Raw genomic sequence first — 72,089 nt, 5'->3', positions numbered from 1 at the left:
CAGTCTGTCAACAATGACCCAAACTGCATCATGACTCTTCTGTGTCCTCGGAAGTCCTATCACAAAATCCATCGTTATTCTCTCCCATTTCCACTCTGGTACTGGTAGTGGATGTAACAACCCAGCGGGTACTTGATGCTCTACCTTTACTTGCTGACAAGTTAGGCATTTGGCTACAAACTCTGCCACATCTCTTTTCATACCCATCCACCAGTAATGCTCCTTTAGCCCCCTATACATTTTTGTACCACCAGGGTGCATAGCAAAAGGAGACTCATGTGCTTCCTTCAAAATGATCTGCCTCAAATCAACATCATTAGGAACACATATTCTGCCCTGGTGTAATAGTAAACCATCATCTCTGATTGAGAATTCTGGTTTCTTGCCCTGTCGGACTTCTTCCATCAACTTCTGATACTTCTTATCATTCTGAGCAGCCATTCTTATCTGATCAATCAACACTGGTTGTACATGCCATGCAACTGTTGTCTGCCCCTCATCATTAATCTCTAAACTGGCATGTAATGATCTCAACTCATGTACCAAAGACAAAGGAGTAACTCGTAGACTTGCCATAGTCTTGCGACTTAAGGCGTCAGCCACAACATTAGCTTTCCCTGGCTGATAGTCTATCAGACAATCATAGTCTTTTATCAACTCTAACCATCTCCTCTGTCTCAAATTCAGCTCTTTTTGGGTGCCCAAATACTTCAAACTCTTATGATCTGTGTAGATGTAACACTTTTCCCCATATAAATAATGTCTCCAGATCTTAAGAGCAAACACAATGGCTGCAAGCTCCAAATCATGTGTTGGATAATTCCTCTCATGCGGTTTCAGCTGGCGTGATGCATAGGCAATGACATTTCGATCTTGCATCAACACACAACCTAACCCGTTGTGAGAAGCATCGCTGTAAACTGTATATTCTTTACCCGGTGTGGGTAAAGTTAGGACTGGAGCTTCAGTCAAACATCTCTTCAATTCATCAAAACTCTGCTGGCATTTATCCGTCCACTGAAATTTTACATCTTTTCTAAGCAGCTTGGTCAATGGAGATGCCAACATGGAGAATCCCTTCACAAATCTACGGTAGTATCCAGCTAAACCCAGAAAACTACGAATTTCTGTGACATTTCTGGGTGGCCTCCAATTAAGGACAGCTTCAATCTTACTTGGATCTACCTTGATGCTCTCTTCTGATACTACATGCCCCAAGAAAGATATTTCTTTCAGCCAAAATTCACACTTCGACAATTTGGCATATAGCTGTTTCTCCCTCAAAGTCTGCAGTACAATCCGCAAATGTCTATCATGCTCTTCTGCATTCCTCGAGTAGACCAATATATCATCAATGAATACCACTACAAATTGGTCGAGGTATGGTCTGAAGATAGTGTTCATCAGATCCATAAAAGCAGCCGGAGCATTAGTTAACCCGAATGGCATGACTAGGAATTCATAATGGCCATAGCGGGTTCTGAAGGCAGTTTTAGAAATACTCTGCTCTTGTACTTTCAGCTGATAATAACCTGATCTCAGGTCAATTTTGGAGAACACAGCTGCACCCCTCAACTGATCAAACAAGTCATCAATACGGGGCAATGGATATCTGTTCTTTATTGTCACCTTATTCAACTGTCGATAATCAATGCATAACCGGAGAGTGCCATCCTTCTTCTTTACAAACAATACCGGCGCTCCCCAAGGTGACACACTAGGGCGGATAAAGCCCTTGTCAAGTAATTCTTGCAACTGCACTTTCAACTCTTTCAATTCTGCAGGTGCCATTCTATATAGCGTTATGGAGAATGGGTCTACACCAGGCATAACATCAATTTCAAACTACACCTCTCTTTCTGGAGGTAATCCTGGCAATTCATCAGGAAACACATCCGGAAAGTCACATACAGTAGGGATGTCCCTTAGTGCTGGACTCCCCACTTGGGTGTCTATCACATGTGCCAAGTATGCTTCACACCCCTTTCTGATCATTCTTCTGGCTAGTGCAGCTGAAATGATGTTTGATGGCAGTAAATGCCTCTCCCCGTATATTACCACATCACCGTACAAAGGGAGACCAAAAGTGACTGTCTTGATCTGATCAATCATGGCGTGATGCCTGGCTAACCAATCCATGCCCAAGATAATATCATACTCTCTGAAGGGCATTTCAATCAAGTCTGACAGGAAAACATGTCCTTGGATCACCAAAGGACAGTCTCTATAAATCATTAACCGGACCTCTTGTCCTAACGGACTAGTTACTAGCACTTTAAAACCCATTTGCACACATGGAACAGCAAGTGAACTGACTATGCTAGCACTAACATATGAATGGGTTGAACCCGGATCAAACAACACAAATACATCTTGATCAGAGATAGAGAATGTACCAGCTACCACATCGAAAGTCTCAGCCTCTTCTCGCTGTCTCATTGTGTAGACTCTGGCTGAAGCACTTCCTTGTGCTGATTGACCAATCGTGCCTCGATCGCTCAAGCGGTGCCTCTACCTCTGCCTCTTCCTCTGCCAAATGACTGTGAACCTCTAGGAGCAGGACTCTGAATAGATCCTTCAGCAGTAGTAGGAGCTGGACCATATCTCGGAGCACTAGTACAGTCTTTAGCTATATGGCCCTTGCCTCCACAGTTAAAATAGGCTCCAGTGGCCCAATAGCATTCCCCCCCATAAATCTTGCCACAAGTCTCACAGGGGCGGGCAGAATGTGAATCCCACGCCGATCACGGCCAGGACCTAGGGTCTCTGTCCAGAGAATCGGCCCCTACCAAATCTTCCACCTCGACCCCTGCTGGGTCCACTAAACTTCTTTTTCTTTCCAGAGGTAGCACCAGAACTCTGTTCAACTAATTTTTCCCCCTTGTCTTTTTCTGATTTCTCGGCTTTTTCCTTCACTGGGGTTGCTTCTGCTTCAACTCTCTCCAGTTCAAGTGCTTGAGACATAAGTTCTGAGAAGTTGCTGTGTCTGAATCCCACAACTTGCATCCTTATGCTGGGCTTCAAACCAGTATCAAATCTCTTGCACCTTGCCTTGCTGGTAGTAAGGAGACTTCCCGCATAGTGACTTAAGCGGGAGAACTCCCTCTCATACTCTGCCACTGTTCTGTTGCCTTGTTTCAAACTCAAAAATTCTTGCAATTTCTGATCAACATATGCATCTGGGATGTATTTCTGTCTAAACTATCTGATGAAGTCATCCCAGGTTAGCACCGGTGGTTCAGCTAAGCTATGGGGGATGGTCTTCCACTAGTCATACGCATCCCCTTACAGTAGCGACACAGAGTATTCAAATTTCAGTTCATCTTGGCAGTGCAGCTTCTTAAATACTCTGTCCATTCTTTCAAGCCATTGCTCTGCCTCCAAAGGGTCCACTGTACCCTTAAATTCTGTAGCCCCATACTTCAGTAATTTATCATCTTTCTGCAGTGGAGCGATGGTTGTGTCCGCAGTGTTTGGGGTGGAGCTTGAGCAGGCATACCCCCAGCCATTTGTTGAAACATCGCAGCCATCTGCTGTGCGAACTGTGCAGGAAACTGCGGCATTTGTGGGGCTGGTGCTGCTGACCCACTAACATTCTGCAAAGCTGGGGCTTCCCCTTGTGCCTCAGCTTCAACAGACTGCTCAACTGAGCGATCCCCTTCTTCCATTTCAGTCTGAAGTTAGGGTATCTCCTGAACAAGTAACACATGGAGATTTCCCTCCGTTAGTTCATATTCATGATGTAATGCACTGTATGTAACAATTATGGACATTGAGCAGTTGTACTTAACAAGGAAATACACAAATTTATATGTTAAAACATACTTCAAAAAATTGCTCTGATACCACTAAAACATGTCACACCTTACCCCTCTGTAAGGCATCACATGATCCCGTAGAATACCTAATGAACTACCGCACTTCACCTACCGATAACTCATTAAGTACCCTACAAGGGATTTTAAAACAATTTTCCTATTTTTGATAAGTGGTGAGCATTTCTAATAAGTGCTTAAAACATTTAGTTGAAATTAAAACTAATTAATATTTTTGGCCATTTTAGTTTTCCGCAAATTTTATAAAAATTTTGACAGAGTTTCCTCTGTATTTTGAGAAAACCGTTCTTCGAATACCTGTAAAAAAACACTTCTAAAAGTTTTTCTCAACCACTACTTCAAATTCATACTCAATCTCAACCAATTCTCAAAATTCACAAGTTCAAAAATTCTCAAAATACTGTCCATCAATATCATTTATTCATATTCCATTCAAGATAAACAATTTATATATTCATCATACTAAAATTTACATTCAAAAAGTCCAAATTAAAATTTATTACAACTTTTATACAAACTTTGTACAAGCTGCTCAAGACCCATGTACATGTCCATACATTTATGTGCAATATATACATCAAAAGAAGTATTTACAGTTAGGGTATAAATTATACCCGAAGGCTTCAAGCTGATGACTTCACACACCTCAGCAGCTCAGTCTGCTGCTCCTCTAGTCTCTGTATCTGCGACAGCAATAAAAGCTATCGCTGAGTACTAGGACTCAGTGGTGCACAATATACTAAAATAATCTTTATGCAAAACTTAAAGCACATTCATTCAAAAATTTGGCTAAACATGAAAATTAAATACAATCATGCATTGTGAGATTTTACATGTAAACCAAGTTTATTTCAAAGTATCAAAACACATTTCATAAAACCCACAGTTAGATCATGCCATTCGAAACAAATGGAATCTCAATAGCCAGAGGCTAAAGAGAAATCACATGAATCTCAATAGCCAGAGGCTAAAGAGAAATCATATCACAGGCTAGCTAGCTCAAATATATGGATATCCATTCACATCCTCTTCTACTGGCACACCTCAACACTTCTCCAGAGAAGGAATCAAAATTGAAACTAATTACCCCACTAGTCGTGCTAGTGAGGTGTTCAAATATATGGTCATGACACGTGGTTTCAAAACTTATCTTAACTATTTTCTAAAATTTGTAATTTCAAATATACACAATAACTTTCACAATTTAAATCAAACATCATAAAATGCTATAATCCAATATTTCACATTATTCAAAACATTATGCAAAAGATGATTATAAAAGTATATGTTGTGCACAAACCTCAAACAGTCGCTTTGTTGGCCTTGACTCGACTCCTCGGGTTCTGTCCCGGTATTCTTTTCCACTGAAACACGAAATTTTCCAATGTTTCAGTACTAAAACTTAAAATAAATCCAAAATAAACTTAACTTCACATTTACCTAGCTCTAACGTGTTAAATTCGATGTTCTCGAAATTTTGTGTTTCGGGTTACTATTCACTGCACTATTCAAGTCAAATTATTGACTTTCTAAGACTTAATAGATATGGGAACTCCAACTTCACCCACATACCACATTTTGGTCACCAAACTTGTTGGTTTTGGTCATTTTTTTCAAAGCTTAAGTCATTTTGGCAAAATTGCCAATTTTCGGTTTTGGTGCTCCGAGTTGCACTGTTCCATTGGTCGATCTACTGTTGGAATTTGACAAAACTTCCTTCATAGAAAATGTTCCTTATCGTCTTAAGTGTATTCTCATTTTTGGATCACCTCAATCGGAGTTTTGTAGCTCATGTTATGGCCAAAATACTATTACTGTTCACGTGCACTGTTCATGCTAAGATTTTGGGTTCTGGCAGATTTTGATCCAAATTTGTTCAGTAATTTGGTCAAGTTAAGTTCATAATTTGGTCTCACTTTCTTCATATGAAATGTTCTACTATGTCTTATGTTTCCATTGGTTCAAGAACCACCTAAATCAGAGTTTCCTAGAGAGAGTTATAGCCCTTCAAACATTACTGCTCAATGGCAATTCTGCAGAATCGCAGGTACAGTAGTTTAACTTTGCTCAATGATTTTGAAAGGGTTAATGGCATAATTTGGGTTTGTGTTCTTCATTAAAGTTTTAGATCTATATCTTATCTAATTACGGTTAAAATTTCAGGTCAATTTCACCTACCTAGCTCGAGTTATGACCAAATGAACAGTTACTGTTCATTTGGTCAGTTTAATGCGATGGCAGCCTGCTATCAACTCACTTTGGTCAATTGTTTCACCAAGTTTTGGTCAGTTTTTGGCTATGGTTCCTTAATGAAAATTGTGCTCTTTTATGTCTATTTTCATCTCCAATTGGTGGCATATCAATTGGACTTGTAAAATTTGAGTTTTGGTCCTTCAAAGTGGGTTTGGTCATGCTGCCAGCAGCATGACCATTAACCTACGAATTTGGTTTAATTTCCTACCATTCCCACACAATCCATTTGATCATAATTGACCATTATTTCACTTCATAATAGGTCAAACATGCCATTTATGCATTTCTCCAAATTTTGGTTCACTAACCCTAGCATTGAAACCCTAATCACACTAAATTGTTTCATTTAATCACATTTAAGCATACCAACATCACATCTACCTTCATATAAGCTTGCCTACACTTATAATCTAATCAAATTCATGCACTTACATATCAAACCCTAGCTGATCAAAATCCAGGTTTAGTCCTCCTACAATTAATTTCATTTTATTTTAAGTTAAGATCTAAGTTACATACAACAAGAACACAAATATTAAACATAATTTTCAATTTTAAATTCACTAACCTTAAACTTTGAATTTCAATCTTCCTCAAATCTTCAAATTCTTTTAATTTCTTGCTCCAAATCTTCTTCTTGAGGGTCAATTTAATGGTTTCTATAATTATTTTCAAGGATTAGGGGGTAAAATCTAAAGTTTAAGAAGCTTAAATCTAAGTTTTAATGGTGAAACAAAATAAAAAGAGAGGGAGAGGAGAGAGCTACAGGAAAGAGAGAAAAAAGAAAGAAGAAGAAGTAAAAAAATTGGCTTTTCAATTTTGTTTTTAGTCTTTAATTTGACTTAGTCAATTAGTTAATTAAATTAAAATTAATTATGAAGTCATAGTTACATCATCATGATGATGTCATCAACTTTTCAACTTTTTCATTTTCTCTTCTTTTTTTTTCTTTATTTTTCTATTAGCTCTTTAATTTAATTGTCGATTCCGAAATTTTCTTTTCTCCTATTTTTATTTGACAGTTAGGTCAGGAGTCAGCTCTCGGGGTCAATTGACCAAATTGCCCCTCGCCGGTTCATCCCGGTTTGCAAATAATCCAATATTTCTTCCGGCTCCCTGACCTAATTATTTGACTGGCTTAACAGTTCTTTTCATGATTTTCTCTTTTCCACTTTGTGTTCATAAGGGTCCTAAGGACCGCGGCGTCACTTTTTACGGTTGAAATTTGAGTTTAAAGCGACTTCATGATCGTTCGAGGAGGTCACTCATCGCTGTGACTCTCGGCTCGTTTAACCTCTTATGTTCTGTTTTTCTTATTTATAGTTAACTAATTAAACATTACTAATTATTTGTGTTTATGGCTTCTCAAATTGTCTTAAGTGTGGCCCTAATCCCATTAATTGTCCGGACCGACACCGGTCACCGGAACAGTGAAATATACCAGGCTATACAACGGGGGTGTTACAAAAGAAATAAGACATAGGGAAGTTTGATCTATTGGGATGTATCGTAGTAACTATGCAATATACTTGATGTTTGTGCTGTAAGATGCAGATTATAGTATTGACTTGAGATTTATTGTGTAGAGCTACGCACTACCCAATAGTACATAAGGATAAGAATAGTTATAAATGATTTTCGCTCTGGTACAAATATACCAGAATAGAGTTTTATTACTAAGACTAAGTTTGAAAATCCTAATTAGGTATTTAAAACTCTACAATTAGAATATTAAAATATCATGGTTGCAAGGCAGTGAGAGTTAAAGACTCCGTTACCCTAGCACGAATTACAGTACATCAAGAATTGTTATGGGACTAGAGATTTTAGCATGGTAAAAATTTAAAAATAACACCTATAGGGCTAAGTCATCCAGTCTCTGATATGGGGTTTATAGTTGTTTTGATATTGCAATGGATCTTTTGTTCAAAGTTTAGTAAGGAACAGTATTCTATTTGTGTAACAGTAAGACACAAAATATAATTTTGTTTCCCTAGAAGAGACAGGATACTATGGATGACAATTATAACTTATAAAACAGTTAAGAAATGATATTCTATTGATAACAGTAATTCGATAGGAACTAGTTGGCCAAGTATTCTTTAGGAAGAGCACAATTTTATTGTGCAGATCATAAGGATTAGATTAGAATTCAAGCGGAACTTTTGAATAGCATGGGAAACAGGAGAGCCCGGTAGACTCCCTTCTTAAGATTAAAGAATTGTCTATGGTTAAAAAAAAAAAGGTAATGATCACAGACCAGCGAAAAATAAGCTATAGAATATTGATAGATAAAAGAGTTGTGGAAGTAAAAATTAGAATAGTTAGTGCGAATATAATAAAGAAACATTATGAATATTAGTTAAAGTGTTGACTAGAATGGTCAGAGGACCAAATCAAGTAATATTGAAGTATAGTGGATTTATTAGGGATGATAAGAGGTTCTAAATTATGACTCGACAGCCAAGTTAAGGAAGAAGATAAGATTGAGGAATAAAATAATTAAAGTTAAGTTGTGGAATGAAAAGAAACAAATAGAACAGTAAGAAATGAGAAAAACACTAGATGAGAATTTACCACCAGGGCAAACAACTTACTTAAGACGCGTAATGATATCCCGAACTATTTTATCAAGAAGGAAATAAGTTAAACAAAAGCAAACAGGATAGTGCAAAATGGCACATAGGCCTTGGTCATAAATGGAGATAGTAAGATAATGGTTATGGACCTATGGCCAAGAAAGAGATAAGCAGTTCATATATAACCAACAAGGTCATTTAAGAAAAAAGACTATAAAGGAAAATAATTGTTAAAACAACAATAAGAAAAGACTAAAATATTCTAAACTAAACTGAAGGTTGCATCAAATGATCAAGAGATTTGCTAAGAAAAGAGTAAAACTAAGTTCTCACCCATAGGATCATACGAGGTCGTAGAAAGAGTGGATCCACTAGCACACAGATTTGCTTACCTCTAAAATTGAAATGAAATTGAATCTAACTTATGATAGAAGCTCATAAGAAACTTGGCACACGAGGTAAGCAATTGATGAGTAAATAGTGTTGGTTAAAGTGCTACGGACCATTGTTCCGATTATGAAGCTACGTAGAAATGTGAGAAAAACATGAGAAAACAATATGTATGACTATTTGAGGACAGATAGTGAACAAAATTTCAAGGACGAAATTATTTTAAGGGGGGAGAATTGTAACACCCCTATTTGTATAGCCTGGTATATTTCACTGTTTCGGTGACCGATGTCGGTCCGGACAATTAAGGGGATTAGAACCATACTTAAGACAACTAGATACGCCATAAACACAAATAATTAGTAATTGCCAATTAGTTAAGTGTAAATAAGAAAAACAGAACATAAGAAGTTAAACCAGCCGAGAGTCACAGCGATGGGTGACCTCCTCGGGAACGACTGCGAAGTCGATTTAAACTCAAATTTCAACCGTAAAATGTGACGGGTCCTTAGGACCCTTATAAACACTGATGGAAAAGAGAAATCATGAAAAGAACTGTTAAGCCAGTCAAATAATTAGGTCAGGGAGCCGGAAGAAATATGAAATTAATTTCAAACCGGGATGAATCGGCAAGGGGCAATTTGGTCAATTGACCCCGAGAGCTGACTCCTGACCTAACTGTCAAATAAAATCGGAGAAAAGAAAATTACGGAATCGAGAATTAGATTGAAGAACTAATAAAAAAAAAAAGAGAAAATGAAAAAGTTGAAAAGGTGATGACATCATCATGATGGTGCAGCTATGACTTCATAATTAATTTTAATTTAATAAACTAATTGACTAAGTCAAATTAAAGAATAAAAACAAAATTAAAAAGCCAAATTTTATCTTCTTCTTCTTCTTCTTTTTTTTTTTTCTTTCCCGTAGCTTCTCATCTCTCTCCCTTTTCTCACTAAATCCTCTATGGCTACTTAATTTCAAGCTTTTAAAGCTTGAATTAACCCCATAAATCCCACAATTTTTCTAAATAAAACTTGTTCTTGGATCTTGGCAAGCCTATTGAGAAAGAAATTTGAAGGAAAATAAAAAGGAAATTGAAGCTTTGGGAAACTTCACAAGAGGTTAGTGATTTAAGATGCAAGATTAGTTTACTTTTTATGTTTTTAGCTTGAATTACTTGTAAATAAACTTAAAATGACATGAAACAAATTGTTGAGGGACTAAACTGAATTTTTGCCAGCCGGTGTATGGGAGTATATTTGTGTGGTTTGATGGAATGAGTTTGTAGACCTCCATTAATTGAATGATTATGGTTAAAGGCATGGAATCAAGTAAATGCATCCATTAGTGTGAATTATGGTTTGGACATTAGGGTTTGGAGACAAAAAATGTGAGAAACTTGTAAATGGTGTCTTTAACCTAATTTGAAGTGAGAAATGGTCATTTGTGACCTAATTAAGTGTGTTGGAAGTGTTGGAATTAAAAGCCAATTCGGATTGGATAAGGTCATGTTGCTGTAGCAAGACCAAATCACCTTTGAGGGACCAAAAATTAAATTTTACAAGTCCAATTGATATGAGACCAATTGGGAATGAAAATAGGCACTAAATAACACAATTTTCATTTAGGAAGCATGCCCAAAAAGTGACTAAAACCTTGTGAACAAATTGACCAAAGTTGAAAAATTGCAGGCTGCCCTGTATAAACTGACCAAATGAACAGTTCATTTAGTCATAACTCGAGCTAGGCAGGTCAAAATGACTTGAAATTTTACCAGTGGTTAGATGAGATATAGATCTAAAACTTTCATGAAGAACACAAATCCAAATTATGCCATTAACCCAATCAAATTACTGAACAAAGTGGAATCACTGAATCTACAGAAATGCAGATTCTCCATATGAACAGTAAAGTTTCAATGGCTATAACTCTCTCTAGAAAACTACGATTTAGGTGATTCTTAAACTGATGGAAACCTAGGATATAGTAGAACATTTCATATGAAGAAAATTAGACCAAATTATGGACTTAACTTGATCAAATTGTTGAACGAAGTTGGATCAAAAATTTGCTAGAACTAAAATCTGTAGCATGAATAGTATGCATGAGCGATGGCGTATTTTGACTATAACTTGAGCTACAAAACTCCAATTGGAGTGATGCAAAAAGGAAAATAAACTTAAGATAATATGAAACATTTTCTGTGAAGAAAGTTTTGCCAAATTCAAACAGTAGAATGACCAATGGAACTGTGTAACCTAAGGCACCAAAACTGAAAATTTGGCAATTTTGCCTAAAAGACCTAAGTTGTGAGAAAATGACTAAAACCAACAAGTTTGGTGACCAAAATGTGGTATGTAGGTGAAGTTGGAATTCCCATACCTATTAAGCCTTAGAAAGTCAACAATTTGACTTGAATAGTGTAATGAATAGTAACCCCGAAACACAAAATTTCAAGAACGTCGAGTTTAGGACGTTAGAGCTAGGTAAAAGTGAAGCTAAATTTATTTTGGATTTATGTTAAGTTCTAGTACTGAAATATTATGAAATTGTGTGTTTCAGTTGAAAAGAATACCGGGAAAGAACCCGAGGAACCGAGTCAAGGCCAAGGGGCAACTCGCTTGAGGTTTGTGCACAATTAACTCTTTTGTTATTTTTCAATTCCAAATTGATTTGAAATAAATTTATTATATGATTTATGATTTTTGTTGTGTTGAGAATTTTAACTTATTGAATGAAATTGTATAATTTGAATATAAATTTTCTTATGCATTTAAGGATTTATTGCATTGTTTTGAGGATTGTAAATTTTAAGTTTGATGTGTTGTCAACCATGAGCATGAATTTATGATTATTAAATATGTTGATGATTTGTAAACACTTTGTAAATAGAAATTGTTTTGAATATGATTTGAAACCACAGTTGACATGACAAAATATGTTGTGAATTCTCATTAGCTTGTCTAGTCAGATAACTCCTCCACTTGATGGGGCAAGTTTCTTCCTCTCTGGCTTGCCAGTTGGGGAATGATGTGAATGAGTACTCATATATACTAGCTAGTCTTTGTTTCTCCCTTTTAGCCTCGGTTATTGGGAGAATGTGAAATGTCGTGGTGTACAACACGGCATCTATGTGAATTTTGGGTCATGGGTTCGACTGTGTGTATTGTTGGCAACGCCCTTTAAACTATGCATGATTTGATAAATTGTGATTAAAATAAATAATTTTTCAGTGATTCAAATTGTTTCGAAATTTAAAAGAAATGTAAATAAATAGTTACTATTTGATCAAAATTTTATTCAAATGAATAATTTGCATGAATGAAAATGTTGATTTCTGAAGGTCATGGATTTTGAAGAATTTAGAAATTTTAAAATTCTATTTGTTATGAATTGTCAAGCATAAATTGTATTAAGTTTTAAATTATTAGTTTGTTCACCACTGAGTTCACCACTCAGCGATAGCTTTGTATGCTGTCGCAGATATAGAGACTAGGGGAGCAGCAGATTGAGCTGCTGAGGACAGGGGAGCTACTTGCTAGAAGTTATCGGGTATAATTTATACCCTGACTGTAAATATTCATTTTGATGTATGTATTGCGTAATTGTATGGCAATGTAAAATCGGTCTTGAGCAGCTTGTACAAAGTTTGTATAAAGTTGTAATAAATTTAGTTTGGATTTTCTTAATGTAAATTTCTAGTATGATGAATATAAATTGTTTTGTCTCTAATGAAATATGAGTGAAACTATTTTATTTATTTTGAATGAAATGAATTGCTAGTATTTTCAGGATTATTGAATTTTGAACTTGAAAAATTGATTGAAATGATTGTGGAGTTATTGAAATGGATTGAGTTTGATTGTGAAATTGAAGTAGTTGTTGAGAAAAATTTTTAGAAGTGCTTTTTACAGGTATTTGAAGAACTGGTTTCTCAAAATCCAGACAGAACTCTGTCAAAATTTTTATAAAATTTGCGAAAAACTAAAATGGACAAAAAATATTAACTAGATTTACTTTTAATCAAATGTTTTAAATACGTATTAGAAAATGCTCACCACTTGTCAAAAGTAAGAAAATTGTTTTGAAATCCCTTGTAAGGTACTTAATGAGTTATCTGTAGGTGAAGTTCAGTAGTTCATTTGGTACTCTCTGAGATCATGTTATGCTTCTGAGAGGGTAAGGTATGACATGGAAACATGATACTTAGGGCTACAACATTGATTTTGACACCTTTGCCAAATTCTAAATGTAAAGACCCTAAAAAGAGGGTCAAACATACTGCCCTGAAGTTGGTTATTGCCCTTATAGGACTAAGAGTCCTAGTTAATACACTGACTATAACTCACTATACCAAGCTTGAAAAATTATGAAATTTGTAACATCCTCCCTGTAGTAACTCTGTGCATTCTCTTTATTCGGTGGTAGTGTCGGTCCTGATAGCTAGAACATCTGGAAGAATATTTAAACTAAAGTGAGAAACCATAATTTACTCCAATATTAAAAAAAAATAGGAAAAATTTTAGAAATAAAATACAACCAAGTTAAATGAGTCGGTACCTTAGCGATGGTAACCTAGTAGGAAGTTGCAGTTCTCGCAACTAGGAGCCCTAGACCAGGGGAAAAATTTATAAAATAATTTTTGAGACTCCAAAGAAGGGTCATTGAGGTTTCTATGGCATTAGAATGCCAAGAAAAGGTTTAGAAAAATTTTGAAATCGGTACAGACAATTTTAGTCTGTTAAGCCAAACGGAGGACATTTTGGTCATTTCGTCTTTAGAGATGATTTTTGGCCGACTTGTCCAGTTTAGTAAATAATTATTATGACATAAAATGTGAATAAATATTACTAAAAATTAAATTGAAATTTAGTAGACAAGAAAAGGAAGGAAAATTAAAGAATTGGAATTATGACATCATTATGATGTCATTAAAAATCCTCCCACCCAATCAAACTTTGACACATGGCATTAACTTATTTAAAATGACTTAATGGGTAGAAAAAAGAAAGAAAAATCAGTTGCTTCTTCAACCTTTGGGGCATCCAAAAACATGGAGAGAGAGAGAGAGAGAGAGGAAGGAAAACTCCATTAAAGCTCACCCAAGCTCCCAACCTCACCAAATCTCACTCTAAAACCCTAGCCTTCTTCACAAAAAAATTAACCTAGCACCTTGAGGAAGCTTTGAGCAGTAAAAAGAAAGAAAAATCAAGAAGTTTTCTAAGCTAGGGAAACTCTCTAACAAAGGTTAGTGTCAATTAATTCTTTAAACTTGTATATGCATCATTAGGAGTATGAATTGATCCATTGATTGTATGTGTTTGAAAAATTGAAATGGTAGAGCTAGGGTTTGGACCCAAAATTGAGATGTTGATCATGTAATGGTGAAAGTAAGTTTTAATGGTCAATTAGTGACCATTTGGTTATGTGTGAATGAGAAATGAAGTGGTTTATGTAGTGGGAAATGAAGTTGGTGTGGCTGCCCTTGGTGACCTGCAGGGCTGGGCATGAGTCCAGCAGGTTTGGGCAGCCATAACTTGAATTGTAGAGGTTCAATTGGTGCAAGGCTAATTGAACATGAAACTAGACACATAATGGCACAACTTTGGTGAAGAAACCATATCCAGAAAACCAAACCAAGTTGACCAAAAGCTTGCCCTAATCCGGGTGACCTGCATTTTGCCTGGGCAAAATGACCAAATGAACAGTATTTGGTCATTTGGCCATAACTCAGTGTAGAAAGGTCCAATTGATAAGAAATTTTACCAGAAACAAGCTGAGATATAGATCTACAACTTTCATGAAGAAACCTAACCCAAATTATGACCAGAACATATTCAAAAAGTGAGTTGCGATCAACTGTTCCAAATCTTGTAGATTTGGTCAGTCCAGAAATTCTGGAAAAATTTCAATCCGGCTAGTTGTGGTTTTTAGGCCATAACTTGAACTACAAAACTCCAAATGGAGTGATTCAAAAAAGGAAATATAACTAGACAAAATAAGGAACAACTTTCATGTTGATCATTTTGCCAAATTTCCACTGCACAAATGACTAATAGAATAGTAAACACAAAGCTTGAAATCTGAAAATTTTGAACAATTAACATTAAGCTTAGAAATGGTATTGGCAACCAATACCAACAATTTGAGAATGCAAAATGTGGTATATTAGGAGTATTAGAACCAATGTACCTATTGTCTATGCAAAAGTCAACATTTTATTTGACTATTAAATGAATAGTAACATCTAAACTTAAATTTAAAGAATTGTAAAGTTTAAAAGTGTAACATGCCTTAGTACACCTAGTAAGATTGGTTTGGATAGGTTGGCATACCAATAGGGTTCAGTTAGCAGTACTGCACATGGAATTATCCCATTCTGTGATTTTATGGCTTTTAGCCATTCTGACATTGTGTTGATATTTGGCCTTGTGCCTAATATTTATTACAGCTCATTAGGCATTACATTTGCCTGCCGGAGATACATATGTGACCGATGGTGTGACAGCCTGAGGTACTTAATACCCAGTGCCAGTTTACCCGTTTATCCAGTCCAGTCATCCAGTATAGTTGGGCAATTAAAAAAATGGAAGTGGATAAATTTAATGAAATTATGAATATAACAAATACAAAATAAATATGATTACCAATAATGATCGAAAAATTGTTTGTATAAGACATCAGAACATGCACTGCATATTTATTTTCTATTTTTTTTTTATTTTATTATTGGTACCACTAAGCATTATTGCTTAGCGCGTTGCTTTTTGTCACGCGTTGGTTCTAGAGAGACCGACCGAGAGCCCAGTAGACCACAGACTGGGTGAGACCATCTGCAGCTCTGCATAGTGTCCGTGTCACCTCACTGTCTTCAATGCATTGGTAGGACACTAGGTTTCATTTTGGTATTATGTAATCAAACTTTTATTTTCTCATGTCTAATAAGACTTATGTAATGTATTTTGATATTAATGTAAATAGTGGAAATTGTGTTTATGAATAGAACATTGAGTATTTATTTATGACTTGTATATGAATATTATGTGAAATGAATGAATGAGAAATGGAAATATTGTTGAAAAATATTGAGACCATGTTGATGGTTATTGGAGTTTGAGAATGATTGGAAATGATTATTGGAAGTGTTTTTCACAGGTTTCGAAAAACTGTTTTCTCTATTTTTAGCCAGCACTCTGCCGAATTTTTTATAAAATTTGCGGAACCTCAAATAAATTATAATTTTAATAAATGACTTAAATGAAATATATTGTACTTCATAACTATGATAAAAATAAATTAAGGAAGAATAAAAAAAATGATTGAGATAAAATAGAGTATTCCGGTACACTGTGTGACATATCTTACTCGACTATACTGTAGACGGGTAAGGGGTGTCAAATTTAGTGGTATCAGAGCACGGTTTAGGCGTTTCTAGGCCTAGATTGAGTCCATACCATGCATTGCATTTGTAAGAGTCGAGGTGATACTAATGCAGATCTGTTTGTCTTTGTTTATTGATTAGGATATGGACCCCACATCTCAGAGGGCAGTTGAGGAGGAAGTGGAGAGTCATGCTCCACCTGCAGCGGTGAGGCGGGGATAGGGGAGAACACGCTCCGCCAGACTCAAGCGAGCCTACTTAGCCTCCACAGGCCATGTTCCGACAAATGGCGAATTCTTGAACAAATGGCTGGGGTAATGCCACCACGACCACCACCTCCACAGAAATTACACCTGGAAAGACTGAGAAAATTTGGAGCAGTGGATTTCTTTGGCAAGAGAGAAGATGATTCTGTTACAGCTGAAAATTGGTTGAACAGAACAGGAAGGGTTTTAAAACAACTCCACTACACTCCAAAGCAAAATCTAGAAGTTATTGTATCTTTGTTGTAAAATGATGCATATGAATGGTGGGATATGGTGTCTAGTGAAGTACAGCCAGAAGTAATAACTTGGGACTTCTTCCTCTCAGAATTCAAGAAAAAATATATGGGTGGTGTATACCTGGAAGAGAGAAGAAGAGAGTTTATTAACTTTGAGGCAGACAGTGTGATGCGAGTATGAAAAGGAATTTGTCAGGCTAAGCCGCTATGGAAGGGAGATAGTCCCTAATGAAGCCGAAAGGTGTAAGAGATTTGAAGAGAGATTAATGACAACATAAAGATCATGATCACTGCCTTGGGAATTATAGACTTCACTAAGTTAGTGGAAGCTGCATTAAAAGTGGAGAAAGTGAGAATAAATGAGCAAATCATAAGAGAGAGACAACAGAAGAGGGGCCCGGGTCAATCTAGCTCATCTCCTGCACCAAGAAAGAAGTTCAAAGGTCCACCTGCACAGAGTTCAGGTCAACCACAAGGTCAGGGTCAGTCCCAGGGACCCAGGCCACAGTTCACCCCTAAGAGAGGTCAGTCCACACCATCAGTGGGCGCTCTCGAGGGCGGGTTGAGGACTAGCCCGGCATCTTCTCGATGTCCACACTGTCTGAAGTGGCACAAAGGGGAGTGTTGGAGAGTGACTGGTGCCTGCTTAAGGTGTGGGTCAACAGAGCATCAGTTGAGGAACTGTCCACGCAGAACTACTATAGCTGCTCCAACACAAGCAGACAGACCTGCTCCTGCACCACAAAGGGGTAGGAAATCTGGCAAATTTGAGGTAGTGGGACCATCACAGAGGCTGCATCGAGCGATGAGAGGCACGAGGCGGACCACGCCGAGCTTATGCTATGAGAGCTCGGGAGGAGCAAGATACCGGGCGTCATCGAGTGCGTTCTCCCTCTACAATACATCATGCATGCATTAGTGGATCCGGATCCACTCATTCATATATCTGCATCAACCTATTTGTAGAAAGGGGATATTAGTAGGGAGAGTGACCAAGACATTCGGTCACTAATCCATTGACCACAGTGTAGTGGTGAACAAAGTATACAAGGGTTGCCGTTAAGGATTGGGGTATGAATTCTTGGCGGACTGATTGAGTTGCCTTTCCATGAGTTTGACGTGATTTTGGGAATGGGTGGTTGTCACGTCATCGAGCAATGGTTGATTGTAAATCGAAGAGGATTTCTTTGAAAACTCAGGGTAATGAGATCACAGTTGTGGGGGAAAGGATAGATTCCTTGTCCAATGTCATCTCAGCCACAGTTACAAGAAAACTGATGAGAAAAGGCTGTGAAGCCTACCTAGCACATGTGGTGGATACTAGGCAGGCTAAGCCAGATCTGTGTGAGATACCCACAGTAAAAGACTTCCCAAATATGTTCCCTGAAGAATTGCCTGATTTGCCACCAAAAAGAGAAGTTGAATTTGCTATTGAGATACTGCTGGGTACAACACCAATCTCTATTGCTCCTTATAGGATGGCGCCCACATAATTGAAGGAACTGAAAATCCAGTTATAGGAGTTACTGGATAAGGGGTTTATACGCCCCAGGATGTCACCATGGGGAGCTCCAGTGCTGTTTGTGAAGAAGAAGGATGGGACTTTGAGGTTATGCATTGATTACCGGCAGTTGAATAAAGTGACAGTGAAGAATAAGTATCCATTGCCTAGAATTGATAATCTATTTGATCAGTTGAAGGGAGCAGGAATATTTTCCAAAATTGATCTCGGATTAGGATATCATCAGTTGAGGGTGAAGGATGCAGATGTGCCAAAGACTGCATTCAAGACCAGGTATAGGCATTATGAGTTCCTAGTGATGCCTTTTGGCCTAACAAATGCACCAGCAGTATTCATGGACCTTATGAACCGTATCTTTCATCTATACCTAGATCAGTTCGTAGTGGTCTTTATTGATGATATTTTGGTGCATTCCAAGACCAGGGAAGAACATGATGAGCATTTGAGGATTGTTCTACAAACCCTGAGAGAAAAGAAGCTGTATGCTAAGTTGTCCAAGTGTGACTTCTGGTTAAATGAGATTGCATTCTTTGGATGCATAGTGTCAGCTGATGGGATTAGGTTGGATCCCAAGAAAATACAATTAGTAATGTAATGTAAGCCTCCCAGAAATACAACTGAGGTCAGAAGTTTCTTGGGGCTAGTGGGTATTCTGAAGATTTGTGAAGGATTTTCTTTAATAAATTGCTCCAATGACCAAGTTGTTACACAAGAATGTTAGATTTGTTGGAATGATAAGTGTCGGACCAGTTTGAGAAGTTGAAGGCTATGTTGGTGAGGCACCAGTGTTAACACACCGATGTCGAGAAAAGACTTTGTGGTCTCTGGTGATGCCTCACATAATGGGCTAGGGTGTGTATTGATGCAAGAGGAGAAAGTGGTCGCCTATGCTTCCAGGCAGTTAAGGCCACATGAACAGAACTACCCTACTCATGACCTAGAGTTAGCAGCAATTATCTTTGCACTGAAGATATGGAGGCATTATTTATATGGCGAAAAATGTTACATCTATACAAACCACAAGAGTCTAAGATATTTCCCAACCCAGAAGGAGCTCAATCTTAGACAGAGGCAATGGATTGAGTTCCTAAAGGACTATGATTGTGTGATAGATTATCATCCTGGGAAGGCAAATGTAGTTGCTGACGCTTTAAGCAGGAAGTCCATCACAGCTTTAAGATCACTAAATGCACATCCTTAGCTCAAGATGGAGCTATTTTGGTTGAGTTGCAAGTAAGGCCAAACTCACTGTGAGATACAAGATGGGCAGAAGGTAGATGAGAAATTAATGACTACTGTGAGTAAAATCTCAGAGGGAAAAGCAACTGACTATGAGGTGAAAGCAGATGGGTGTTTGTACTACAAAGGAAGAGTATGTGTACCAGATGATGGGGAATTGAAAGCCAGTATTCTGAAAGAGGCACACACTAGTGTTTATGCTATGCACCCAGGAAGTACACAAATGTATCATGATCTGAAACTTCAGTATTGGTGGCCTGGTATGAAGAAGGACATAGTTGACTATGTGACTAAATGCTTGACATGTCAGTAAGTCAAGGCAGAACATCAAGTTCCATCGGGTTTGCTACAGCCTATACGCATACCTGAATGGAAATGGGATTAGGTCACCATGGATTTTGTAAGTGGTCTACCTCTCACCCAGAAGAAGCATGACTCAGTGTGGGTGATAGTAGATAGATTGACGAAGTCAGCACACATTCTGCGATGGGGTGACTACTCATTGGAGAAGTTAGCAGAATTGTATATCAGTGAGATAGTTAGACTGCATGGAATTCCACTTTCCATCATATCTGATCGAGACCCAAGGTTTACATCGAGATTTTGGAAGAAGTTGCATGAGTCCTTGGGTACATAACTCCACTTCAGCACAGTTTTCCATCCTCAAACGGATGGGCAATCAGAAAGAGTAATCCAGGTCCTTGAGGATATACTGAGGAGTTGTGTCATTGAGTTTGAGGGAAGTTGGGATAGATACCTTCCAGCGCGAAATTTGCATACAACAATAGCTACCAAGCTAGCATCCAAATGGCCCCGTATGAAGCACTGTATGGGAGGAAATGTAGAACTCCAGTGTGCTGGACTAAATTTGGTGAAGATAAACTGGTAGGGCTAGACCTGGTGAAACAGACTTTGGAGAAAGTAAAACTAATCAAAGCCAATCTGAAGGTTGCCTTAGACAGACAGAAATCTTATGCCGACTTAAAGAGGAAAGAAATAAAATATGCGGTTGGCGACAAAGTGTTCCTCAAGGTGTCACCATGGAAGAAGGTACTAAGGTTTGGAAGAAAAGGTAAGTTAAGCCCTAGGTTCATTGGCCCATATGAAGTCATTGAACGTGTGGGTCCAGTGGCCTATAGGCTAGCTTTACCACCAGAGCTGGACAAGATCCACAATGTGTTCCACCTATCTATGTTAAGAAGATACCGCTCAGATCCTTCACATGTCATCTCCATGGAAGAAATCGAAGTACAACCGGATTTGACATATGAAGAAGAACCCATACGGTCCTGGCTCAGGAAGTGAAAGAGCTGAGAAATAAGCAGATTCCATTGGTGAAAGTGCTTTGGAGGCACCACAACACCGAGGAGGCAACTTGGGAAAGTGAAGAGACGATGAGGCAGCAGTTCCCTCAACTGTTTGCATCAGGTAAATTTCGAGGACGAAATTTAAATTAGAGGGGAAGAGTTGTAACACCCTCCTTATAGTAACTCTATGCATTCCACTATTCCGGTGACTGGTGTCGGTCCGGACAGCTAGAACATCTGAAAGAATATTTAAACTAAAGTGAGGAACCATAATTAACTCAAATATTAAAAAAAAATTTGAAAAAATTTTAGAAATAAAATACTACCAAGTTAAATGAGCCGATGCCCTAGCGATGGTAACTTAGTAGGAAGTTGCGGTTCTCGCAACTAGGAGCCCTAGCCCCAAGGGAAAATTCATAAAATAATTTTTAAGACTCCAGAGAAGGGTCATTGAGATTTCTATGGCATTAGAATTCCAAGAAAAGGTTTAGAAAATTTTTTAAATCAGTACAGACAATTTTAGTCTGTTAAGCCAAACGGAGGGCATTTTGGTCATTTCGTCTTTAGAGATGATTTTTGGCCGACTTGTTTAGTTAAGTAAATAATTATGACATAAAATGTGAATAAATATTGCTAAAAATTAAATTGAAATTTAGTAGACAAGAAAAGGAAGGAAAATTAAAGAATTGGAATTATGACATCATTATGATGTCATTAAAAATCCTCCCACCCAATCAAACTTTGACACATGGCATTAACTTATTTAAAATGACTTAATGGGCAGAAAAAAAGAAAGAAAAATCAGTTGCTTCTTCAACCTTTGGGGCAGCCAAAAACGTGGAGAGAGAGAGAGAGAGGAAGGAAAACTCCATTAAAGCTCACCCAAGCTCCCAACCTCACTAAATCTCACTCCAAAACCCTAGAATTCTTCACAAAAAAAATTAACCTAGCATCTTGAGGAAGCTTTAGGCAGTAAAAAGAAAGAAAAATCAAGAAGTTTTCTAAGCTAGGGAAACTCTCCAACAAAGGTTAGTGTCAATTAATTCTTTAAACTTGTATATGCATCATTAGGAGTATGAATTGATCCATTGATTGTATGTGTTTGAAAAATTGAAATGGTAAAGCTAGGGTTTGAATCCAAAATTGAGATGTTGATTATGTAATGGTGAAAGTAAGTTTTAATGGTCAATTAGTGACCGTTTGGTTATGTGTGAATGAGAAATGAAGTGGTTTATGTAGTGGGAAATGAAGTTGGTGTGGCTGCCCTTGGTGACCTGCGGGGCTGGGCATGAGTCCAGCAGGTTTGGGCAGCCATAACTTGAATTGTAGAGGTTTAATTGGTGCAAGGTCAATTGGACATGAAACTAGACACATAATGGCACAACTTTGGTGAAGAAACCATGTCCAGAAAATCAAACCAAGTTGACTAAAAGCTTGCCCTAATCCGGGTGACCTGCATTCTGCCTGGGCAAAATGACTAAATGAACAGTGTTTGGTCATTTGGCCATAACTTAGTGTAGAAAGGTCCAATTGACCTAAAATTTTACCAACAACAAGCTGAGATATAGATCTACAACTTTCATGAGGAAACCTAACCCAAATTATGACAAGAACATATTCAAAAAGTGAGTTGCGATCCAACTGTTCCAATCTTGTAGATTTGGTCGATCCGAAATTCTGGAAAAATTTCAATCTGGCCAGTTGTGGTTTTTAGGCCATAACTTGAGATACAAAACTCCAAATGGAGTGATTCAAAAAATGAAATATAACTAGACAAAATAAGGAACAACTTTTATGTTGATCATTTTGCCAAATTTCCACTGCAAAAATGACTAATAGAACAGTAAACACAAAGCTTAAAATCTGAAAATTTTGAACAATTAACATTAAGCTTAGAAATGGTATTGGAAACCAATACCAACAATTTTAGAATGCAAAATGTGGTATGTTGGGAGTATTAGAACCAATGTACCTATTGTCTATGTAAAAGTCAACATTTTAGTTGACTAATGAAATGAATAGTAACATTTAAACTTAAATTTCAAGAATTGTAAAGTTTAAAAGTGTAACATGCCTTAGTACACCTAGCAAGATTGGTTTGGATAGGTTGGCATGCCAATAGGGTTCAGTTAGCAGTACTGCACATGGCATTATGTCATTCTATGATTTTATGGCTTTTAGCCATTCTGACATTGTGTTGATACTTGGCCTTGTGCCTAATATTTATTACAGCTCATTAGCTATTTTGTTGCACACCGGGAGATACATATGCGACCGATGGTGTAACGGCCCAAGGTACTTGATACCTAGTGCCAGTTTACCTGTTTATCCAGTCCAGTCATCCAGTATAGGTTACTTGGGCAATTAAAAAAATGGAAGTGGATAAATTTAATGAAATTATGAATATAACAAATACAAAATAAATAAGATTACCAATAATGATCGAAAAATTGTTTGTATAAGACATCAGAACATGCACTGCATATTTATTTTCTATTTTTTTTTATTTTATTATTGGTACCACTAAGCATTATTGCTTAGCGCGTTGCTTTTTGCCACGTGTAGGTTCTGGAGAGACCGACCGAGAGCCCAGTAGACCAAAGACTGAGTGAGACCATCTGCAGCTCTGCATAGTGTCCGTGTCACCTCACCGTCTTTAGTCCATTGGTAGGACACTAGGTTTCATTTTGGTATTATGTAATCAAACTTTTATTTTCTCATGTATAATAAGACTTATGTAACGTATTTTGATATTAATGTAAATAGTAGAAATTGTGTTTATGAATGGAACATTGAGTATTTATTTATGACTTGTATATGAATATTATGTAAAATGAATGAATGAGAAATGGAAATATTGTTGAAAAATATTGAGACCATGTTGATGGTTATTGGAGTTTGAGAATGATTGGAAATGATTATTGGAAGTGTTTTTCATAGGTTCCGAAGAACTGTTTTCTCCATTTTTAGCCGGCACTTTGCCGAATTTTTTATAAAATTTGCGGAACCTCAAATAAATTATAATTTCAATAAATGACTTAAATGAAATATATTGTACTTCATAACTATGATAAAAATAAATTAAGGAAGAATAAAAAAAATGATTGAGATAAAATAAAGTATTCCGGTACACTGTGTGACATATCTTACTCGGCTATACTGTAGACAGGTAAGGGGTGTCACAAAATTGTACCTGGGAGTCCCTAAGACATAGAGAAACATATCTTGTGAAGGAACCTAAGTCTAAAAATGACCATAAAATGATCAAATGACAGGTCAAATTTTATTGACCAGAAATTGTAAATTCTGGACAGCTTAGAGGCAAAGGGACCAGTTATAGTATTTTGACCATAACTTGAGCTCTATAACCCCAAATTCAGTGATTCAAAAACTGAAATTCAAGTTTAAACATAGAGGAGCATTTATTATGAAGGAAGTGTGACCAAATAGACATCTTAACCTAGTCAAATTCCTAGATAAAAGTAACACATCAAAATGAACCTAAAAGAAGATTCATGGGAAAAATGCTATATATGATAATTAAAATACTCATAAGGATAATTAAATATTAAAAATGATATGAATATGTAAATTGGGACTAATGTCCTATTAATATGAAATTAATGGTACCAATAAACGATGCAGAAAATAATGTGATGAATAGTGCTAAAATAATTAAAAATGTTTAATTGCCCATAGTATACCTAGACTTATTTATTTTGTTTGGATAAATTGGTATACTAATTAGGGACTATAGATAGCAGTACTGCCTACCAAGAAAATCATGAACTGATAATATATGTCTAGTATGATTGTTCTACAAGTTATATGCCTTCTTACTAGCCATTATGCCTACTTTATTTCTGGCTTTATAAGCCTGACAGCGGGTCTCGTGCCCGACAGCTAGCCTTGTGCCTAATAGACGTATACTGGATAGACATACGGCTGTCTAATCAGTATACACCCGTGCATCCAGCTTTTATAATTTGTTATAGGTTTCTTGGACACTGATAAAAATTAATTAAGACTTAAAATACAATAAGTAATCATAAAAGATCCCGATAATGTTAATTACTTCCAAAGAGTAATAAAAAAAGTAAAAGACCTAGAAATTATGATTTGCAGATATTATTTCAATTGTCAAAGTATTGTTCTTATAATTATGCACCACTAAGCGTTATGCTTAGCGCGTTGGCTTTCCATCGCGTGAGTCTTGGAGATCAGTTCAGTGCAGCAGAAGTAGTAGTAGTGCTCACACAGAGACTGATTAGATCTACCGGTGTTTACTAGTCACCTCTGCAGTTGTATTTTGGTAGGGCCATGTATAGACTATTATTTTGATTCATTATGTTTAGTCATGATGTAATTACTAGTTTATGATGTATTTCATTTTGGACTTGAAATTAAATTGAGATTGAAATGAAAACTTGTAATTTATTATCTATGAATTTCCATATGAATACAATAGATGATACTTCATTTTGAGATCTCATAAATAGTTGTGAATGATATGATAAAAGAGAATATGATATAGAAATATGTGAGATGATTATGAATATGTTAACAGGTTATAGTGGAACCGGCCAGATGCTAATAAAACAGGGCAGGCTCTGTCCGGGTCTCCACATAAATAAGTCATAAAAAAAAAAATTCTACACATAGAATACATATTTTAAATGACATCAAAAGTTTACAATAGATATGATAAAACAAGATAGGGTTCTCCGGCACCGAATGTGGCACTTCTTGCTCGGCTATATAGTAGACGGGTAAGGGGCGTCACATTTAGTGGTATCAGAGCCAGGTTTAGGTGGTCCTAGACCTAGATAGATAGAAAGAAATAGTTGCATCACATGCATGGGCCTTTAGATAGAGTCGAGGTGACACTAATGCAGATCTGTTCTTTGTTTGTTTTATAAGATCAATTACATCTGATCCTTTAGAGCACGGACCTCGGGGCCGATAGAGGAGGAAGTAGACGATTCACCTTTGCTCCTAGTTGGGGAGAAGTGGTAGTAGAGCAGAGTCATCTCGAGGTACTGTGAGTAGGGCACAGCAGGCCTTCTATGAATAGATGACACAGCTGTTCCGTCAGGTCGCCGGAGCCATTCCTCAGCCACATCCACCTCCACCTCCATAGCCACATCCACCTCCACCTCCACAGCCACAGCCACCACCACCACCACCACCACCACCACCTGTGCAGCCACCTCCACCCCACGATCCACGGCTGTACAGATCTCTACTCGAGAGGCGTGGAAGTATGAGCGATTGACTTCAATACGAGGATGATGATCCAGCCACAGAGTATTGGCTAGAGAGGGCGAGAGGGTATTGCGGCGATTGCGGTGCACCCCAGTAGCGATTGCGGTGTGCTCTGTCACACTGCTCTGAGGAGGATGCATATAGATGGTGGGTAATAGTATCTAGAGTAGTACAGCTGCAGATCACTTGGGACTTCTTTACGGCTGAATTGAGAAAGAAATACATCGATCATGTATACTTGGAGGCTAGAAGGAGAGAATTCACGGCAATGAGACAGAGGCGGTGTGATCTCGAATATGAGCGAGAATTTATGAGACTTAGTGGATATGCATTAGAGCTAATGCCTACAGAGGTTGATAAGTGCAGAAGGTTTGAGGATGGACTGAATGACAACATCCGACTGATAGTTACATCCCACCACTTCATAGATTTCTCCCTATTAGTAGCGTCAGCTCTGGATGTGGAGAGAGTCAGAAATGAGGAGCAGTCTAGGAGGGACAGACAGCGTAAGAGAGGTCCTGGACAGTGCCAATTTAGTGCACCAGCTACTAGTAGTAAGAAGCATAAGGGTTCACAGAGTCAGACACAAGGCCAGAGGGGCTAGTATGGAGTATCTATAGCTAGTTCCCTGGGTACAGTAACAAGAGAATCAATTTCAGTGCCAGAATGTACCCACTGTGGCAGGATACACAGAGGGGAGTGTCGACTGTTGACTGGTGGATGTTTCAGATGTGGGTCTACGGATCATGTCATACGAAGTTGTTCACAGGGGAGTGCTCCCACTTCACTACCACAGATAGAGAGGACTACCCTGGCAGCACAAAGGGCTAGAAGATCTGTGAGGCCTGAGACAGCTGGTACATCACAGAGGGCTTTTAAGACTACAGAATGGCTCGAGGTTGGAGTATCACCCCATGAGTACGTTATGGCTGGAGAGGAGCCAAATCCGGTAGACGTTATCCTAATTATAATACCTTTAAGTATGTATTGATAGACCTTAATTATATTCACCCCTATATATACATTGTACCTCCTATTAAAAGAGGATACCGAGAGATGGGTTAGAAGATGACATGCTTGTCACAAACCCTTTGAACCATAAGGTTATGGTAGATTATCAACCGAAAAGGATCGTATCAAAGATAATAGATGGAAATGAGAAGGAGGCTGTATATGAGATGAAAGAAGATGAGTATAGAACTGGTTGAGGAAAAAAAAAATAGTCTATTGGGATTATACTGTAGTGACTATGCAATGCTCTTGATGTTTGTCTTTGTAAGCTCTGATTCTGATCGACTTGGGACTATTGTGTAGAGCTACGTATTTCCAATAGTAAATCGAGATAAGGATAATGTTGTAGAACTAGGATTAATAAGACAGACTAAAGAAAAAGTAAAGCATTGTAACACAAAAAGGCGAAAAGACAAGGAGATAGTGGTCCCTCGATTATTTACAATGTGTAAATTTCGAGGATGAAATTTTATTTAGAGGGGAAGAATTGTAACGCCCTCACCAAAGGTAGTCCGTACATTTTACTATTCTGACGACTAATGTCTGTTCGGACAATCAGGGTGTCTGGAACTACACTTAAACTACTGAAAGAGGCATAAATTAATGAAATAAATATTAAAAAATGTAGGAAAAATTTTGAGAAAATAAAATAAAATTTAGAGAATTTATTAATTGGTATAAAATAATAAACATAACCCGATGAGCACCATGAAGGGCATTTTAGTCATTTCATCCTTAGAGGTGAATTTTGACCTAAATGTCAAATTAAAATTAGGAAATAAAATAATTAACATAAATTAAATTTATGAATTTGAATTTGGAAAAGAAAAGAAAAGAAAGGAAAAGAAAAGAAAAAAAAATCTTATGGAAATTTTAAAATTTAAAGTACACAATAGAATATATATATATACCCATTAGAAGACAAAAGCCACCAACTCCATCTTCTTCTCCACTCTTTCTCTCTCTCTTCCTCTAGCACCCTTGTCCCCCATTTCCTCCATTGATATTCAAGCTTTCAAGCTTGATTTCCCAAGCTTCTACCCATCAAAACCTTTAACACCCTTCACAAAAATACTCCCACTCCATAAGAAAGCTATAGACACCCATTGGAAGCAAGAAATTTGAAGTTAGGGAAGCTCAAGTAAGGTTAGTGCACTAATCCCTCTTCTTCTCATTATTAAACATGAAAAGCATGTTTAGCCAAGCATAAATATCATTAAAACAAAAAGAAAATCTAGAGGAAAGAACCCTTGAATTTTTGGCAGCCATGGAACTTGAAGTTTATTGCTTTTAAGTGATGAAAAATGGTTCCATGAGAATGTGTGATGAGTTGAAATGTTTGAGTGTTTGATTGTGTAGTGTTTGTAAAAATTTAAAACCTTGAAAACTAGGGTTTGTGTAAATGCTTGAGGACTTGGTGTAAATGTTGAAATTGACCTATTAAGTTGAAATTGTTACTTATAGAAGTGTATTGCATGCAAATTGAAGTTAGGAAGTTGAAGGAATTGAGATATTGGGAGGGTTTAATATTCTGCAGGTTTGGACTCAATGAGTCTAGTGGGTTTATTGACCCATAATTGAAAATGTGTGACTCCAATTGGTATGAGGCCAATTGGAGGTGAAAATAGACTCAAAATAGCCCATTTTTCATGCTGACACCATGCTTAAATTTTGCCAAAATCATGACCAAATCTCTGCCCAAAGCTAGATGACCAAATATTGAAACCCAAAAAATGACCAAATGAACAGTACATGTTCATTTGGTCATAACTCTCTCTATACTGGTCCAAATGACCTAAAATTACATCAATGGAAAGCTTAGACATAGGGCTACACTTTTCATGAAGACCACTTGACCCAGTTTTGCTTTTAACCAAATCAAATTGTTAGCACAAGTTGAGTCACTAAAACTGCCAACCCAGAAAATGACCAAATGAACAGTATGTGTTCATTTGGTCATAACTCTCTCTATACTGGTCCAAATGACCTAAAATTATATCAATGGAAAGCTTAGACATAGGGATACACTTTTCATGAGGACCACTTGACCTAGTTTTGCTTTTAACCAAATCAAATTGTTAGCACAAGTTGAGTCACTAAAACTGCCAACCCAGAAAATGATCAAATGAATAGTACATGTTCATTTGGTCATAACTCTCTCTATACTGGTCCAAATGACCTAAAATTTACATCAATGGAAAGCTTAGACATAGGGCTGCACTTTTCATGAAGACCACTGACCCAGTTTTGCTTTTAACCAAATTAAATTGTTAGCACAAGTTGAGTCACTAAAACTGCCAAACCAGAAATTGTCCAAAATATTGTTCCTTTGGTATGCTTGACTAGTTTTGGCAAAAATGCCATAACTTGGTCTCCAAAGCTGCAAATTGAGTGAAACTAGTGCCAAACGTTTTATAAGACATAGCACAACAATTTTTATGTTTTGACCATGCTCTAGAAACCATTGCATCCTAGGAAAAATATTAGCCAAAGTTAGGAATTGAAATCTGGAAAATGTTAAGTTGAACCCAGAATGCCATTTGATACCCGTGTGTTCATTTGGCCATAACTCCCACTAGGAAATTCCATTTGAGATGTGCCGATATGATCTGGAAACATGATACTTAGGGCTACAACATTGATTTAGATACCTTTGCCAAATTCTAAGTGTAAAGACCCTAAAAAGAGGGTCAAACATACTGCCCTGAAGTTGGTTATTGCCCTTATAGGACTGAGAGTCCAGGTTAATACACTGACTATAACTCACTATACCAAGCTTGAAAAATTATGAAATTGTACCTGGGAGTCCCTAAGACATAGAGAAACATATCTTGTGAAGGAACCTAAGTCTAAAAATGACCATAAAATGATCAAATGACAGGTCAAATTTTATTGACCAGAAATTGTAAATTCTGGACAGCTTAAAGGCAAAGGGACCAGTTATAGTATTTTGACCATAACTTGAGTTCTATAACCCCAAATTCAGTGATTCAAAAACTGAAATTCAAGTTTAAACATGGAGGAGCATTTATTATGAAGGAAGTGTGACCAAATAGACATCCTAACCTAATCAAATTCCTAGATAAATATAACACATCAAAATGAACCTAAAAGAAGGTTCATGGGAAAAATGCTATATATGATAATTAAAATACTCATAAGGATAATTAAATATTAAAAATGATATGAATATGTAAATTGGGACTAATGTCCTATTAATATGAAATTAATGGTACCAATGAACAGTACCATAAAATAGTAACAGTAAATAGTGCTAAAATAATTAAAAATGTTTAATTGCCCATAGTATACCTAGACTTATTTATTTAGTTTGGTTAAATTGGTATACCAATTAGGGGCTATAGATAGCAGTATTGCCTACCAAGAAAATCATGAACTGACAATATATGTCCAGTATGATTGTTCTACAAGCTATATGCCTACTTACTAGCCATTGTGCCTACTTTATTTTTGGCTTTACAAGCCTGACAGTGGGTCTCATGCCCGACAGCTAGCCTCGTGCCTGACAGACGTATACTGGATAGACATACGGCTGTCTAATCAGTATATAATCATAAAAGATTCCGATAATATTAATTGCTTCCAAAGAGTAATAAAAAAAGTAAAAGACCTAGAAATTATGATTTGCAAATATTATTTCAATTGTTAAATTATTATTATTATAAATTATGCACCACTAAGCATTATGCTTAGCGCGTTGGCTTTCCATCGCGTAGGTACTGGAGATCAGTTCCAGCAGCCACAGCAGAAGTAGTAGTAGTGCTCACAAAGAGACCGATTAGATCTGCCGGTGTTTACTAGTCACCTCTACAGTTGTATTTTGGTAGGGCCATGTATAGACTAGTATTTTGGTTCATTATGTTTAGTCATGATGTAATTACTAGTTTATGATGTATTTCATGTTGGACTTGAAATTAAATTGAGATTGAAATGAAAACTTGTAATTTATTATCTATGAATTTCCATATGAATGCAATAGATGATACTTTATTTTGAGATCTCATAAATAGTTATGAATGATATGATAAAAGAGAATATGATATGGAAATATGTGAGATGATTATGAATATGTTAACAGGTGATAGTGGAACCCGCCAGATGCTAATAAAACAGGGGAGGCTCTGTCCGGGTCTCCACAGGAATAAGTCATAAAAAAAAAATTCTACACATAGAATACATGTTTTAAATGACATCAAAAGTTTACAATAGATATGATAAAACAAGATAGGGTTCTCTGGCACCGAATGTGGCACTTTTTGCTCGGCTATATAGTAGACGAGTAAGGGGCATCACATTTAGGTCCCTTAGGCAAATCCCACATCAGCAAAGCACGGAGATGGTCTTGGGCTCAAAAAGTAATGATATATAAAATGGGAGAACTAATCATTAGGGGCGCCTTTTGGTGGAATGGCCTGGAGAGTTGGAAGAACTCCAGTGTTAAGCGTGCTCGCTTGAGAGAAATCCTAGGATGGGTGACCTCCTGGGAAGTTCTCCATTCCACCTATGGGACAAAACCGTGAGGCTTATGGCCAAAGCGGACAATTCCTCTAGTGGTTGGAGCCCGATCGTTACAATTGGTATCAAAGCCGCTCGCGTGTCCTCTTGGGCGATGGTGGGGCAAACCTCAGTGAGGATGTTGAGTCCCAAAAAGGGGGGAGAAAGGTCCCTTAGGCAAATCCCACATCAGCAAAGCACGGAGATAGTCTTGGGCTCAAAAAGTAATGATATATAAAATGGGGGAACTAATTACTAGAGGCACCTTTTGGTGGAATGGCTTGGAGAGTTGGAAGAATTCCAGAGTTAAGCGTGCTCGCTTGAGAGAAATCATAGGATGGGTGACCTCCTGGGAAGTTCTCCATTCCACCTATGGGACAAAACCGTGAGGCTTATGGCCAAAGCGAACAATTCCTCTAGTGGTTGGAGCCCGATCGTTACAGAGTCTCTTAAACAAAGAGAGCAATTCAACACAATAGATGCAAGAGTTGGGAAGATTTTAATATTTTATCTTCCATTACCTTATTTTAATTGATGCGGTTCATGAAAATTCTTTATAGGTATGAACATGTAAAATAAAGAATAAATAGGTCAGAAATCAATCAGATGTTCCCAATGAGGACCGTTGGATGCTCAAGTTAAAGCTAATATTAGAGAATGGTGTTTAACATCGATTAGGAAAAAAAAGAACTACCTTTATAGATGATTTGAACCCTTGATAAGGTATTTAGAGAACAAGGATTGAACAAGGAACAAATGGATTTGCATTAAGAATTAGAGAGAAATTACAGAATGAATCTTTACACAGCTCATATGACCTATATATCTGGTAGATGACTGATCTATGTGTACAATTATCTAACAAACTCAACTAACAAACTCATAGCAGCTATACAAAATTCTCATTGGCGTTATAATTGTTCCAACATATAGAATCTTCACAACTGTTACTTGCTAACCTAGCTTCTCATTCTCTCAATGCTGTGTTTCATTTCTTCACATTATATAATCTCTTTAATAAGATAGATAATGTTTAGTTATAGTCAGTTAACTATATAATTATGTGAATATTTTTAATTGGCATAATCATAAGACTATATTTTTATTTATAGTGCATAATTATAGGTATTATTGTTTTTGACAATCCCACCAATATGGAAATTGTTATTTTTGATTGAAATTCATTCTTTTGTTGGATGAGTCTTACATTGGTTAAATCAACCGAAAGAATCTCGTGGCCAACCAAACAAAACTTGTGACCCAGCCATAATATGTTTAGGCCAATGAACTATCCAAAAATTCAAGTTTTATATATATATATATATATATATATATATATATATAACTTACTCTAAAAATCTCAATATGCTCCATCCAAACAATCTATAAGGGGGTGAACCGGTTTGAAATCCATTTCATTGGCAGACTTAGACAATAAGACTTTGGCATTGAGTGATTGGGTTTACCCTTGACTATGCAAGGGAATAAATTTGTGTAATGTTTTCACTTATTTTATGATAAGAATTCCCTCATAAATTTTAATATATTTTAAAAAATAAATAATAATTTATCCAAAATAAAATCATACCATAGCTTTCTCACCTACATATCCAAGCATTTTCGTAAGAGGGTGACCCAATTAATTAGTGTTGAAATTATTGGCCGACTTAGACATCAACGCTTTGGCATTGAGTGATTGGGTTTTTCATCGAGTACGTGGGACAGCAAATTTTCGTAATATTCTGGCTTATTTTAATATATTTTAGAAAATAAATAATAATTTATCTAAAAGTAAAATAATATTACAGCTTTCTCACTTACATATGTCAAGCATTTTCTTAAGAGTGTGACCCAATTAATTAGGGTCTGAAATTCGTCCATTGGCGGACTTACACATCAAGCCTTTGGCATTGATTAATAGGGTTTTTCCTCGTAGTATCATTTTATTATAGAAGATATGAGATGATAACATAATTATTCACTTATAAAATTTAAGAGTCCATTATTTTAATAAAATTTTAACTATTTATTTTAAATTAAATAATTAAAATTAGTACAAAACAAGAATGTAGCTATCTCAAAACAAGAATGTTTATAAGCATTGCTAATACTGAGTGGGTATGGGTTGAGGAAGTTCCTTATCCTGTTTTATATTTTGTTCTTCATGACGTCCTTCATGCTTTTAATGAATAGAAATAGAATCCTCATTTCACTAAATAATAATAATAATAATAATAATAATAATAATAATAATAATAATAATAATAATAATAATAATAATAATAAAATCATCTTTAACTTATAGAAATATTTTAAAAATTAAGATTAAAATTTTTAAAAATTTCAAAAATTGGGACTAATAAATTTAAATCTCTAATTTTTTTTTAATATTAAAGCTAAACTGTAAATAACATTATTTTGTAATCTCAATTTCATAGTCTTAGTTTATATATATATATATATATATATATATATATATATATATATATATATATATATATATACACACACATAAATGACTATTAATTATTTCCCTCTAAATATTTTTATAAGAATATAATAATATAATATCTCATATTTTTAATAGCCACTTTCATAATTGTATATTTGATAAATGATAAAAAATACATTTTATTTAATTTTAAATTTTATAATAAATTAATTAATAAATTATTTTTATTATTTTTTATGTTATATTAATTTAATTTTTTAAATATGACATACGATAATTTTTATAAAAGTCAAGTGACTTAATTTTATAATTCATTAATTCTTTCAAATCAAGTGCAAAATGGCTTATTTTGTAAAACATTTTTTAAAGTTTATATTTGGCATTGTTATTTGTATTATTAAAATAAAATATTATTTTAAAATTATTAATCAAATACTTTAAATTTTTTTACTTTAATTTAAATTTAACATATTTTAACCTAAAAAAAGCAATTATTTCAAAATTTCTTTCAACAATATTTAAATGCATACTCTTATTCTTTGGATCCCAGCATTCAGAATGTGTATAAGAGCAACCAATTTTCCCCCGTTTCCTGCGTCTACTCTCCTAAGTACAACTAAACTCCGATATCGTTTCTCATAAATTTTATACATTTCAGCTGCTCTTCTGTGTGTTAGATTATCCTAAGCATGGACCAGAGATTGAAGGATGCAGCTCAAGCAGGAGATATTCATGGCTTGTATCGTCTAATCCAGGAAGATGCAATTGTTTTTGAGGCGGTCCAACAAGTAGGAGATATTCGTCAGAGGTTGAGGGAGGCCGCTCAAGCAGGAGATACTGACGGCTTTTATCATCTAATCCGAGAAAATGCGAAAGTTATGGAGGCGACTCCAGTACGAGATATTGGTCAGAGGTTGAAGCAGGCCGCTCAAGCTGGGGATATTGATGCCTTGTATGCTCTAATCCGTGAAGATGCTCGTGTTTTGGAACGTATCGATGAGATGCCTCTTGTCGACACTCCATTACACGTAGCTGCATCTGCAGGGCATATTGATTTTGCTATGGAGATAGTGAACTTGAAGGCATCGTTTGTCAGGAAGCTAAACCCAGACGGGTTTAGCCCCATGCACCTTGCTTTGCAAAATGACCACATGCTAATGGTGACGTGGCTCATAGATGTTGATGGAAACCTAGTCCGTGTCAAAGGAAAAGGCGGTTTCACTCCTTTGCATTATGCAGCTGAACAAGGAAAATTGTCGATTTTGTTAGAATGCTTTTACGGTTGCCCCGAATCTATCAAAGATGTTACCTTTCAAGGCGATACTGCTCTACACATTGCAGTAAAGAACCATCAAAAGGAAGCTTTTGAATTGTTGATGGAATGGCTTAGGTGGTCTTCATTCGAAGATGCTGGTTTTTGGGAAATGGAGCTCATCAACTGGAAAAACAAGGAAGGTAAAACGGTGCTGCATGTTGCTGCTTCAGAGACTGGATGGAATGATCAATACCAGGTGTGCCTTCACTACTCATACGGTCCCATGTTTGTGTATTGGTCCATAGTGTGTGTGTCTATATATATATATATATATATATATATAAAATCTGTTTCGTATATATATATATTTTTTTTTTCTTTTTTTTACATTGGAAGATGAATATGTTGTCCAGATCTAAACTTTTGACTTCGTTCATTATACATTAGGCAAATATTTCCCCACATTAAGCTATTAGCCCGATGACTTGGAGTGCGAATAGCATTACATAGAGTGCAAATATCCAACCCATTAATTGATGATGTTATTGCATATCTTTGACCAATTATAGCAATGTCTATGTAGGTGCTAAAATTGTTGCTGCGATGTCATGCTAAAACTGGTGTAAAAGATCTTGCTGGTTTGACGGCTATGGAAATCCTGAGAGACCAAGTTCGATTAACGGAAAGACAAATTTGGAATATGCAAGCAGCCGGCGCAGGATTTTCGTTTCCATTAAGATTATTGTATAAAAGAGTGATATCGCCATTAATATTATTATATAAAAGTGTGATATCTCCTAGGCATTCAGTTCGTCAGGAAGCTCAGACATGGAAATCGAAGTCAAGGCCTTTGCTGCTAAAATTATGGCAAAGGAGGAATTGGAAATCGAGTGAGAAGCGCAATACAGAGCTGGTAGTTGATACACTGATTGTAACAGCCATCTTTCAGACATCAATGAGTCCACCTGGTGGTCTTTGGCAAGGTACTGCTACTGCTGATATTAATGCGCCTATTCGCATCAGTAACTCTACCACTACTTCTGGAGCAACTTATCCACACTTCACGGGTACATCAGTGATGTCTCCGACCGACTTTCTTATATTCTTCTATGGAAACATGGGCTTGTTTCTCCTAACAGCTTTGCGAATGACCGTACATCTTTTCCATGACATCAGTGGACCATCATTTTGTTTTTTATCTATTAATTGGTTGATTTTTTCTTACATTTTTTCATTGACAGTCATAATACCGAATAAGGAAATTGTGAGCTATAGAATCGCAAGGATTGTTTTTTATTGCACTGCTGTATTTATGCTTGCATTATTGGCAAAATCTTTTGTTAAGTACATATCATCAGTACCTAGAGAGCCTAGAGTAAAATTAAGAAGACGTCGCGTGACAATTCGTGACAGGAAAGAATGGTGGTAATAGATATATAGAGGTGATTGATGTTCTTCTTTCAATGGTAACAGCTTTGCATGTGAATGTGGGCATGGAGAAATTATTTCACGCAATTGTTACTCTTATGTATGTATTGCCACTTATATTGGAGAATTATATTTTGAATACCAGTTATTTATGTAAACAGGGCAGATCTATTATTTCATTTTTAGTTTATGTATTCTTTTTTTTTTTTAATTTAAGTGGCTTTCTCTTTTAGTTTTACTACTCTTTTGAAACAAGTGTATTGAATGACTCGTGATTCATAATTTAATTAAAATAAAAATTAAATATCTCTTTTCATCCATATCAAACCTTCCACAGTCACGAAATTTTCTCTCTTCATTTTCATATGTTGTTGCAGTTATAATGGGTGAAATCACCTTGCAATGACATAGTTGAACCGGAGCTTGAAAGTTCTCCTCAATTTTGCTTAGATTATGAGTGCGAATTCATCTCTTCTTCCACTATATTCGCCAAGTTTTCGACTTGAATTAAGTATCCAAAGGGATAAAAGCAAAATGTGTTAAGAGCCAAACGAAAAAGAAGTCAATTTTTTTGGTATTTTTTTTTTTTACCAACATTTATTTATTTTTATTCTAAATTTATTTTAATTAATGTAATTATATTTAAATTTAAAATTAACTTAGTTTTGATTGGTTGTATGTAGTTTAGTAGGGTTTATTAAAGCTACGTCGGCACTAATTTAACAGGCATTGACATTTTGGACCATTAGTGCTAATGGAAGATACCACATGATACCAATTTGACAAAAATGAAACTATGATCTTTTGTGTGTCAAGGTGTGAAATCACAAATACCTTTTTTTTACTTTTCAAAAAAGAAAAAAACCAATAGTGTAGAGATGAATTGTAATTTAAGAAATATAATTGTCATTAAGCCATTAAAAGAATTAATTTTCTATCATTATTTTATATAAATAAATTCTAGATAAAAAGTGATATAATTTTATTAACATTTATTTTATGCAAATAATTATAAGGATAGAGATGAAGTTCTATTATTTGTAAAAACAAATGTTCTATTAGGATTCATTTAAAAAAAATTAAATTGAAATACATAAATTTATAATTAAAAAATATAGGTCTTAATTACATATATATGTGTATTTTAAAATTTACTATAATTCTAAATTAAAAAAAAATGTCAAGAAAGTAAAACAAAAAAATTGACAAAATATGAGCCCTTTTAGGAATAAAAAATTTATAAAATTATATATTTGAAAAAAGTACGTATAAAAATATAATTTTATAACAATTTAAAGTAAATTTATTACCACTTAATATATCTTCAACATTAATGTCAAAGATTAAGAAATGATTAACACTCGAGTGAGTTTTAATGTTGAAATCCTACTTAGGTGTAATAAAATCATTTTAATTTATATATATAATCACAAAAATAATTAATTATACAAGCATAAAATGTAAAATAAATAATTTCAAATATTAAAAATAATTGTAAATAATTAAAAGATAAATTAAAATAATATTTTACGTAACATATTACTTATAAATTTCTCAATTTTTATGATATAGTGTGAAGCCCCTTACCCATCTACTGTATAGCTGAGTAAGAAGTGCCACATTCGGTGCCGGAGCACCCTATCTTGTTTTATCATATCTATTGTAAATTTTTGATGTCATTTAAAACATGTATTCAATGTGTAGAATTTTTTTTTTTGTCTTATTTCTGTAGAGACCCGGACAGAGCCTCCCCTGTTTTATTAACATCTGTCAGGTTCCACTATCACTTGTTAACATATTCATAGTCATCTCACATATTTTCATATCATATTCTCTTTTATCATATCATTCACAACTATTTATGAGATCTCAAAATGAAGTGTCATCTATTGCATTTATATAGAAATTCATAGATAATAAATTATAAGTTTTCATTTCAAGTCCAAAATGAAATACATCATAAACTAGTAATTACATCGTGACTAAACATAATGAACCAAAATACTAGTCTATACATGGGCCCTACCAAAATACAAAAGACCGGTGAGGTAACGCTGGACAATGGCAGATCTGATCAGAATTCTATCAGTTCACTACTGATGCTGCTGCTGCGTCTGATCTCCAATACCTACGCGATGGAAAACCAACGCGCTAAACATAACGCTTAGTGGTGCATAATTTATAATAACAATAATTTAACAACTGAAATAATAATTGCAATTCGTAATTTCTGGGTCTTTTATATATATATATATATATATTTTTATTACACTTTGGAAACAATTAACATTATCGGGATCTTTTATGATTACTTATTGTAGTTTAAGTCTTAATTAATTTTTATCAGTGCCCAAGAAACCTATAACAAATTATAAAAGCTGGATGCACGGGTGTATACTGGTTAAACAGCTATATGTCTATCCAGTATACGTCTGTCAGGCACGAGGCCAGTTGTCGGGCACGAGACCCACTGTCAGGCTTGTAAAGCCAGAAATAAAGTAGGCACAATAGCCAGTAAGTAGGCATATAGCCTGTAGAACAATCATACCAGACATATATTGTCAATTCATAATTTTCTTGGTAGGCAGTACTGCTATCTGTAGTCCCTAATTGGTATACCAATTTATCCAAACTAAATAAATAAGTCTATGTATACTATGGACAATTAAACATTTTTAATTAATTTAGCACTATTCACTATTACTATTTTCTAGTACTATTCATTGGTACCATTAATTTCATATTAATAGGACATTAGTCCCAATTTACATATTCATATCATTTTTAATATTTAATTCTCCTTATGAATATTTTAATTATCATATATAGCATTTTTTCCATGAACCTTTCTTTAGGTTCATGTTGATGTGTTATATTTATCTAGGAATTTGACTAGCTTGGGATGTCTATTTAGTCACAATTCCTTCATAACAATTGCTCCTCTATGTTTAAACTTGAATTTTAGTTTTTGAATCATTGAATTTGGGGTTATAGAACTCAAGTTATGGTCAAAATACCAAAGGAATAGTATTTTGGGATAATTTCTGGGTTGGCAATTTTAGTGACTAAATTTGTGCTAACAATTTGATTTGGTTAAAGGCAAAACTGGGTTATGTGGTCTTCATGAAAAGTGTAGCCCTATGTCTAAACTTTCCATTGGTGAAATTTTAGGTCATTTGGACCAGTATAGAGAGAGTTATGACCAAATGAACATGTACTATTCATTTGGTCATTTTTTGGGTTGGGTGCAGGGTAAATCCGGATTTAGGCTGTATTTAGGTCAAGTTTTGGATAGAATTTGGGCATGGTTTCTTCATAGAATATGGGTTGTTTTGGGTCTAGTTTCACCTCCAATTGGCCTCATACCAATTGGGGTCACACAATTTCATTTGTGGCCTAAAATGTATACTACCCTCAACAAACACAAACTGCAGAAAATAGCACTTCTAATAATTCATTTCTCCTCCAACTTCCTTGCTTCAATTTGACATTCAAGGCACTTCTAAATATCATCAACATATCTCAACAATCCCAATTGCATGGTATAATATAAAAATACCAAAGTTAGGCCAAACCCTAACTCACAATTTCAACCTCATAAAATCTCAATGTAAATAAACTTCTAATACTTATAAATGCATCAACCAACATCATTAAATCACTTTATATATATCATAGTCATCAAAAACTATAACTCACCATGGGTACCAAAAATTCACTCCCCTCATAACTCACCTATTTCTTTTAATTTCTTACAAATTTCACTTCATTTTAACCTTAACTCAAGGATTAATAAAGGAAGAAAGGAAGATTAGGCACTAACCTCTTGGGTAACTTGTTAAACTTCAACTTTTCTCCTTCTTTTCACTATCAATGACTTCCTTATGGAGTGGGCTAACTTTTTAATGAAGGGGTCTATGGGTTTTGGTGAGGAGAAAGCTTGGAAAATCAAGCTTTAGGGAAAACAAAAATGGAGGGAGAGAGCTCCCATGGTGGACGGCTCAAAGAGAGGGAGAGAGAGAAGAAAGATGGAGGCTTGGGGTTGGTGGGATTTTGTCTCTTATCTCATATATATATATATATATATATATATATATATATATATATATATATATATATATATATATATATATATATATATATATTTGTACTTTAAATTTTAAATTGTCATAAGCTCCTTATTTTCTTTTCTTTCCCTTTTCTTTTCTCTTCTTCTTTATCCTAATTCAAATTCATAAACTTGTAATTTTAATTTATGTTAATTATTCCATTCTCTAAATTTTAAATTTGACATTTAGGTCAAAATTCACCTTTGGGGGGGGGTGAAATGACTAAAATGCCCTTCATGGTGCATATCGGGTTATTTTTATTATTTTTGTACCAAATAAATAAATTCTCTAAATTTTTCTTTATTTCCCCTAAATTTTTTCCAATATTTTCTTAACATTTATTCCTTCAATTTATGCCTCCTTATTATAGTTTAAGTGTAGTTCCAGACATTCTGACTGTTCGAACAGACATTAGTCGTTGGAACAGTAAAATATACGGACTACCTACGGTGAGGGCGTTACATATAGTTCTTAAAAAAAAACATTGGTAAAGAAAATGAAAAAAAAATTACACAAATGTGCTTTCTATAGTATATTTATAGTGCATTAGTTCCATTTTTCTATGTCGGAATATCTGTCATTGACGGAATATTCTGGTGAAAAGTAAAACTTCTCTAATAAAGGAGTAATAGTAAGATATGAGAATATGTTCATATATGTGGGTTTGAGATGTTCAAAATATCTTTAAAAATAAAAAATATTTTAAAGGTTTTATTTTCTAAAAATTTTTAAGTAAGTGTTTCTGGCAAAAGGAATTTCGGCAGCCGAAGTATGATCTTTTCATAACTAAAGCCCTTTTTCTGCTCAACAGCTCTTTTGGACAAAATAGACTTCGACAATCAAAAGCTAGACTTTCGACAACCGAAAAGTCCCTCGACAGATAGGGCATAAAAAGGGTTCCAAAGCTTACTTTGCTACCAAAAATACTTAGAGTTTTCTTCTCTCTCTCTCTCTCTCTCTCTCTCTCTCTCTCTCTCTCTCTCTCAACTTTGGGCATACAAGGAGCTCTTGGAAGAGATTTCCTTGAGTTAGAGGAGATTCAAGCTTTGAAATTTTGGTTCTCTCACCTCCAAGCTCCAAGAAAAGAGATAACTTTTTTTCCTTCTTAATCTAATGGGTAGATTTAAAAAAGTTGATGAGGGATGAGGTTTCTATAACTTCAATTTCATGAAAAGTTATTTTAAGTTTAGTTTTAGGGGAAATTTATGTATGTTAGGGTTAGAGTTTTCTGATTTATGTGGAAATTTCATGTTTTGTTGTTAGAATAGTCATATTTAAGTGTTATGGGCCTTCAATGGCTATTTTCCCATGGTGAATTTGAAGAAATCAATGTATATGCTATGTTGGGTTTGGGTAAAACCTAAGATTTGAGTTTTAATTAATGTTATGTAGGCTTTAAGCATGATTCCAAGTTGTTTTAGCGCCAAAAAATGTGTATATGTGATGAGATTGTGTTTTAGAAATTTTAAATGAGTTTTGAGGCTATTGGGAGAAAGAATTTGCATGTTTTGAAATTGGGAATTTTAAAAATTCCCAGGTTCAGCTATCAAAAGCCAAAGGTTTGGAAGCTAAAGCATGCAATTTCTCAAAAAATCTAGAAAATTTTTAAGTTTGGCAGCCAAAGTCCAAGACTTCGATAGTCGAAGTCAGCACTGGACAAAAGTGTTGTCTAAAGCCTAAGACTTCGGTGGCCAAAGTTCAAGACTTCAGCAATCAAAGTGTGTTCTTCTAACTTTTTCTCTCTTATTTTCTAAGGTTTTAAAACACGGTTTCATGGTTGCTAATAGAGTTTTAGAACAATGTATAACACTCTAGTATCTAATTTTATAGGATCAGACTTAAGAAACTTAGAAGGTTAAGGATTCAAGGATAGTTTTCATTTGAGTAAGGTGATTGATAGGCTTCAAGAGGTGAGAAACTCTAACATTAATAAAATGAAAACTATTTACATGTAATTAATGATCATCCTCATGCATCATGTCATATTTATTTAAGATGTGTGCATATAATTGCATAATTTGCTATTAGCACATTGATGGATATTGGATGACCCGTTGACTCCCTCCATGTTTATAATGATGTAATATTACACATGCTATGGATCTATAAGTAAATCCTATGAGGAGATCTTTAAGTTGCCCCATTAGGGGAGATCTGCAAATTGCCTTAAGGTGCATGATATAGGTCATGTTTTAAAGGAAAGTTTAGGGAGTTACTAGCGTCAAGTCTATCCTACATAAAATGTTTGTGCTGTGAAAACCCATATGAATGATGTAATGCATGTGTATCAATTAAATGATATAATTTAATGATGGTTAGTTTACTCACTGAGCTTGTGTAAGCTTACCCCCTTCCCCTAACTCTCAGATACAGGGTTGCAAGGCTAGAAGAGTTCCTTAAAAAGAGAGCTTCAGTAGTAGCTTTAGCCTTTTCCTCATGTATGATGTATGAATAGGTGGATATGTAAATTATGAAGGGATAGCACTATGCTGGTGATTAAAGAAAATTGTAGTTCTATAATAATTTTAAGCATAATGATGATTATGTCTATATTATGTTAACCCTCTATGGGAGTATGCATGTCAAACCATTATGCTTTAGAGCTATGTATGTTAAGGTTCAAATTCTAAACAAAATTTATGTTATGAATGTCTAAGTATGTATGAAAAGACTAAAGTGTAATAGTTTGGAGTATGCTTAAATGTTGAGGTATCGGTATATATGTATGATTTGTATGCTTAAGCTGACGCGATCCCTAGCACTGGTACTAGCCCTGGGTTTGGAATGAACAAAGTTAGTATCAAAGCTCTAGGTTAGATGAGTGGACCTAGATGCTAGTAAAAGTATAGAAGAAAGGTGAAAGGAAGTATGTTGACCAACACAGTTAGGGAAATACATGTCCAGTAGGGTGGAGTCCCTGCATGTTATGTGATGGATGTTTTGTGCATGTTAGGTTTCATGTTATGCCTAATTATATGTTATGTGGTTATATGAATGCACATGAACTTTTTATGTGCTCAATACTCCTTATTTGCTTTCAGAAATACGAGTTTCAAGATGGTCTGCTAGGTTAATTGGCGCTCCACCTGAGAATGAGATTATTGGAGCACTATCCACTAACCCTATTGTCAGGGAGAGAGTAGGTAGAGGTGGAAGGGGAAAATCTTCAAGAGGTCCTAGAAGGTCCTTTGAAGTCAGCAGGAAGACTGCATAGGCACCCAAAATGTTTGTAGATGTAGGAAGTAGGGCTGAGCAGATTTCGGTTCAAATTGAAAAATCGAACCAAACCTAGTCAATTCGGTTTAATCAATTCGGTTTTAAAATTCAATAGGTTTGGTTTAGTTTTACAGTATAAAAATTTTAGTTATTTCGGTTTGGTTCGATTTTGAAGAGAAAAAAATCGGTTGAAGCGAACCGAACTGAATAGTAATTTATATGTTCAAATCGAATCAAATCGAACCGAATCGATTTTTGAATTGATTTATTTTTATGGGAAATTTATGAATTATATTTAATTATATATATATATATATATATATACATATATTAATTGTTTAATTTCATTGATTAATGGTTATTAGGTTCAAATCAAAGTCAAAATTAGACCAAATAACTTGAAAATTAAGTCTAAATTAAAAAATCAATCAAAAATCAAAACAGATCGGTTTAAACCGAACTGAACTGAAATAGAGAGGTTCTGTTCGATTTTTCACCCATTTCAATTCGGTTCGATTTCTAAAATATATAATTCGATTCAGTTCGGTTCGGTTTGAACCGAATGCTCACCCCTAGTAGGAAAGAGTTCTTATGGCTTCTCCCAATAACATGAGAATCCTGAGCCTTCTGGTATAGGAAGGATGGGAGAAGATAGTTTTGAGGAAGGAGGAGATGAGCTATAGTTTACATCCCCTCCACAGCGGGGACCAGAGCATGGGTTTGGGTATCAATATGTCATGACCCGATCCCACGGGCCGGACTGACACTAAGTATTGGGTTGGCATAAAGCCCCTGAGGCCCTTAATAAGCCTCACTATTCTGCAAGCCATAACTAGGATCAAAATCAAGGCCCAACATGCAAACAAAAATAAAACACAACCCTATTTCTATCAAGAAACCAAAACTAGGGGAGCTCAGCTCAATCCTGATACCCATCATGTACAAACTATTTAATATCATAAATTTTTCACTAATTAATACAATATATACATAAACTAATGTCACAGTAAAGCTCTAGTTATTAAACAAACAAATAAATAAATAAACACAATAAACTATTAAACTAAGAAGCACAACCTGCGGAGAAAAATGTAGATTAGACTAAAAGAAATAAACTCACTCCTCCTGCAACCTGGGAAAAATATTTGAATAGGAATGAGCATTTGACTTAGAGAATTTAGATATTTATTATAAGTGCAATTTCTATAACTATCTAAGACTATTGCAATCCTACCATGAAATGCACATCTAATACACAAAACAAATAATTCACCCAATATTCACATGAGAAGTTAATTTGGAGCTACTCATACAATTAGTGTATCACATTAATATATATATATATATATATATGAGAGCTAATCCCTTATACAACTCTCTTAATCCAATACCTGCTAATAAGCTCAACTTAAGCTAAGCTTTCATTTAATAATCCAAGTGCGGGGGTCGGTAAGATCAACTCAAAGCCGTACTCACCCCGACTTATCCATATATAAGGATTGGATCCTAGCGAGTCAAGCTTCAGCTATGACTACCCATCCTACCCATATCATATCTGTACCATACTCATGCCAACACACACACAGAGCTCCAAATTATCCTTAGGGCGGCAATCATAAATAAATAACAATAATTAAATATACAGTAACCAAAATGCCCCTAATATATTAACTATTTATGTGCATAATTAATTATTTATAGAATACATGAGCATGCCAGATATATAATTAATATTGAAATTACAAAAATAATTAATATCCAACTCATATATTGGTCGACCCGATTATAGATGGTCCGACTAGAGAGAAGAATGGTTAACCGGTACTGATCACCTATATAGACACAATGACCTCTATCAATTTATTGACGGAATTAATCAATTAATTTAATTAAAGAAGCACGAATAATTCCTAAGGTCTTACCAAAATTTCAGCAGAGTCTCCCCTATAACTGGACTTAACCCTCTGTTTGCTGGTTTTATAACCCCGCAAGTGCACGGATCGCTAACAAGTAATAAGGTTGTGAGTAGAGTATCGTCCCATGAGGAATTTAATTAGCAAGTACCAAACTATACAGTAATTTTGACTATCTAGGCTACTGAATAAAATGCGGGAGTAAATCTGATCTATTTTGAATGCTAAAGACTAGAAGGATAATCAATTTAAAATGAAACAATCTATTTAAAATAATTCCAGAATTAAGATTTCACACTTTAACCTTATTATGGATTCAATTTTGTCTATTCATTGGATTGAGGATCGTTGCTTTGATGAAAATTAATCCTAAGATATCCTAGGTCCTTTCTCAAGGCACCTAAGGTGTGTTTCAATTAGAGCTAAACCCTACTTTCATTAGTGATTAGTCTTAATAAAAATTCTTTAAGATATATGATTAATTATGGAACTCCACAAATGTCATCAGCCTATCTCTAGGTCAGATTTTCTAGGTTCAAAATCCTGAATTTCTAATACTAATCTTCACCTTTCAGTTCTTCAATTAGTATCTTAGATCATGGCTAGGTGGGTACCAACACATAGCATGTATTAGAACACAAGAAATTGAATCAAAGAACAAAACTCAAATCCAATAAATAAAACTCAATATTTGTCCATAATAATGATTACAAGAGTTACTCTCCTAATTCCAGAATAAAGAAACTACTCACTCATGGTGAGTTTAACAGACATCATAAAAGTGAAATAAAAGAACATAAAAGTAACCTAAAGAAATAGAACAAAAGAACCGAAGAGAATATGTAGCTTTGAATTTATGGAACTTTAGCTGAGGACTCCTCCTTGATGCTGATGAACTATTCTTCAAGACGGCTTGGAGAAATGATGTGTATGTCGAGATCGAGATCGAGAGATAGCTCTTTTCTCTGTTTTCTGCTGCTTCTATTTATATTCTATGTCTAGGGTTAGATTTTTAGAATCCCCAAGGCTTTATAAGTCTCTTCTCTCTATAAAAATTGGATTCCACAATTTCTAGCATTGTTATTCTAACTTTTCCTAACAATTTTTGCAAGTTGCCCTAAGATTTGGGTTCTGGTCAAAAGAGAAAAGTTCTAGTTCTATGTCTTATGAAAATTTTGACTTTGAAATTACTAAATTTGGAGTTTTGTAGCTTGAGTTATGTCATTTTTATTAAAACTGGTCAGATATCCAAAATTCAGGATTTCCAGGTTTGGTTTTAGCATAGGGTAGATTTGCTGATCTAATTTTGTCTAGCAATTTGGTTGAGTTAAGTTCATAATTTTGCCTTATGTTCTTCATATGAAATGTTCTCCTATGTCTCAGGTTTCCATAGGTTTAAGAATCCGGTCAATTGGAGTTTCCTAGAGTGAGTTATGACAATTTAAAGATGACTGTTCACGTGATCATTCTGCTTCTGTCAAGAATTGTCATTTCTGATTCAGGGTTGAATTAAGATAACCTATGGTCATTTTCTAGGCAGGCTTCCTCCATGAAAATTGTGGCATTATGTCTTAGGCTTCATCTCCAATTGGTCTCACACCAATTAGAGCTATGTAACTCTGCTTATGCTCATCCAAAACTGCTGGACTCAGGGGTCTAGAATTTAACATATTGACCATCTTCTAATTCATTAATTCAACTCAACAACCAACTTCATTTCATGCTCAATACACATAATTTGGTTAATATTTGGCCTCAAAAATATTAATTTCATGCCATAGCACAAAATCCCAAATTTTCTAAAACCCTAGTTCCTACATACTCCAAATTTCATGCAATTACTTACAATTCAACGTACCAATCATGTATAACACTTTGCCCAAGCTAGAATTCAAGTTTAATTTCAATTAAAAATATCAAACCCTCCATCCAAAAGCTGGCCAAAAATCACTCCCCTCATACATGCATCATTCCCTTCAATTCTTATGAAATCTTCCCATATTCCAACTTAAATTCAAGCAAATTACAAGAATTTAAGATAAAAGTGTGCATACCTCCCTTGAGAGAAATTTTCCACCCCCAAAACTTCAATTTCTCTTCTTCTTTTTGCTACCAATTACTCTAGCAAGATCAAGTGGCAAGTTTTATTGAAGGTGGCTATGGGAAATACGGAGGGGAAGTCAAGAGATTGAAGCTTTGGAAGAGAAATAATGGTGGAAGGGAGATGGGGCAAGGGTGTCGGCCAAGGGAAAGTAAAAAGAAGAAGATGGCTTTTCATTTAAGGGTTTTTGTCTCTTACTTATATGCTCATCCTCTTTTTAAATTTTATTTTTAATTTGGTCATGCTTATGTCATAATTTTAATTAAGTTTTCATTTCCTTTCTTTTCTTCATTTAATTACATATTTCTAGTTAAATTTTCATAAAAATTTTCTTCATATTTTATTACTTTAATTTTACTTAATTTAATTGACATTTTGGTCATAAATCAACTCTGAAAGTGAATTGACCAAAATACCCTTTATCGGGTTATAGTCCATCTTTTTCATTAATACCGATATTTTCCATAACCCAATGGTTATTTTGATTTTTATTCTACTTATTTCAAATTATTTTTATCTTATTTTTAGTCCTCAATCTGGCTTTGAATAGTACTATTCACTGATTGGACATGGTACTATTTATAGCTCGAAAAAATTCAGGTGTTACAAGTAGTACTTAAGCCAAAGGTAAAGGTGGGTTAGCTTCCAAAGATTGTGCATAGGCTACAATTTCTTTATTTTCATCCTCTACTCTGTGGATGTGCACTATGAAAGCTTCAAGAGGGTCCTCGGGATATCTCTTTTAAAATTTCTCCTCTATAAGCTTGTCTGTGATATCAACCTTTAAACATTCATTAGATTTAGATTTATGCTTCATTGCTCTGAACAGGTTAAATTTCACTTTTTTATCTCCCAATTTGAGAGTTAACCGCCTATTTTTGACATCTATAATAGCTTCGACGATTTCTAAGAATGGCTTTCCCAATATTATGAAAATTTGAACATCTTCTTCTATCTCCAGGACTACAAAATCTATAGGAATAAAAAATTTTCCTACCTTGATAGGGATGTTCTCCAAGATACCAACTAGATATTTAATAGATCTATCTGCTAATTGTAATGAGATAGTGGTTGGTCTAAGTTCTCCAACATTCAGCTTTTGGCATATGGACAGGGACATTAGGCTCACACTAACACCAAGATCACAGAGGGCCTTGTCTATGTTCATATTATCAATGAGGCAAGGTATGGAGAAGCTTGCAGGATCTTTTAGCTTTGGAGGTATCTTGTTTTGTAGGATGGCGCTACATTCCTCTATCAAAGCAATAGTCTCATAATCCTCCAGTCTTCTCTTCTTAGAGAGAATTTCCTTTAAAAATTTTGCATATAATGATATTTGAGATAGTGCATGGATCACCAACAAATAATAAAATAACAAGTAGAGTATTATTCCCATGAGAAATTTATAGGTATAAGTACTAAGCTAGACAACAATTTTGACTATTTAAACTATTGAAGCTTATGAAGGAATTGTATCTAAACTACTACTATTGGGAATATTTGAAAGTAAGAGAAAATAAAGCCTAGAATTTAAAGAATTCTATGAAGTAAATAATTTCGAAATTAAGATTTCACACTTTAACCCTGTTATGGTTTTAACCTTATTCATTCAATAGATTGAGTGTTGTCACTTTGATGGAAATTAACCCTAAAGTATCCTATATCCTCTCTCAAGGCATCTAAGGTGTGTTTTACTTAATCTGAACCCTACTTTCATGGTAATCAATCTTAATTAAAACCCTTTAAGATCTTTGATTAATTATGGAATTCCACAAAGATTATCAGCCTATCTTTAGGTTAGATTTCTTAGGTTTAAGATCCTAATTTTCTAATACTAATCTTCACCTTTTAGTTCTTCAATTAGTATCTTAGATCATAGCTAAGTGGATACCAAGACATAGCATGCATTAAGAATACAGAATATTGAATCAAAGCACAAAACTCAATTCCATTAAATAAAACTTAGTGTATATCCATAACAGAAATTAAGAGTGCTACTCTCCTAATTCAAGAATTAAGGGAACTACTCACTAATGGTGAGTTTAACAAACATAATTTAATTAAAGTAAAAGAACATAAAACCAATCTGAGGAATTAAAACAAAAGAACCCAGGGAAAGATTCAATAACTTTGGACTTGTGGAACTTTGACTAAGAGATCTCCTCCTTAGTGCTAATGCAATTCTCCTTTAGACGGCTTGGAAACTAATGTTGCTAAGCTAAATTGAAAGTCTTTTTTCAAAGCCCTCCCTCTTGCTTTTTGTCTACTAGTATTTATATTGGGTGCCCTAGGGTTATGTTTTAGAGTCCCAAGGGTAGTAGAAGTCAACTTGGCATGCGAAAATTAGAGCTGTAATTGAATTAAGAAACTGGTTGTTGCATAGTACACGACCAGTGTATCACTACACGGCCTAGGGCGTGTAAGTCTTTGGAGTTTATTTGGCTTCTTTTCAGATGGGCAGTAGAAGGTTACATGGGATATAAAAGTTTACATAGGTCTAGGTACACGGCCCGTGTACTATTTTCTTTCCTTTAATTTTTTAGGCTTTGATGACTAGAAGTTTACACGGGTCCTTGGATGGTACACGGGATAATTTACACAGCCTGTGTACTGAGGCTTTCTCATGACTTATTTAATTTTCCCCAGGTAAAAGGTTACATGGGTCATGGCTGTGTTTACACAACCCATGTACTTTAGTGCAGCAACTTGCCCTGCTTCTCCTTCTTTCTAAACTTGTCTAATTTGCTCTTATGCCTTCGATTTTCTTTAGAACACCTGAAAAAATACAGAAAACATAAAATTAAGTGGAGATCAACTACTTTAACAAAAAATAATGAAATTAACAAAAATGCATGTGATTAACTACCTATATGCTATGAAATGCAATACAATTATGCCTAAAAATATCTATATGATACAGGTGTATCAGTTAGACACCAAATGTCCTAACACTATCCTTTCTAGACCATGAAATGACATTTTTCCTAGTTCAAAACCAAGTTAGTGTCTACACAATGCTGCAAAACTTTAGAAAGATTAACCAAACAAATGTCAAATAAAGATCCATAAACAGAAAAGTCATCAATGAAAACTTCTATTATATCTTTAATAAGATCTGAGAAGATTGCCATCATACACTCTTGAAGAGTGGCTAGTGCATTATATAAGCCAAATGGCATTCTCCTATAGGCAAACATTCCATATGGACAAGTAAAAATGGTTTTCTCTTGATCATTTGGACGGATAGGAATTTGAAAAAATCCTGAATATCTGTCCGAATAGCAAAAATGTGAATGCTTGGCAAGTCTTTCTAACATTTGATCAATGAAAGGAAGTAGAAAGTGATCTTTTCTAGTGGCATTATTCAATTTATTGTAATCTATGAACATTCACTAACTAAACACTATTCTGGTAGGAATTAATTCTTTATTTTTATTTTTTTACCACTGTTATTCTACTTTTTTTTTTTGACTACATGCACTGGACTAACTCATGCACTGTCTGAGATAGAATATATTATACTTGTATCAAGCAACTTTAAAATCTCCTTTTTAACCACTTCTTTCATATTTGGGTTCAACCTCTTCTGATATTCAATAGAAGGTTTGCAATTTTCCTGTAAGATAATTCTATGCATGCAAAAGTTAGGGCTTATTCCCTTAATGTCATTTATTGTGTATCCTAAAAACCTTCCTATATTGCCTCAAAATTCTTAACAACTTATCAACCTTTAAAGTACTCAAATTTGCATTAACAATCACTGGATAAGTTTCATTGGGGCTAAGAAATGTATACCTTAGCTTAAAAGGAAGTTGTTTAAGTTCTACCTTAGGTGCATCTTCTTCCTTCAATGATGGTTGCTTACTTTCATTTCTTTCCACTTGTGTGAGTTGAAAAACTGATGCTGAGATACATGGCAGACTACTCTCCAAGTGTTGAGCAAATGCGACCACATGAGGATTGTCATTGTCTATGTTTTCTCCAGGGACTAAGCAATTTTCAAAGGGATCTTCAGGATATCTTTTCCTAAAATGCTCCTATACAAGCTCATCAATTATATCAATTCTCAAGTAAAAATCAGCTTCATAATGATGTTTCTTCATGGCATTGTCAATGTTGAAAACCAACTGATGTTCCCCACCTCTAGGAGTCAGCTTTTCACCTTTGACATTAATTAATGCTCTTACTGTAGCTAGAAAAGGCCTCCCTAAAATAATTAGAATGTTAGAATCCTCCTCTATGTTTAAAATGATAACATTAACTGGTATGTAGAATTTTCCAACCTTCAAAGGTACATTCTCTAAAATCTCTTTTAGATATTTAATTGATCTATCTGCTAGCTGAAAAGAAATATGGGTTAGCTTAAGATCTCCCATGTTGAGCTTTTCATATATGGAAAGGGGCATAAGGGTTACACTAACCCTTAAGTTACACAAAGCTTTTATAGAATATGATTCTCTAATATGGCATGGAATTGAAAAACTTCCCGGATCCTTAAGCTTAGGAGGAAGCTTCTTTTGAAGTATGGCACTACACTTTTTTGTCAAAGGTATAGTCTCATTATCTTCAAATTTTCTCTTATTTGAGAGTATTTCTTTCAAGAATTTTGCATAAAAGGGCATTTGGGACAATGCATCAATGAAAGGCACATTGATGTGAAGCTTTTCAAAGCCTCCAAGAACTTTCCAAATTGCTTATCAAGTCTGGCTTTTTGGAATCTTTGTGGAAAGAGAAGCTATGGCTTGTAAGGTTATAGAGGTATATACTTCTCTTCTTTCTCTTCAATTTCCTCTTTACTTTTACTTGAACCCTCTTCTTTTTCACCCTTTTGTTTTTCATCTCCCACAACATTTTTCTCATTTTCTCTCTTTTCACTTTTTCCACTCTTTTCATTGTTTATTATCTTCCCACTCCTTAATGTGATAGCTTAACAATGTTCCCTTAGGTTTTTCGATTGACTTGGAAGCTTTCCCATAGACTTTGTACCTAAAGAGCTCAATTGATATGCAATATGTTTTTCTAGCATTCTATTATGAGTTTGCACTTGCTCTAGCCTTGCTTTCATCTCTCTCATTTCTTCGTCATGCTTAGTTTGATTAGCAAGAATTTGCTGTAGCAAAGCTTCAGCTGTAGAACCTTATTCTTGTTATCTAAGTGAAGGAGCATGATTTGTATTCCTTTGCTAAAAATTTGGCAATGGTTGCCTATTCTGTTGATAAGGATGTCTTGGTTTTTGTGGTTGGAAATTCTGAATTGGAACTGAATTTTGCTAATTTTCCTATGAAAAATTGGGATGATTCTTCCAAGCTGGGTTATATGTTTAAGAGTAAGGATTTTCCATCTGCTTGTTTCCATAATTTCCAACATAAGCAGCTTGTTCACCATAATCTGCTCCATAGCTGGTAGTTCCTTTCGCATAAGCAATTTGTTGAGAATTTCGAGAGGATGATGAAGCGACTAGGATACTTAAATCCTTTATCTTCTTTGCTAATATATTTGTAAGTGCATCAAATTTGGCATTGATCATATTAAATGGATCAAGATCATATATTCTGGCAGCTTGTTTCTTTTGAGTTAGAGTTGGCCCTCTTGGACTACTCAAAAGATGAGTGTTCTTTGCAATTTTCTCTAACAACTCATAAGCTTCATCCTCATTTTTAATGATAAATCCACTCCCAGTTTGAGCATCAATAATTCCTCTAATAGCTAGGGTGACATTTGTGTAGAAATTCTTATTTATCATCCATTTTGGAATGGCATGATGTGGACATTGCCTCTCCAACTCCTTCTATCTCATCCATGACTCATAGAGGGTCTCATCTTCTCTTGGTCTCAAAGCTATCATTTGATTTCTCAATTCCTGAGTTTTTCCAGGTGGAAAATATTAGGCAAGAAGTTTGCATCAATTCTTAGTCTTGCTATGCTCTCCCTCAAATCATCAAAATGAGGGAATGCATTATCCATCATACTTTCCCTAGGCATATTAGTATTGACTGTTAGTAGTATGCCCTAGAGCATATCATTTAGTATGTATCTTGTACATATTTTATTAATAAAAGGCAATTTCACTTTTCCGTTTACATAATGTATTTATGTGTAATAGAAAAGGTCCATTGATATTTTGTTAGAAATTTTATTCTTAAGTTGTTAAGAATATGAGTGACAGTATTTCTAGCACAAAGTAGCATAAATTGGTTCATAATCGAGGATACTTCACAATAAGGACATGACTTATCTAGAAAGATTGTAATCATGTTTGTTCCCAAAGTATTTATATGAGATATAAATAAGATAGAATGGTGAGTCTCATGCTATATAACAAACATGATAGGCCCTTATACATGATAAGTGGGCCGAACCAGTGACACTTATGACAATCACGTGGAAGTTTACTCTTGTCAATGCATTGTCATAAATCATATCAGTGCATATAATCTTTAGACCTGAGATAGCATAGTTATCTTTTATATAGATGGTTTGAGTTTGATACTGCTTTCATATTTGTACAGTGTATGGGTATATGGGCATGTGTTGGCTCCTACTAGTTATATAGGGAGGTAGGTGTTGATCAAGATGGAATCTGTTACCCTAAGTAAATAGGGATAAAGTTCTATGTTCATTTAATTATTCTTGATGTTTCAAGTTCCTGGCCAGGACAGACAGATTTAATCAGAAAAGAGTTTCTGATGAGAAAATCTTTTTAATCAAGAATTGGAATTAAAAGAGAACATAATATTCATAGTAAATGGGGTTTGATATAAACTATGACTCTAGCTCAAATTGAAATTTTGTAATAGAGAGATTCTAGTGCATGGTAACATATGATTATAAGTTCATTTAAGGTATTCCTTATTACTAATTGGGTGGCCATGGCATGCTATGTTAGGTGTTAACCATGGTCTATGAGGTGCCTAAAATGATTTAGAGAAATTATTTATGGTAAGAAAGAGTTCTGATGATATTAAGAGTTAATATCATATCTCATTGCCAATTAGTGATGAGCCTAGTGAGTCACACACATACACAAGTAATCACCAAGTTAAATGTGATTTAATTGATGAATTAAAGAGTTTAATTGATTAATTAAAGAGGTTTGGTGTTCAATAAGATTGTAAAGTCCCTAGCATGGCTTAAAACCAAATCTAGGTTATTGGATGTATAATATAAGTTAAATTTATATTTAAAGTGTTTAAATATGAATTTAATTGTGAGAAATTAATTAATGAAGATTAATTAATTAATTTATATTTGATATAAATTGATTAGAAGAAGAGAAATAATTATTTTAGGTTGAGAACTCAAAGTTACAACACAAGGGTAATTTGGTCATTTCACAGGGTGACATGTGGCACCATGAGATGATGACACATGGCATTATGGTTTGTCATTTGTCTTCCTATCCTGCAAGATGATCAAAGTCAAGATTAAGTCTAGCTTTGACACTTGGCTTAATGTGATTAGGTCAATTAAAATTAAGATGCAATCAAGTGATGACATGTGGCAAGGGTTTTAAGTGATAACCTAATTATATAATGTGATATTATAAAAGAATAAAACACATTCTGATTTTTTATCTCATAAGTGCTGCCACCTCTATGCCTTCTTGGTATCTTCTTCTTCTTCTCTCATTAATTCAAAGTGAATTGCCCATATTCTCTTGAATTAAAATTGCTAGAAATTGTTTCTAGTGTCCTATATACATCTATAACCTCTCTAAAGGCAAATCTCTAATTTCTAATTGGTTGGCAAGGCTTGAGAAGCTATTCAAGGGGCTGCCATTGGTGATCTTGGTGTGGACAAACTAGAGGGACAATATTTGGGGTCCTAGGTGCTTCACAAAGGTATCAATCACATCTACAGTGCATCAAAAGGTTAGTGCACATATTCTTGTATCAATCTAGGGTTCTAGTGAATTAATTTTTAATTCTAAAATCTTAAATGGTAAATGTAGATCCTAATACATATTAAAAGGGTTTTAATATGTAATTGAACATTGAAATCAATTAGGTATATAATGAATCTTGCATAATGCATGAGACCTTAGAAGAAAATTTTTGAATTCAATGTTCTAATCTAATAATTTTCATGCTTTCGATCCTTCAATTGGTATCAGGGCCACTATATTTGCTATTTAGATTGTTTAATATATAATTTAATTGTGTGATTTGATCATAAGATGATTGATTCATTGCTAGTTGCAAATAAAAGTGTGGCGGCATCATGGTTTGATGAATCATGGTGCGCATAGTTTGGGCTTTGAATGTGCAATTGTTGTATGATCTAAGGCCCATCCCATGACTAATTAAAATATTTAATTAGGAGTTTTAATCACACAATTAAATTTTGATTCAAATCTGGATTTTTAAATTTATTTAAATGTGATTCAAATATGAATTTTTAAATTTGTTTGAATGTGATTCAAATATGAATTTTTTAAATTTGTTTGAATGTGATTCAAATCTGAATTTTTAAATTTATTTGAATGAGATTCAAATATGGATTTTTTAGTTGAATATGAGATATTCAATTTAATTTTAGTATGCATGTTTTATTTAATTGTTAAATGGTAATATGCATAACGGATGATCATGGACAATAAAAGACCAATGTGATTGGATTTATTTCTTTTATTTTTCTTTGGATTGTAAATTAATTAATTTATTTTGGTGGCATGTATTATAAAGGTTGTAATATTTTTGGGTTATAATTTCATTTATTTGAGGATTTTAAAGTCCATGTTCTTGTAAATTCGCCTTTGTATGCGAAGGATTACAATGTAATGGATTACAAGAAGATCAAGGAGATCAAGAGCATTGGTGGGACCAGTGGGAGGAATTCAAGATCAAGTGTTGATTATGTACTCCTTCAGCAACTCTTGTAAAATGAATGAATGAAATGCACTTAGGAATGCCCTGATTCAATTCTTGGTGGCTCAGAATTGAATCCCTTAGAAAGTCCATGATCATACCATATTTATTATTTATCCATGTATGCATGAGATGTATGGGAATGTATGCAAGTATATGATATATGCATGCTAATTGGATAATGTGCAAAGTGAGACCATAATAGTAATTAAGCCGACCACAAAATCTTCCAAACAAATAATTAAGTTAGAAATGGTATAATTAAAGTAATTATATCATGGACCCTCTATTGAGGCAATTATTTTAAGAAATTTTAAATACTTGCATATGATGCAATTAATTTAAGAGATTTTCTTAAGAATAATTGTTAAACATGAGATGTTGTAAATATGTAAATGGTTTTGTGGCCAATAATGGATGTGCCTGAGGACATTAAAATTATTTGCATATTTACTGGCTCAATGGGATCAACTTAACTAATGCAAGATAAGTCAATAATGGATATGCCTGAGATTTTGAGCATTAGGGGCTAGGTAAAAGGATTGAACCTCACATGAGATGTGATGGGCAAGGAATTGCTCACTTACAGTTTATTGTAATTCCAATAATGGATGTGCCTGAGGATGATCAATAAGACTATAAGAATTCAATCACCCACTAGAAATCCATCCAACTAGGATTTCCGTTTCCTACTTTGGAAGTGTAGGATTCGCTAAGTTAGTGGGAGGACCAATTTGATTAAAAGACCATAATCATTTTGGTTAATTACATAATACATTTACTAATTAATCTGGTTATTTTCTGCATTTAATCTTCTGATAATAATGAGAACACAACAACCACTACCATCCAATATCCTTGCGAGCATACTTGATCACAATAGGTTGACAGGATCTAATCTTTCTAATTGGCTAAGAAATTTGAAACTTTTCCTGAACCTTAAACATATAGGATATGTTCTAGACTCAAAGGTTCCTGGTCCCTTACCTCTAGAGGCCACTCAAGAGGAACATGATACTTTGGACAAATGGAAGGAGCATGATATGAGAGTTAAGTGTTGCATGCTTGTTTCTATGAGTAATGAGTTACAGAAGCAACATGAAAATATGCAATATGCAAGTGAGATCCTCCTTCACCTGCAAGAGTTGTATGGTGAGTACAGCAGGAATGCTAGGTATGAGATATCTAGACAGCTATTCCACATGAGGATGTATGAGGGACAAAATGTTGGGGATCATGTCCACAAGATGATTCGGCTTATTGAGCAGCTGGAACATCTTGACTTTAACATGGATTTCCAATTGCAGACGGATTTGATCGTTCAGTCCCTACCTGAGTCATTTGGGAATCTTGTGCTAAATTTTCATATGACTAAGCAAGAATACACCTTGGCTGGTTTACTTAATATGCTAGTTATTGCCCAAAAGAATATGCTAGGCAATAAAGGAAAAGAGGTAGCTTTGATTGCATCTTCTTCTGCTAGAAAGTCCAACAAGAAGAAGGGCAATAAGAAAAAGAAACCTCAAATTCCTGGTCCTTCTAAGAAGATAGCCAAACAGAAAGGGAAGACCAAAGCTGATGGAGGCAAAGGAAAGTGTTTCCATTGCCAGAAGGATGGGCATAGGAAAAGGAATTGCCCAGAGTATAGCAAGTAGTAGCAGCTTGCAGTAACGAGATATTACACCCGGATTGGTAATGGCTCAACTGTTGAAACCTTAGCCATAGGATCTAAATTTTTATACATGTGTGGACATGTTTTGTATTTAAATAAGGGTTTTGCATGTACCTAATGCTTTTAAGAATATCATTTCTATATCTAGTTTGACTAGAGATGGTTATGAATTTCAGTTCATAAATGATGTTTGCAATATATATTTTAGAAATAAATATGTTGGTTCGGGTTATATGCATGATGGACTTTATTATTTAAATAATAATGTTAAATACAAATCTAATGCAAACAATCTAAAAGAATGCAATGCCATGGTGAAAATCAACTCAAGTTCAAAATATATATATATTTTAGGAAGATAGATCATGCCCCCCTGTATCTAGTAAATACTGCTATGGTGTGGTGGAGGAGGAGACAAGCAGATAGAGAGAAGGGCTTGTGTACCATCAACACATGGGAGACTTAAAAAAGGAGCTAAAATGGCAATTCTACCCCGAGAATATTGCTAAAGAGTCTCAAGCCAGACTTAGGCGCTTGTCTCAGAAGGGGAGCATACGGGACTATGTCAAAGAATTTTTAGAGACGCTCCTGGAGATTCCAGACTATCCAGACCAGGAAGCCTTCTATGCTTTCCTTGATGGCTTGCAACACTAGGCCAAGATGGAAGTGGAGAGGCGAGGAGCTGACAACCTTGCTTTAGCCATTGCAATAGCTGAGTCTTTGGTGGAGTACAAGAAGAGTGACAAGGACAAAGAGAAGGACAAAGGCAAGAACAAGCCATACAAGGGAAAGAGTGGGGGAGACTTTTCACACAACTCATGCCCCACACACACCAAGGAAGCAGGGTCCAAGAAGTTCAAAGAATTCAAGCAGCAGGAGGGACCTTCTAAAGGCCAACACTTCAAGAAGAATGGAGACAGGCCGCCACTCAAATGCTTCCTATGTGACAGACCACATCGGGCGTGGGACTACCCAAAGAAGGCTGGTCTTTCTGCACTAGTGGAGCAAGTAAATGCCAGTCCTCAACCAAAGGAAGGTGTCAGCATGGGATCTCTACAGCTTGCAGTTGTTCAAGCAAAGCCGAAGGAGGCTATAAAGGAGAAGATGGGACGCCTCTTTGTGCAAGCATCTCTTGGAGGAAAAGAGGTAAGAGCTCTAGTCGATATTGGTGCTTCTGATAATTTTCTTAAACTTGAGGAAATGCAGCGCTTGGGGATCCGATTCACACCAGAGAGGGGTTGGCTTAAAGCTATCAACTCTAACCCAAGTCCAATCCATGGAGTAGCTCATGATGTGCCGATTAAACTAGGTGAGTGGCACGACAACTTGGACTTTTCCATTGTCTCTATGGATGATTATGCTTGTGTTCTTGGTGTGGATTTCATGGATAAGGTTAAGGCTATCCCCACCCCCTTTGTAAATAGTATGTGTATCTTAAATGAGGGAGGCTCATGTACTGTCCCCCTATCAAGGGGAAAAGTGGGGAATGCCACCCTTTTGGCTATGCAAATTGCTAAAGGGATTAGGCGTGATGAGCCTACTTATTTGGTGGCATTAAGGCATGATGAGGAGCCACCAAAGCCTATCTTGCCGAGGGAAATTGAAGTTGTTTTGGATGAATTCCATGATGTTATGCCACAAGAGCTGCTAAAAACACTTCCTCCAAAAAGGGAAGTTGATCATCGTATCAAACCTTATCATTATAAAGAGCTTTCCTTACTAGTATAACCTTGAGCAGTGTAATGTATCACACCCTCACAAATAAGCTCTCGAAAGTCCTTTTTTTTTCCTCTAGGTTACCTGTAGAGTGAGGTTCAACGGGTGTAATTCATTGTGGGGGCAAGAGGGAGGTACGTGTTGATGGCAGGCAACATGGGCAAAAATGAAATTTTTAGCCAAATAGGCCTACCGGGCGAGCTAGAGAGCAATCGGGCTGCTGATGGAGCAAATGAGGTTAAGTCTGCGAGCCAAGCCCCAAAATGAGGTTCACTGCAGGCATTGGGCATGCTGGACTGAGGAGCGCCCCAAAACGAGGTTCAGGAAGGCCTAACGCAAGCCCGAAGGCCAATCGGGTGCATGGGAGCAATAGGCAGGAGAACTAGGCCCAAACGAGGTTCACTAGCGCTGGCAGCCCGCCAAAACGAGGTTCACCACCAGTTTTTTGCTAGCCTGCCCATTTTCAAATTTTGGCTGCCAAAGGGAGTTCCAACTCGGCCAAAGCACTATAAATAGGGGTCTTGGAGCTCATTTTCATGCATAAAGTGATTCACAAACCTCCTTTTACACTTAGGCAATTTTCTAGCTCTCTTGTGAAGCTTTAGGCTTGTAAAGCTATTTTCTTGAGTTATAAAATTACTTCCCTTTTGCCTATTTCTCTCAAGTGTGTTTTTCACTTTATTCTCATACTCTCACCATCTTTCACCTTTATCACCCATTTTAGTCTATTTCATATATACTACTTGAGTTAAGAGGCTGACTTAGTCTTGCCAATTGACTAAGTGCCGCACGGTTTAAGCCTAGTTTGAGGTGAGCAAACACTTACTCCCTGACAAATGGCATTGAGCTATGAGCCCAACCCTTCTGAATGTCTGTCCTTAGACCAAATCCCTTACCATATGCAAAATTATCTTATTGAATGTGGAATGCACAATGTCAATGCTATTGCCCTTCTCCAAAAATATCCATTTTACCCCTCCTCTTTCATTTTGGAACATTAATTGTTGTACATGACCTCTAAGAAACCACTCACTCCTCCCAAGTTCAACCTAAAAATAAAGAAGAAGAGGGTTCAAACAAAAGAAAAGAGCACATGAAGGGCTTTAATACTTCTTCCTAATCTCTGTTAAAAGAAAATGGGGCCTTGGGTGTTGATAAGTTAGGCCCATTTTCGAACCCAGCAACTAAATAAGCTACCACACAAGATATATGTCGAACAAACACTCAATTATCTATTTGGGCTAGTAGGAAACTAGAAGCTGACCCACCAAATGATGTTTGCATTTCACAGCCTGATATCCCATTCGAGACTTGTCTCCCTTTGGACACAATGGTCCATCTTGCAATTGATCTCTTTAAGCCCCCAACTGAAGTCAATTCCAGAAGAAGAAACACCATCAGGAAATGTAGAACCTTCATTCCTAGACCAACATATTCAATCAAACAACAAGGTGCAAGAGAAGCAGAAATGGAAGAGACTTGCTAGGACAAAGCATTCGATAGTGGAACTTGTGGAAATCCAATCATCTATTGAGATTGATACGGTAAAGACTGTGCAGGGAAATAGTTTAATGAATGAGAAAAGAAATAAGCAGGAGGAGGAACCTGTGGGGGAACTGAAGAAGTAATGTGTGAATGATCTAACCACTGACGAGGTAAAGGGAGCCAGCCTAAAATGGCCCAAATAGATTAATAAGAATGCTGAGTTGGAATTATTAGGGTTTGGGGAAACCCCTGACAATCCACACACTTAAAGGAATCTACAAATTCCATTCTCTTAACTTATTCTTCTTAATTGAGACAAATAATAAAGAACCTTTTATCAAGAAGGAAACGTGGAAATGCAATCTTCACAACCTATTTATAGTAGAACCTCATAGGTTAGCTGGTGGACTTTGTTTGGCATGGAATGATGATTCTGATGTGGAAGTTATTTTCTTTGATAATTTCTTCATCCATGTAAAAGCCAAATTGGCTAATGTCTCATTCAATTGGGACCTTTTTTTTTGTATATCAGTTGCGAAAAGGAAATTATGAAGGATCAATTTGCTTATCTCCTGGATTATAGTTCTTCCTTGCATGATGCTATTCTTTTAATTGGTGATTTTAATGTTATTTTATCATTAAATGAGAAAAGAGTTGAGGATAGTGGTGCACGCACAAAGATTGATACTTTCCAAAACTTTGTGACTAGTATGGAAAAATTGGATTTAAGTTTCACTGGTCCAGCTATGACTTCGAATAATAGAAGGAGTGGTCATACCAATGTGAAAGAAAGAATTGATAGAGCTCTTGCTACACCCTCTTAGATTCAATTCTTTTCTAGCTTAATAATTTCTCACTTGGAGGATAGAGATTCAGACCATTGGCCTATTCTTCTCCAATTGTACTAGCCTTCTCCTAAGCCAAAGAGAAATTTCTATTATGATGCTTGGTGGTGTCATTATCTCAAGAAGCTTCAGATTTGGTTTCTTCTGTATGGATGGGTAATAATTTTGGCAGGAATCTATCTCGGGTGCATGCATAACTAGAGACTTGTAAAAAAGCTCTCTGAATTAACATAGATGAAACAATCAGAATTCAAACTCCCTTATCCAAGCCTTGCAAGCTCAGCCAGATGAAGTAAAGCAAAATATGGTATCTTGGGATGGGGACCCGGTGCGGCAGTTAGAGAAGGACTGAATTAAAAAAGGAAGAATTATTTTAGGCTCAAAAAGCCAAGCAAGATTAGCTTGTGCAGGGAATAAGAACACTGCTTTCTTTCACTTAAAAGTGATCCAAAGGTAAAGGAGGAGCTCCATCACTGTTTTGCAAGATAATTTCAGTATATGGGGGTATTCATTTGATGAAATCAAATCTATTGCTGTTGATTATTTTCAGGGCATCTATACATCCTACAAAATGAGCAATTTCTTTCAAGTTACTAATGGGATCACCCCGCACATCACGTTGGAGATGAATGACCAGCTGATAAAACATTTTCTCGAGAGGAAACCAAAAGGGCAGTATCTTCCATTCATCCTTCTAAAGCTCTAAGAAGTGATGACATCACTGGCCTCTTCTTCCATAAGTACTGGAGCACAACTGAGGATGAAATTTGCACTTCTGCTCAACATTTTTTCCAAACTAGAGAGATGCCGCAAAATGTTAATCACACACTCATATCTCTCATACCTAAAGTAGCTCAGGGATCATCTATGAAAAACTTACGCCCCATTGGGCTTTGTTCTGTGCTCTATAAAATTATTCCCAAAGTGCCAACTTTCATAATATAGCCAATCATGCCTCACATTGTTAGCAAAGAACAATGTGTTTTTGCTAAAGGGAGATTGATTTCTGAAAATATTCTGATTTGCCATGAATTGATGCACCACCTTAGAACAAAGACAAAGGGTAGAAATTATGAAATGGCTCTGAAATTAGACATTAGTAAAGCTTATGAGTGTGTTGAATGGAATTACTCACAGCATTTATGAAGAAATTGGGTTTCCATGATCAACGGATCTTTTGGATTCTAAAATGCATTACCACTGTCACATACACTTTGTAGACCATTGGCCACAGAGCGAGACTCATTCGCCCTTTTAGGGGATTGAGGCAGGGTGATCCCCTCTCTCCCTATCTCTTCTTATCATGTGCAGAGGGGTTTCTCATATGCTTGCTTCTTTTAGTCTCCAAGGGATTTCTATTGCCAAACATACCCCTTCGAGTACTCACCTACTCTTTGCTGATGATTCAATCATTTTCTCTAAACACACAACTAGAGAGTACACTGTATTTTGAATATTCTTAATGTTTATTCTAGGCCGAGTGGGCAATTTATCAATTATAGAAACTCATCTCTTTTCTTTAGTAGAAACACCTCTCATGGGGTTTGAATGGCTATTTCTCATGTGTTGCACATCCAAAATGTTGGTGGCTTGGATAAATTTCTAGGGCTTCTATCCATTGTTTCTAAATCTAAATCTCAAACTTTTGCAACTATATATTAAACAAAAGATTAGGAACAAATCGGCTGTGTGGAAAAAAAATTTGTTATCTCAAGGAGGGAAGGAAGTGTTAATTAAATCGATGGTAGCTGCCATCCCACTATATGCTATGGCATGTTTTAAACTTCCTATCTCTTTCTGTTAGGAAATTAATAGTTTAGTGGCAAACTTCTGGTGTGGCCAAAGAAAGGATGAAAGGAAGCAGCATTGGGTCTCTTGGCAGAGTATGAATGTAAGCAAATTTTTTGGAGGTTTGGGGTTTTATGATCTTAATAGCTTTAATCAAGCCCTCCTTGCGAAACAGGGATGGTGTCCTTGCGAAACAGGGATGGTGTATCTTAAGGAACCTAATTCTCTTCTTGCTCGGGTTCTTAAGGGGAAATACTTCCCTTACTCATCCTTCATTCTTGAATGCTTCAACTGGAGGGAATGCTTCTTGGGGTTTCTAAATCAAGGTATTGGATGGCATATGAATAACGGTTTCCCGACTCCTTTCCTAGTGCCCTGAGAATTAGAGATAATCCTAACCCGAGTATTCATTGGGCTTCTCAGTTGGTGGATTGGTTTCAGTTTCAATGGGACACTAACGTGCTTCGATAGATCTTCCAAGATGAGGAAATTTGGAATATTCTTGCAATTTCTATCAATTTGATTAACAGGGAAGATCGTATTGTTTGGCATTTCACAAAGGATGGAACCTGCTCAATGAAATCTGGTTACCACCTAGCCCAATTTTCTAAAATTGATCACTCATTTTCCTCTCTGGCAGGCCAAGTCCAATTTCAATTATGAATAATGCAGCCTTTTGGAAGCAAATTTGGAGACTTCGTCTCCCCCCTAAGTTGGCTGTGTTTTTATGGCGCTTTCTGAAAGAGAAGCTTCCAATAGCAATATGGCATCTGTTTTTTCTTGCCCATCTACAATAGCAATATGGCTGCATTCTTCTAATCTTGCAAGCATTTCTATGATAGATTGTTGGTGTGAAATATTCTCCGAAATTGCTAATCGTGTGCAAGGACAGGAACTCATTCGGCTGTCTGTTTTTTTTACTTTGGCAAATTTGGAAAAATAAACACAAGCGAATTTTCAAGGGCGATCCTCTCCCTTATCAGCAAGTCATTCAAGCTGCTCAAATGCACTTTGATGATTTCCTTGCAGCTCAAGATGGTCCCACTCAACGGATTCAATCCGATCGTCATGACCATATCTAGACTCCTCCAATGGGTATGGTTAAAATCAACTCTGATGCCACTACTTGCATCCAACGCAACTTTGGAACCATAGCTACCATTGCTAGAGATGATTAACGGCGGGCCTTTTGGATGGAGCTGCCAAAAGATTAAAGGAATCACTGATCCCCTTATCCTGGAATGTATAGCGTGTAGAGAAGCTACTATTTTGGCAAAACAACAGCATAAGTGGAGCCTTGATCCCTCAAAATATCCAGAGTCTCGTAAACGATGTGTTATCTGTGTCTCAAGATTTTAATTTTGTATCTTTTAATTTCATTGGAAGGTCGGGTAACAAAATGACGCACTTTTTAATAGCTAAATCTCTAGCGTATGATTCCTTTTTGTGTAATCCAATGGCCCAAATAGTCTTTATATATTCTCTTCGGCCTTCCTAGACTGTTCAATGAAAGATGTCCCCTTTAGAAAAAAAAAAAAAAGAAAAATAAAATCACGTGACGCTTCGCAATAGGAAAGAATGGTGGGATTGTTGACGTTCTTCAATAGTACCGTAACTCTTACGTATGTGTTACCATATGCATTGGAGAATTATGTTTAGAACTATAAATTATTTTTGTAAACAGGGATACCTATTATTTCTTTTTTTGGTTTATATAATTTTCCTTTTTTTTTTAGTTGGCTTTTTCGTTTATTATTACCAATCTTTGAATGCAGAGAACAAAGATTGAAAAATTGGCCATATCAAATAAATTTTAAATGAAATAGAGTAAAAACAGAAATTATAGTTCTCAAAATATTTTAAAGAAAACAAACGTGATATTGGGGCCCTAAATCACTTAATTACTCCTAACAAAACTGTCAACAAAACAATATGTTGGTATCACTTTGCTAGTGATCTAACTCACAAAACCATAATTTAAATGATGCCAATCTTGTTTGCCACATCCAAGGCATCATAATCTGGAGTCAACCTTACATATGCCTTCTTAGTTCCATCAGGCCTGCATTAGAATAAGAATTGGTAAGGATACAATTGAGAGGACACTAAATGTAAATCATGACTCCACATCTCAGCCATTTAAACAAAAGAATAAACTAATTGCTAAGTTTCTTCAAAAGTTGGAATCCACAAAGCAATATCAAGCTAGTTTTATTAATTTACTTCCAATAATACCAAAATGCTTCAGCATACAAAATACATAGTTACCTGATCAAAGTATTGACTTTCTTGGTGTGAATGTCATACATCTTCTTCACTGCATCTTTGATCTTCTTCTTGTCAGCACGAATGTCAACAATAAACACAAGTGTGTTGTTGTCCTCAATCTTCTTCATGGCAGACTCGGTAGTTAGTGGATACTTCAGAATCTGATAGTGGTCCAACTTGTTTCTTGGTGGTGCGCTGATGCGAGGATACTTTGGGTTTCTCTCCTTCTTCAATGTCTTGGGCCGGTGGAATGTGACCTTTGTCCTGATCTTTTTAGCTTTCTTCTTAAATGTTGGTCCTGATTTCACAGCCTTGGCAGCTTTGACAGCTTGCGCCTTTGAATCAGTCTTTTTGGCAGCATCAGCTGCGAGAAGTGAAGACAAGTTTTTGTAGCACCAAATAAAAACCAGACACAGGACACATATTTCTAGATTAGAGGTAAAAAGTAGACAAGACTACAAGAATGCATTTGAAAACTCCATGTCCAAGGCCAGGCCAATAAACTCAAAATCACAATAAGCTGAGCAAACATCAATTGCCGTGGCAAAAATGTGCATTCTACTGAGATTTTTTTTTTCAAATTTTGTCTAATATTAGAGCCTATGAAAACAAAAAATTGTTTTAATTTTAGAAATAATATCTTAATATTTCCAATTCTTTCTCTACACAAAAACATAAGACTGGCTATCATGATAATTTAGTGATTAATAGTTTCCTGTCCTAATACAGCATCTTCCTTCTCCTTTTACGATTACCAGTTTTGGCCAACACAGACGTACGCTTATAGCCTTATACAAATTAAATATCTAAGACAAAGTTTTTGTTATACATTTTAAAAAATACTATATATTGATGCATTTAATTAGATTTAAAGACACTAGGTTAAAATCTTAAATGTGAATAAAAACCTCATTTGAATATGGATTAGAAATAGCGAATAAAAAAGTCATTACCCCAAATATGACACCAATCTCATTCAAGAATTTAATTAATTAACAAATAAGTTAACTTTCAACTACAAATTCAAATCACTAACTTGAAGTCTTTCCATTCTAACATAGCACATCCATTGCATACAACAATCGGGCACCATTCAAGGAATTGTCAGCGTATTAAAACAGCCCCAACAACTAATAGACAGGTAACACACTACTATTAGAAACTAACACCCTACCACTGGAAACAACCCAAAAGCCAATTTGCACGTTCAAAAATACAGTCCTTAATAAGCAAAAACAAGACTACAGCTAGGCATAGTTATTAAAGGGGCACCTCAGGCAAGCCTCAGACTTAAGGCTCACCAGGCTCGAACCCAAGCGCCTTATTCAACTAGGTGTGAGCCTTTGTTCTAGGCACAAGATTCTGGAATGGCATGCCTTCTTTATTTTCATCTTAAACTCAAACATTTACGCCTCAACTCGCTCAAGTGCGCACCTGCGCTTTGCGCCTAGACTCCAAGACTCCTTGGCGCCTTAGCGCGCCTTGATCTTTTAATAACTATGCCGCTAGGGACATAAAACATAAATTATCCAAAAAAAGGGTAGTCTTTTGAAGTCCTAACAGAAACCCAAACCTCAATTTCTATTAAGATCAGAAAACTAGCTCCATGCGAACATATACACAATATAATAATGCACACCAAATAGAAAATTAAAAAAAAAAAAGGCAAAACCAGAAGTAAAGGGCGTACCTTTAGCCGCACCCATGGATTAAAATTCTTCTTAAAGAACACCCAATCCTGGTAAAACCGAAAATCAAAGCTCAGCATCAAAGACATTTCGAACCAAATTAATATTTAGGTATAATCAGCTTAGATCCATACTGACTTCAATTAATTTTAAGCAGTTAATAGATCTACAAACAAACTTTTACACTAAAGAAAACTAGCAAGGGTTCATATAAAACTTGGTATTGCCATCGAATCACAATTAGATGAGGAGAGAGCAGTGAGCAGTGCGTAATAGATGGATCCAGGAACACAAACGAAGATAATTCACAGAGAAATATGGGAGACCTCACCGGAGCAGTTGCAGCCGTGTCTCGTAGGGTTTCGAAAAGAGGAGACGATAAAATGTTATCTTATAGAGGACTGCCGAAATTACCGTTTCACCCTTAATGGGTTATGGGCTGGGTTTCTTCACGAGGTGCTGTGTTAGGTCTGGCTTTTTCACATGTATTTTTTATTTTATTTTTTATTTTTTTACTATTTTTCCCAATTTATACAAAAAAATCCTTCAATAATTCATCAGAATTATTTAAAAATAAAGGAAATTCAAACAATAAAAACTTGTGTTGTACATTATTTGATGGATTTTTAAAATGTTATGACTTTTTAATTCTTAAATTTAACAACATTTTAATTCTTAAATAATTTAAGTTGCCCAAATCAAATTTAATTTTAAATTTAAAAATTAAAAAATAATCAAGAAAAATGTTGAAATGTTTTGATTTATTATTTGAAAGAAATTTCATTGGAAATATTATTCAAAAATAAATTTTCATTAAAATTTTTTTTATATATTTGAATATGATTCAAATTTACTTTTTTTTTAAATTAAAGAACAAAATAAGTAAAAAAAATATAAATTTTATAGAAGTTTTGATATTGAAAAAAAAAATGTAAAATATGATATAATTGAAAAAAATAAATAAATAAAAGGAACTAGAAGCCATGGGGCTTGAATAAATGATCAGTTCTTTATATATGTAACTATAGCAGTTCAGAAGCTACAAATTGCTAATTGATGGCATGTTGAAGATTCAGAGATGATGAACAACAACTACTAGCTATGGAAGTCCATAATGCTCTCTTTACATCTCTAGAAACATGCTGCTGTTTGACCAAAACAATTGCATATTCCAAAAGCCCTGCCTCGCATAGTATTGTAAGAGATTCATTGCTCACCAATCCAAACTCTTGCTCTGCCATTTGGAATAGTTTTCTGATAATTTCATTGTCAAGAAATTCCAATGGAAGCAAAAAACCGTTTTTGATTGGCAGAGTACACTGCAAAGTGGCCCTTCTTAGCTTTTTCAGATGTGCTGCAACTGCTTGTATCCATGCTTCCAATGGTTTGTGGCAGCGTGATTCTTTTTATCTGATGGTAGCCAGTTTCTGCTATTTTCTTGCTAATTAAGGAGTTTCTTGGGACTGATCATTTTGTCTATGAAGGCAAAGAAAGAACGATCTATGAGAAGAAGCAAAGGAGCTGAAGCTGAAGAGGTTTAGATATTGGAATAGTGAATGCTAATCCTGTGATGGGTAGAAGGGAAAGGAAGTGGGTTCATTATATATGCACAAACTCAAGACACAAGTCTCGTTATTGGAGTTCCCACAATGCAAGGATAAAGAGGAGATTATGAGGACAACACAAAGATAAGACGCAAACAGTAAGAGAGCAAAATTAGTAATGTTGAGATTTTTGTCATTTCTATAAATTATACCAAATTGAAAATTATTTTCAATTGAAAGACTAAGCAGGAACAAAAATTTTGAGATGCTTGGTTAGGTATACTTGTATATCCATGTTTACAAATCTAATTCTAACTATTCAGAAGCTGCAAATTGGTAATTGATGGATTGGTGGTTGATGTCGGAGATGCAAAGATGATGAAAAACAGCCACTAGCTATAGACGTCAACAATGCTCTCTCCACATCTCTAGTAACATTCTGTTTGATCAGAGTAATTACATATTCCATAAGCTTTGCATCACATGTCAATGTGAGATACTCTGTGGCTGGTAATCCGAACTCTTCTTCTGCCATGTTGAATAGCTCTCTAATAATTTCATTGTTAAGATATTCCAAAGGAAGCAAAAAGCGTTTTTTATCAACAGAGTACACAATAAAATGGCCTTTCTTGACCTCTATTGGTGTGTTAGGACTTCTTGGATCTATGCTTGTAATGGTTTGTGGCAACGTGATTCTTTTTCGACTGATAGCAGCTAGCTTCTGCCATTTCCTTGCCAAATTCAGAAGCTTCTTGGCAGAAATCATCTTGTTAGTCTATGAACTGAACAGAGAGATTTTGATAGGAAGAAAGCTTTAGATTTTGGAATACTAAATGTTAATCCTGCGATGGGTAGAAGGGAAAGTAAGTGACTTGATTATATATTTACTAGGTCAGAGACAACTCATCTCTTGTTGCTCTCACAATGCAGAGGTACATGGAAGCAAAACCATGTGATTGTTAGTTGTGAGAGATTGTTGTGAGGCTTTCATGTTTTCTTCTGTTTGACCATCAACCCAACAAGGTGGACCATAGGGGTGCCATATCTATGTCCTTCAAGAATGGACAAAGAATGGTGGGTAATGACCACATATCACAAGTCATTGCAAGCTATATCAACCACAAACTATGGAGATAAATAACAAGCCAATATGAATCTAGACCTACTTTTGATAGCTGCATTTAATGAATTCCAATCTATTTTCAAGAAACTCAGTTATTGGTGAAATCAATAAAGTTTTTACAAGTTTGGCTCTATAGTCTGCACATATACAAGGTAGAAACAATGCAAGTTGGAAACGTAATGTCTAGGAACTGCCAGACATATAATTGGTGGTTCATATCTGAAATGGAACTACTTATAATTTGGATGCCATTCTTGAATTTAAGATCAATTTTTTTAGAATTTTAATGAAGAATTGTATAGGTTAATGCATTTTATCTCTGATCACCCTGTGCTGGTGTGATACTTATAATATAGAATATTTTGGTCTTGTTGTATATAGGTGTGTCTGTCTCGATTGCTAGGCCAAACTCCTCAAATTGTATTACAAAAGTAATTTCAATTGTTGAGGCATTGACTTGCTTAGTTTGTTTGATTACCATTTTCTTTAAACTTACTGATGATGAATCAATTCAAATCAAATTGGATTGTACGCTTACCTCAAAGTCTTGTCTACTTTGACCCTTAAGTCTCATGGTTTTGTCCTTGAAAAGAGCTCTCAAGAGGGAGGGGTGTGCTTGGCTTTACAAGTTTCTAGCCTCCTTGACTCTAAGTTGGGATTTTGCATTGTTATGGAAAGTCAATCACTATATTATTTCTTTGTATATTCTGTATTCTGTATTCCTATTTAGGATTTTTTCCTAATTAGTAGAATACAATTATAGGAATCAATTGTATATATATACCCATGTACAAATTAATTGAAATCAAGGAGAATCAT

General features: G+C 35.4%; 4 protein-coding genes and 1 non-coding gene across 5 annotated transcripts; 1 reads left to right on the top strand and 4 right to left on the bottom strand.

Annotated features, from left to right (window-relative positions):
* Positions 1–49,016: 49,016 nt before the first annotated feature.
* Positions 49,017–49,670, bottom strand: LOC131173014 (uncharacterized). Its single transcript, XM_058134659.1, has one exon. The coding sequence runs from the start codon at positions 49,668–49,670 to the stop codon at positions 49,017–49,019; it is 654 nt and encodes a 217-aa protein (XP_057990642.1).
* A 4,357-nt stretch (positions 49,671–54,027) lies between these two features.
* Positions 54,028–54,134, top strand: LOC131173653 (small nucleolar RNA R71). Its single transcript, XR_009143966.1, has one exon. It is a non-coding gene; the product is annotated as a small nucleolar RNA R71 (small nucleolar RNA).
* A 12,298-nt stretch (positions 54,135–66,432) lies between these two features.
* Positions 66,433–68,692, bottom strand: LOC110660229 (60S ribosomal protein L23A). Its single transcript, XM_058134658.1, has 4 exons — positions 68,606–68,692; positions 68,350–68,412; positions 66,916–67,370; positions 66,433–66,709 (listed from the first exon to the last, which is right to left on the bottom strand). The coding sequence occupies exons 1-4, from the start codon at positions 68,690–68,692 to the stop codon at positions 66,625–66,627; spliced, it is 690 nt and encodes a 229-aa protein (XP_057990641.1). The 3' UTR covers positions 66,433–66,624.
* A 960-nt stretch (positions 68,693–69,652) lies between these two features.
* On the bottom strand, positions 69,653–69,977 carry LOC131173013 (auxin-responsive protein SAUR36-like). Its single transcript, XM_058134657.1, has 2 exons — positions 69,901–69,977; positions 69,653–69,857 (listed from the first exon to the last, which is right to left on the bottom strand). Exons 1-2 carry the CDS (start codon positions 69,975–69,977, stop codon positions 69,653–69,655), a joined length of 282 nt encoding a protein of 93 aa, XP_057990640.1.
* A 489-nt stretch (positions 69,978–70,466) lies between these two features.
* On the bottom strand, positions 70,467–70,916 carry LOC131173327 (auxin-responsive protein SAUR62-like). The gene has a single exon (XM_058135495.1). It carries the CDS (start codon positions 70,911–70,913, stop codon positions 70,467–70,469), a length of 447 nt encoding a protein of 148 aa, XP_057991478.1. The 5' UTR covers positions 70,914–70,916.
* Positions 70,917–72,089: the final 1,173 nt, after the last annotated feature.

Source organism: Hevea brasiliensis, chromosome 14, assembly GCF_030052815.1.
Source record: "Hevea brasiliensis isolate MT/VB/25A 57/8 chromosome 14, ASM3005281v1, whole genome shotgun sequence".
Taxonomy (NCBI): domain Eukaryota; kingdom Viridiplantae; phylum Streptophyta; class Magnoliopsida; order Malpighiales; family Euphorbiaceae; genus Hevea; species Hevea brasiliensis.
The sequence above is the reverse complement of the archived record's forward strand: the minus strand, read 5'-3'. Positions and strand labels throughout refer to the sequence as shown.

Bases quoted from the DNA above. Each gene is read 5' to 3' on its own strand.
- LOC131173014 (XM_058134659.1), bottom strand. From the start codon at position 49,670: ATGGGAATAATACTCTACTTGTTATTTTATTATTTGTTGGTGATCCAT.
- LOC110660229 (XM_058134658.1), bottom strand. From the start codon at position 68,692: ATGTCTTTGATGCTGAGCTTTGATTTTCGGTTTTACCAGGATTGGGTG. The intron at 68,413-68,605 runs GTACGCCCTTTA...CTAGCGGCATAG, and splicing joins ATCCATGGGTGCGGCTAAAG to TTATTAAAAGATCAAGGCGC. The intron at 67,371-68,349 runs GTGCGCACTTGA...GCATTCTTGTAG, and splicing joins AGTCTAGGCGCAAAGCGCAG to TCTTGTCTACTTTTTACCTC.
- LOC131173013 (XM_058134657.1), bottom strand. From the start codon at position 69,977: ATGGATACAAGCAGTTGCAGCACATCTGAAAAAGCTAAGAAGGGCCAC. The intron at 69,858-69,900 runs GTTTTTTGCTTC...TGAAATTATCAG, and splicing joins TACTCTGCCAATCAAAAACG to AAAACTATTCCAAATGGCAG.
- LOC131173327 (XM_058135495.1), bottom strand. From the start codon at position 70,913: ATGATTTCTGCCAAGAAGCTTCTGAATTTGGCAAGGAAATGGCAGAAG.